The sequence below is a fragment of the Aristolochia californica genome, unplaced genomic scaffold (genome assembly GCF_029961685.1).
Source record: "Aristolochia californica isolate CCGP_79_NKW_82.1479 unplaced genomic scaffold, dmAriCali1.0.hap1 SCAF_9, whole genome shotgun sequence".
Lineage (NCBI taxonomy): Eukaryota > Viridiplantae > Streptophyta > Magnoliopsida > Piperales > Aristolochiaceae > Aristolochia > Aristolochia californica.
Window position 1 is genome coordinate 5,703,089 of NW_027182290.1, and position 66,646 is coordinate 5,769,734.

Here is a 66,646-nt window from a genome sequence, read left to right on the forward strand (position 1 = left end):
CGACATTGTTACACAAAGATAAATGAGTTTCCCCACGAGTCTTTGATATTTTTCGATATCCATATCTTCTCTAGTGCCTGCAGATAATTTTGTATTTGAATCCATAGGGGTTTCTACTGGTCTACACCCCATCATTTATGTCTCCTCTAGTAGATCAAAGACATACTTCCTTTGAGATAGTATAATCTCATGTTTGGATTGTAGTACTTCAATACCCAAAAAGTATTTAAGTAGTCCAAAATCTTTTGTCTTGAATTCTTCACATATCTTTTCCTTGGTTTCTTGAATGCCCTTGAGATCACTGCCCGTTAAGACAATATCATCAATATATACGGCTGAAATCACTTTCCCTTTAGGTGTGTATTTAAGAAACATGGAGTGATCTACGAAAAATTAATGAAATCCGGCCCGTATCAATGCTTGGCTAAATTTATCAAACCATGCACGAGGAGACTGTTTCAGACCATAAAAGGGATTTCTTCAATCGACATACTGATTGCCCCTCAACCACAAATCTAGGTGGTTGTTGATTATAAATTTCTTCCTTTATATCCCCATTGAGGAAAACATTTTTCGCATCAAGCTGATAGACCAACCAGGAAGAATTATTAGCAAGAGAAAATAAAATACGTACCGAGTTCATTTTGGTCACTAGAGAGAATGTTTCCTCATAATCGATCCCATAACACTGTGTATAGCCTTTGGCAACTAGGCGAGCTTTAAAGCGCGCAACTGACCCATTTGGATTGTGTTTAACTGTATAGACCCACTTATAGCCGACATGTTTTTCCCTAATGGAAGAAGAAGTAGAGCCCATGTCTGATTCTCATAGAGTGTCTGCATTTCTTCTTCCATTGCTGCCTTCCACCTCAGATGTTTTAGAGCCTCTTGATAGGACTATGGGACAAAGATGGAGGAGATAGATGCATGAAATTTACAACATGAAGAGGATAAATGATGGTGAGACACAAAATTAGATATAGGGTGAGAAGTAGAAGGCTTAGTGCAAGTTCTAGTTTTTTTCTTAAGACAATGGGTCGAGTATCATATTGTGGTCCAAAAGGAACATGAGAAGATGGACTTACCTCGATGGGATCTGTACAGTTTATAGGTGTGGTGTCAGCCAGTGCTTCATGGGTTGAACTGTTTTCGTAGCACAAGGCACAACCAGTCGAGGAGAGGCTAGTACAGAAGAGAGACCTGAAGGGGCATTGTTAGAGTAGTATGAAGAATCTTCAAAAAAGGTTACATCCCTGGACACAAGTAACCTTTGGAGAGTGGTATTGTAGCAAATATAACCCTTATGTGTGGGAGGGTATCCTAAGAAGATACACTTGACAGATTTTGGATCAAGTTTACTATGTTGTGGGGAGGTAATATGAACAAAGCAAGTACAACTGAAGACTTTCAAGGGAAGTGAAAAAGGATCACCATGTGGAAACAATAATGAATATGGAGTTTTATGACTGAGAATGGAAGAGGGTTGTCTATTTATAAGAAAAACATACAGTAAGGATGACATGTAGCCAATAAAAGTATGGTACTTTCATGGTATACAATAAGCTGCGAGCTACCTCAAGAAGGTGACGGTTCTTCTGTTCTGCTACACCATTTTGTTGGAGTGTAGGCATAAGTTGTTTGATAGATAATATCATTCTCTTGACAAAAATAGTCAAAATCTTTGGAAATATATTCTTTGGCATTATCAGACCTAAGTACTTTGATTTTTCTGACCAAATTGAGTGACAACCATAGCATGAAAGGATTTAAAAATTGATGGTATTTCAAATCACTCTTTAAAGAGAAATAGCCATGTGGTATGAGTAACGTCATCAATAAAGGTAATAAAATACTTAACTTGATAAATATTTGAGACGCTCAAGGGTCCCCATACATTTGTGTGAATCAACGAAAAAGGAGTAACACTTTAAGTTCTGAACGAGGTGAGTATGTGGTCCACTAGTGTTTGCTCAGTTGACACACTTCAGAATTTAAACTTGACCTATCCTTAAAGGTAGGAAAAACAAGATGAAGAGATTGTGCGGATGGATGTCCCAACCGATTGTGTTATAGACTCGTCTCAGTGTCCTTGGTTGAGTTGACATTTATTTGAGGCATGTCCAGGTAGTAAAGCCCCCCTTGTTCACGGCCTCCACCAATCACCTGCTTCATTGTAAAATCCTGAAACACATAGGAAGTGGTGAGAAGGTAATTGAATAATTGAAATGTTGTGTTAGTTGACTAAAAGATAAAAGATTCAAGGGAAAGGTAGGAACAAAAAGAATATCTGTGAGTAGAAGTAATGGTGTAACAGAGGTGGATCCATTCTCGAGAACATTAGTTTGGGAGCCGTCAGCTATGGTAACAAATTTATTCGAGAGACAAGGAGAAAATAAGTGGAATAGATTTTTGTTACCTGTGAGATGCTCAAAGGCCCTTGAGTCAATTATCCAGGATGAAGAGGAGGAAGTGGTAGAGAGCATACTTGAAGCGGTGGTGGTCGTAGCAGTTGAGGAGGAACTTGGAGGAGAGACCATTAGGGTTTTTATTTTTTGGAATAAGTCATACTCATCATCGGTAAGGGTTTTCTGTTCTGTTGGCGAGGTGGTCTAGTCCTCCGTTGTACCACTTACTGAGGCTTGATTAGCTTTGGCCCATTCATGCATGCCATGGATACTCCAACACTGATCTATAGTGTGACCATATTTCCCACAATGGGTGCAATCCCTACCTTATGTTATGAAGAAACCATTCCTTCCACCTCTTCCTCATCCTCCTCTATAATTTATTCCACGACTGCGGTCGATTGATGTTCTCCTATGCCTGGAGTACATAACAGATGATACTTCAGTAGGAGAAGGGGAAAAAAAGTCTAGAATGCGAAGAAATGTGACACATAAATCATCAATGGTGGGAATGATAGAGGCGCCAAGGAGTTAATTTTTAGCAACCTCGAGATATGGCTTAATATTTGCTAGGCCAATGGCAGTGGCTAAGGCTTCCTTCTGCTTATCATGTTGGTAGACTATTCTTAAATTTTGGAGACCTACAACATCTGAATATGAGCTTGGCGGTTTGTAAATTTGAATTTTTCGATAATGGGTTGACTCTATTGGCAATGGTCAAACTCCCTTTTGGATTTCTACTATGCTTCGTAAAGGTTCATGTAGTTGACTCATTTTCTCGGATCCTTCTTTATCTGCATATTTAAGTAGACATATTATTGAGTTCAAAATTCTTTGTTTTGAAGGTTGACTTCTTTGGACTTTATACATTTTAAGAAGTTGACTTCTTTTTTAATTCAAAACTTTTGGTTTTGAGCAATCAACTTCATAATTTCCTTAAAATACAAGTTCAATAAACATAATAAATTTAGAAATCATATCTGCCTCTTTTTTTATATCCCTTTGAGTTAGGGCTGTAAATGAATCTAGATTTTATCCAATATATCGGATAGTATCCAGAATTGAGGACCTTTTGAACCCTATTCAGAATAAGATCCACACATAATAAGTATCCAAATCTAATTCCGAAATAGGGGAACCTCATTTCTCCCCTAATTTCCCCTCCTTAGCTGAACATTCCCTAATTTGACCTCATATTTATTTAATTTTTTGTTCTAATAATTTCTTTACTCATCAATGGAGCATTCAGGGACAATACTTTCTCTCTTCAGTCCATTTTCTGCCTTCCCGTCTCTGAACGGTACGACGGTAGCCTTTTAGCTTGTATCACACCAATAGAATTCCAAGAAGGTTTTATCACCATAGATAGTGGGGGAGCCAAAACTTTTCCTCCAGATCCACTAGAAATTTTCATATATGCAGATTTTGTGCATATAGATAATGAATTGAGCTCGGATTCTTTTTGCAAGATCAAAATAGATTATATACTGAACAACACAAGATCTAGGTGACCTCACAATTTTAAAACAAATGATATGAATATTACACGCCTCATCAGCATCTGCAAATCTAAAACAGAAGAATTACCAGTAAAAGCAAACATTCTTCCAAGTGAGGAATCATTTCATCCACCAGTCTACAATATGGTACAGCACTGGTTTGTTTTCTTCGCTTGCTTGTAAAACACCTGTGAGAAGACCCTGTTAGCATCCTGCACTTTTTGTTTATAAACCCTTTTACTGTTTACATGATCTTAGGCACATGCAAGGACAATTAAAAGAAAGGACAATATTAAATGGACCCGAGTCCTCAATTTTACTAACAATTGACTTGTTTGAAAGTGGACAAACCGAATATTATGCATGGCAAAGAAAATAATTCCATGTTGTTACGCACTTAAACTAACATCCACGCATGCAGCAATTACAGAACAATTTCTCTAACAAAACCAAAAATCATAGAACAAGTTTCAACAAGCCAATTTCATTAACAGCAGAAGTCAAAATAAAAAACCTAAAAAATATGAAAAAAAAAATAATAGCAAAATACCTAAATCATTTGAACAGCTCTATCAGACAATGTCTCAATGCATGCGAAATAAAAAGTAAAGAAACTGAAACGAGTACTACAGCTTGCAATGAATGTAGGTAACTTGCATTTTACAATAAAACAAAGTGTCCGTGCAGAACTTGGGTTACATGCGTCGAGCTAGAGAATTTGCTTCTTTAACAAGCATGTTACTTGTACATATTTAAAAAAAAAAAAAAACTGGTTATTGTACACACCTGAGAGGCAGCACTTAGATCTGAACTCTTCTCCACCAAACTGTCGAGCCTCTCACCTCTAGCAAGCACACTATCAATGGTTTTATACTGCAAAAAAAATTAAAAAACCCGTTGTGTCACAACAAGTTAAAGTCATAAACTACCAAAAAAATGAAGCACAATAACTAATGAGGACAAGTAGTTGCTTTATTTTCTCTTTGACTAGTCTCTACACATGGAAAGCAACATCCTTTAATTTCTATACTGGAGGTTCATGAAAGCTTCAACAGTAAGCATAAATGCGCCAGTGCAGTTGTTTCTTTTAAATGTAGATCACACACACACACACACCCTATAGCCAAAATGCGTGTGAGACTTCAGACCAAGATCTCACACTAGAAATCCCCCATGTGGCCATTGAGCCAACATCCAAACCACCGCACAGCTAATTATTATAATCAATTCAAATATCACAACTAATCTGAATAAGCAATACTGTAACTTCAGCTATCTTCCATGACAAAGTTCGTATTTCCTTTCCTTTTTTACTGACTTTCCATTACACTGCAAGATATATCCCATATCTCTTTATAGCTCTCTTTTTCCCATTTTGCATGAGTATATACACCTAATCTAATCCAACAACAAACTGCATCGCCTTCACCATAAATATGACCTCTCCACCGCTGGGACACAGCTTCAACAAATGCCAGCGTCTTACAGTAATAATTTCCAGTTATTTCTTTTTTATTTCAAACTTAGCGCTTTTTTATTTTTAAAGTAAGTTGCTAGAACGCTTAAGAGGCATAGAGAACTACTTTGACATATTTGTTGGGAGAAGTTTCCAAACTTGGCATGGATCACATATGTGAATCATACTGGATAATCTTCTAGCATAAGGGAAACATTAGAAAGATTACAAGATGACTCAAAACTGCAAACAAAAAGTATTCAGTCTTTATAACTTCTAGGGAAAAAATGCACCAAAGCTCATGGACATCCCAAAGTATTCCTTCTCATTTTTTTGCTCTATTGTTACATCAACCTTCTTCAAGTCTTTTTTAACAATATTTCTCCTTCTGCCAATTCTTAGAAGACTCAAATAAACTCACTGCACTATCATATAAGCTCTAACTTATACAAAGCACCCCATTTCTCATCAATTAGGGCTGTTCTTCACTACATCCATGTTAAATTTGTCGTCCCTCTTTTTGTTTCTCATGTGCTCACAAAGCATTCTAATTCATTTATTTGAAGTTTCATGTCTCATGGTTCTATTCAGAATCCCTTGTTTCATGTTTTACAAACTTTATCATATTTTCCCTTTATGCATGCTACTTCCATTCCAACTTCTGTTTTCTGATGCTTAACCTTCACAATCCTATTTAAATTCTTGTTACAGTTATGGATCCAAGCTTCTATAGAGGTCACCAGAGTCGAGAATAGAATTTCTCCTGTGTTTCCTGTCCTCATAAACACCCATGGTAACCATGCTCACATTTATGGTTCAAGATTCTAAAGAAGCTATCACACACCAAATTTAGCACAAATCTGTTTTAAAATGTATCACATAATCATCTTCAAGGTAATAAGAGAAATCATGCAAAAGCACATTATTGCCACTAGCAAAATTTTATTAGCATTGACATTAGAGCTCACAGATGTTCTGTCCTGAAAATCGATATACAAGGTGCACAGAAGGAAATATCATATGTAAACACTTACAAGGATAATTTTGGTTTCATCCAAATCTCTCTGAATTTTCAACAACTTATCTGCTTCGGCAGGATCCTGAAAGCAGATAGGAAAAAATGTTCTTTTAGATTCCTACCATATGCAAAATTCTGAATTCAGTTTTTACAACATAGAAATTTTTTTTTTATGCTTCAAGTTGTCATCCTGATATTACCAGTGAGGAACTAAAAACTCAGCTAACAGAGTTCACTCAGAAACCTCTGCCATAATTTTCAGATTTGGAACATAATGACATGCAAATTACAAAGACTTTAGTACCTGAAATTTAGTGAGAGCTTCATTCAAGTATGGCCATGCTTGAGTGGCATCTGTTGTTGCTGCTCTCCAGGAATCCCCAAAGTTCTTCTGGTACTCATCTAGTACCTTTAAAAATATTTATGCATCAAATTTCCACAATTAGCTGATTATGCATGCAGTTTGATCAGTTTTAACATTGGTCATACAAAACACAGCATCTGTTTTACAATGGAACTGGAAAAAAAAATCCATGATGCCTGCACTTCATCAAGAAATAATGAGTTTTTCATCTTTTTTTCTTTCAAAAAGCAATAAGTGATTTCTTATTAAGGACGTTTGATGTCATAAAACACACCACCACAATTGAAAATGCATAAAAAATCTGTGATAAACGTTAATTAACAAGGCAATCATGGGACCATCCGTGTATTGAAGAATTCTAACAATACCAACCTCATTATAGAAAGCTAGAGCCATTATTACATAGAAGACCACATGGAGCACATTTCACAGTTGCAACTTTAAACATTGAACTTAAAATGGTAAACAAGCAGGCACACAACTAGAATGATGACAACTAATGTGTATCATCCTGAAAACTAAAATGTGGCACATTCTTGTTGATAGCACTATATTGCAAAAGGACAACTATAGCCCACCTTTAGACCTTTACAGTGATTAATGCAATAGAACTACCATAGTGTCAAGTTTTCCTAAGTTTACTAGTCACGAGCACAGAAACAGTAAATCAAAAAGTTGTAATACATAAAGTAGTGGTCAAAATTTAATATAACCTAGCTTCTCTCACCTTGTTTAAAAGAGAGAATGCACTTCGCACTGGATAATGATCATCCATAAAGGCCACGGCGCAGAGACCATTTCTATTGTAAGAATGCACCTTATATTCTGAAAAGCCACAACAAAGTCACATGACAACCTTTGATACCATTTCCCCCACCCATTCTTCTCCACGTCCTTCTTCTTAGATAAATAAATCATCAGTCAGGTTAAAAAAAACTAATCCACACGCAGAATTTCCCTTCTCGAAATGCAAATAAAACTTCCAAATAATAACAATAATTCTCACAACAAGCAGAAATTATTATAAAAAATAAAATACCAGTATCCTCGGTTATACAACGACATAACAAGAAGTTGGAGATTCAAAATACTTAAAAGATCAGGAATGACTTTAGGAAAAAAAAATCTGCGCAGTCAAAAGCCATCCACGCTCTTAATTACAACTAATTGACAATGTGAAGACAATGTTCCCACCAAAAAAAAGCCAGTCCTTCGTATCCATTATTAATAGTCAATCAAGAAAAAGATCACCAAAGAAAAAAATCCAAAAGGCACAATCGAAACCCTAACCTTCGTGCTGGACGGACTGGCGTTGGCCGGGCGGCGTTCTTTTAGCAACGGTTCGACCAATAAAGACAATAAACTCCCTGGCTCCGGTCCTCTGAAAGTAACCAAACTGGCTAACATCGGAGGAATTGGCAAGGATGATCGGATCCGATGCCCCATCGCTGCCGCCTTTCAGAACCAGAAGGGCGGTGATCTTCATAGTAAATTACGATACAGCGATCGATCTGATTGGATAGACGAACGGAAAGCGGAACCTGATGGATCTGTCGTTCGCTTCGATTTTACGCAGACGATAGAGGAGAGAGAGGAGAGTTTGAAGAAGGAAAGATGAAGGAATGCAAGACAAAAAAGCAGAAGGAAGGAAAGAGTAAACGACAAATGAGCGGAATCTGTCTTCCGAGAGTACGAAAGCCAAATGATAATTGGTAGGAGTGAAATGAAAATAAAAAAATTATTTGTATAATAATTAGGTAATTTTATCAGTTTTTCATTTAGGCTCCATCAGTGCCTAAAAGGAGCCAAAACCCGTTAGTGCTCAACGTAAGTGTAAAGGGGAAAGTAAAATACAACCCGTCCCTCGCTCAATTTTATCAGTTTTGTGTTTTATTATTAATTAAATAAAAAATGGATAATAATGTTCATTTATTATGTAAAATTATTATTATTATTATTTTCTTGTTATATAAATTTTTTATATAAACATAGTGTGATATTCTTTTAATTTTTTAATATATTTTATTATTTTTATTGTAGCTAAGACCAAATATCTTGATTTTTTACTCACATTAAGCCACCAAGGCCAAGGAAAGTTTTGAGTCTCCCTATAGCCCTGTTCATGCATTCACCCCTATGGATGAGTTTAGTATCTAATCTTTGATTTTTTTGTTTTTTGTTTTGTTTCTGTTCCACAACCTTTAATTCTTGTTTACTTGCACATCTTTGAATTTTGTTTACTTTGTTCTTATCAATTGCCTTCGCAAGCTTCTTCCAAATTATTTTATGTTATGGATTAAGGTTCCCTTATGAGAAATTAGCACATCATTTAGTTGCTTCTTCATCAATGATTGTGTTTCCATTGGATTTTTTCATTCTTTCTAGTTGTACTTGAACAATCATTAATCAAAAGGGGTTGTGGGTGGACTTTAGTGGCATTTGAGGTTTCCTAATAGAACAAGTTATCAAATTGGTCCCATGTTATATGTTGAATATTTCAGACATGGATTTGGGCACAAAGACAATTTCTTTATCGAACTTCTATGGGTCGAAAACTTATAAGGTCAATATAACTTTAAATTGAAGGTGATATGCTTGAAAAGAATCTAAAGTTTTATTTATATGGTTAATGTTGATGATGAATGAAAGTTGAACATATTGTTTTGGGTTAATTTAAAATCTCACATTGCATATAACCATTTTGGAGCTGTACTGGACATCGATGCCATATACAAAATAAATCGACATGTTATGCCATTTTTGGTTTTTGTTTGGTGTAATAATCATCATTAAAATATAGTTTTTGGTGTAGGTTGTTGGCCCAGGTGGCTTCTTTAGAGGGGGTGAATTGAGATACAAAATACAAAATTTAAGTGCTCTCAATCATGCAATCAAATTAATTGGACAAACAAATTTTAAAACATACACACACTATAAAAGAACACTATTATTTTTTCTTGATTGTCCCTAGTAGTATTCACCGCCCAAGACAAGACCCCTTTCTTGGAAAAGTTTCACTAATATGTTATATTAGTTGAAATTACAACTCTAAAAAGATTTCGACTCTCTTTAAGCCATGTGTAATCCCCAATTACATTACTCGAACTTCTTCCCAAGAGATCCAATACAAAGACTAGATTCTGGCTCTAATTGACACTTACTTTCTAGATTACGGGTTCCAGAAATCCAAATCGTCTAGCTTGATTCTGGCTCTAATTGACACTTACTTTCTAGATTACGGGTTCTAGAAATCCAAACCGTCTAGCTTTAAGGTACGATATAAAGTCTATGAAAGAAGATGTAAAAATATAAAAGCAAAGATCAAATTTACAATATTTTTTTGGAGAGATAACCTTTCTCCAAGTGAGATCCAAGCTTTCATATCTTTAAGCATGTGATTTAGAATGAATGGAGCTTGATGGAACTATGATGCTTAGGAATTTTGAAAGATGTGGGAATGATTTTGCAAAATGTAGCTTTTCTCTATATAATAGGGAAAAATTAAAATTTGAAGTTGAAAACTCTCTTTGAATGCTTTGATATACCAATATATGCTCAACAACTTGTTCCCAATTACTTTGGGATCCTATTTATAAGTTTCTAAGCCAAACTAGCCATTTTTTGCCTGTTAGAAAAAAACAGATAGACATATTGATTGATCAATGAAAAGGTATGATCGATCAATCGTGTGTAACGACTATATTTTTATGATTCCTTAGGCTTGTTGATCAATCACTTGATTGATCAATGCATTTTTGAGCTCTCAAAACATTAAGTTAATTGATTAATCCTGCTTGATTAACCTATCATACATTGAAGCTTTGGCTATCCAAAAAAATAGTACAATTGATCAATATAGTGGGTATGATCGATCATGTTTATATCCTTTATAGTCATGGTTTTGTCTGATTAATCAGTGCGATAGGTGTGATTGATCATACTTATATTTTTCAATACCTGGACTAGGTATGCTTGATCAATCTTGTATGGATAATCCATTATGCTTTATAGCTCATTCTGGCATAGTTTTATCTGATCGATCAATATTATGGGTATGATAGATCATACTTTATATTTTTGCCAAAGTGCATTAGTGATGATCAATCATTACCAAATAATGATTGATCAAGTCAATTGCCAGTTTTATGTAAAAAACTTCTAAGCATGATAAAATTTTATCCTAAGGTTTCCTAGCATGTTATAAACTCGGATATGCATAGACTAAAAATGATTTCAAATCAATTTTCCCTAAAGCTCCATAACATAAATATGCTTAAAAATTAAAGTTTGGTTGGTCATTCACTTACATGCTAAAATTCTTGAGATGTTCTATTTGACTTTGACTCTAATCTTCAAATCTTTGTTCTTCTTTTAGCAACAATCTTCAATGTATTTTTGCTTAGGGTCTTAACCTGGCTACTTGATTGAACATCACTTTATCTTGAACTTTTGCCATAAACCTCGTAATATATGTGCTGGAAAGTATACGTCTAAAATACATTGATAATACCATTAGTAACACGCTCTCAAACTGCCCATTTTGTTATCATCAAAGTGATTTTACCATTTTGGTCTAACACAGGTCTTGTATGCAATAAAACAATTGAGTTGTATATTTCGATATTTAACACTTCAGATATGATGAATAGAGCTCCAACTTTGGTGATTATTGCAATTTCAAATGTCATCATTGAGGTTAGTAATATAGTTTTAATAACTTTTTTTTAGAATGTTCAATATTTGTTGATATAATTTTTTAGCTAGATCTTAAAATTTTGTGTTGAGTTTCATATGGTGGGCATGCTTGAGCAAGAGGAGAATATGAGAGAAGGAAAAGAGAACAGAAAAAGAGAGAGCATATTGAGAGAAAAGACGAGAGAAAAATCAATGTGTGTTTTGTATTGTTTCTCCTTCTCTAGATACCTTTTTAAATAGAATAAAGTTTTCTAATTACAAACCAATTCTACTTTCCAATTTATCGAATGAATCCCAAAATATAACTTGCTAATTTAAACATCAAAGAGACAAAACATAATTAGGAAACATTCTCTTAAATTCCAATTTTTTTCTTCTAAGCATGCTTCTATTGTGAAACTTGTGTTGCATGAGATTCAACTTAGACTCTATGAAACTTATGGATAAGCTTTGTGTGAGACTCTTCTTATAGAATCCTTGATATGCCTTGCATGAGATTCAACTTACTCTATGAAACTTGTGGGATAAGCTTTGTGTGAGACTTGTCTTATATGACTTCTTTAACAATCTCCCTCTAGTTGGAGTTTGTGTTGAATTTATAGAAAAGAGAAAAACTTCACTAACTTGATGTAATCTGAGTACATGAACCCTTATTTATAATAGAAGAAAGTAGTAGAGTCCAATTACAATTAAACTACCCTTGTCCCAATTATACCCAAAGTTTAACACTTAAAGATAAGTCCTAGAATAATTAAACAACTGAAATAAATAAAAAACTAACATAACTAAAATACTTTTAACTAAAACTCTTCTGTGAGGCCTCCTTCCATAATAATTCTGGCTCTATAAGACTTCTTATTGTGAGAGTCATGTAAGACTCTTCCATATCTGCTCTTCAATACTCCCCCTCAAGCTAGAGTTTACAACTTCAACTTGTAATAAAAAAAATTATGTCTTCAATTTTCTTTTGCTGAAAAAAATTCTTCACAGATGCAATTCTTCGCAAAAACTTCATCTTTTGTGTTCCCCCTTTCTTGAATTTTTTGGTCACATAAAAATCACCACAACATGTAGAATAAAATATCTCTTTTTTGTACTTTTTTTTCTACTTCTCTCCCTCAAGCTGGAAGGTATTAGTGTAATCTCAGCTTGAAGCAAAAACATAACTGTATTTATTATCTCCTCCATCAAGGTGTCTTGAGGATAAAAACTCAATCAGACACATAGACTCTCAAAACATAAGATGGGTGATATATGTATAAAAGAGTTTGAAACCAACCTCATAGGATTTCAGACAAAAGTAATAATAATAATCACTAAAAAAGGATAACGTCTGTCACTCAAAGGATAACAATAAAAAATCACTTAAGGGTACTCATAAAAAAAGTCTCAATGGACTTAAAACACCCATATGTATATAAAAAGAGAAGCCAACCAAAGCAACGCATAAGAGGTTGGCCCAAAGGGGTATGTGAGAGTAAAAAAATGATGGTAGGAGAAAGGTAACCGATAAAAAGGGGTATGTGAAGAATGTAATAAGGAAAAAATAACCCCTCAATAATAAGAAGGAGATTGTAACGATAGAAAAATAACAGAACAAATTTGACCAAGTATGACCTCAAGATAATTTTATGAGGGTGAATAAAATTTTTTAGAGTTGATGACGCAGAAGATACAACCAAGTAACAAAAACACAAAACTTGAAAACAATATTAACTATGAAAACTCTGATAATTGTATAACTTAACTTACAAGTTTCTGTTTCCGAATTAATCAGTCCATATGAAGAAAGTTTCTAATCAAATACTCAATGAATTCCTATCTGGAATACTTTCCAGATTCTGTAGAATTAAAACAAAAGCTTTCCAATGCTAGACTTTCCTAAATTAACAACATTTTCCTAAATTAGAATTTCCAAAGATAAGAGATTTCTGGGATAAAAAAAGCTTCAAAAGAGAAGATAGTGTTGAAGTCAGACAAAAAATCTCAGATTAGAAGATAAATTTGGCTAAAAAACTTGGAGAAAATGAAACTCAATTCATGTCAATGCCTAGAGAGATAAAAGGAGAAAAAATAAAAAAAATAAAACAATTTTCGACAGAACTGGCCTTTGGTACTTCTGTTATCAATGTCTCCTAAAATACAGTTGAGAATCACAAATGGCTTATTGTTCAAGAAGTACCAAAGGTCAATTTGTTGTCTTATAATGTGAAGAAGTTAAGGATCAAAATACCTCTAAGTACCCAAATTTTTATGATAAAAAAATGGATTTTGATCATTTGTCTTGAGTGGTTTTGTGTAGAGAGAGGAAATGTTTTGTAAGAAATTTTGAAAAAAAGAGTTGACTCCATACCATTAGAGTCAAGCTGACATGCAAGAAGTTGAAAAGGAATTCAAAAAGTTATTGAAAATAAGTTTTGAAAAAAAGGAGTCAAGTCAGTGCATATAAGGAAGAAGTCAAACCTATCTATAAGAAATAGAAAAACCAAATTAACAGTTAGATTTGAAGCATAAGAAAATGAGTGAGTAAACCCTCAAGGAGTCAAGTTCACCTCCACAGATTCGAGTATATGTAATAGGAGTCGAGCATATCATAAGAGAATCAAGTCAAATTCTATGTTGGAATTTCAAAAGGTGTCAAACCCATAAGGGAGTCGACTCCCTAAAGAAAGTTTTGACATTAAAAAAGATTCATTCCTTATAGGATAAAATTAAGTATTAGAGTAGACCACATGAGAAGGATTTGGCCCAGCTAAAGAAAAAAAACACAAAGGATTCGATCCCAAAATAGTGGAGTCGGCTCCTATAGGGAGCAGTAGACCACATGAGAAGGATTTGACTGAAACAACTCATGGAAGCAAAGAAGGATTCAACCCCGGGCAAAGAATTCAATCTCATGCTACACATATAGAAACTATTGACCTCCAGAAGCAATAATAAGAGTTGCAAGTCTTCAGATCATGAATGTGACCTGTCAAAAATGGTTGACATAACAAATAGAATTTAATAATTATGTTTTCATAATTTTTCAAATATTTTTCATTGATTTTTAACAAAGGCTAGAAACATGGCTAATCTTATGCAACATCTAGTTTCTTTTTTAATTGAGATTTTGTGCTATAAATACCAAATCTTCTCTAACCTAAACATAAATTGCCTACAAGATTTTTCAAAACTTCCTAGTTCATTCTCAAGGCCTCTGAAGTTTTGGTTTTTCAAATTTCAAGGAGGTATCTTCCCAAGGTTCAAAGAGCTAAGTATTCATGTTCTATGTTTTCATATATACTTAGGATACTTTTTATTTGAAAAAAGTTTTGATACTTAAAGAGTTGTTGGTCATAAGTTCCAAGGTGTTTGGGTATGTGTTGTTCCTTGAACCTTAGTGGTTCTATGTTGTAGATGTTGTTTGACAAGTTATAATAGAACTTTTAATTTCAGAACTAGGGCTCCTTGGGAGTAGAATAATAATTTAAAATAGTAATTATGAGCCATGTAAAAATTTGTGCAACTCAATAGAAAAACATAACAAAAACATTATTTTGACCAAAATTTTCTTATGTTTTCGCCCATTTTTTGGTTCAATTCCTCTTGTTTTTTAGACCTAGTAAAGATGAAGGGAAAGTGAGTTTGCTATTATTGCTCCAATAGGAAACCATGGAAAAAATAAACTAATAAATATTAAAATAGTTGATCACTCACATTTTACTTTAAAAATATTGCCAAAACACGTAATTATATGCCAAAAAGTCTAAAAACACTGCCATTTTAATATATAACAAAATCACTAAAATAATATTACAAAATTCTTTAACTTGAATCATGCTTTATCTTAAAATACAATAACTCAAATAAAAGCTTATTGGATAACTCTTATATATAATTAAACAATCGATTGTTTAGGTACGAAATAATCCCTACACATTTATGTTCTATTGAAAAATGATAAATGGATAATCAAGTAAGATTAGCTACTAGGGTCAATATGATAACTTGAATAGATGAACACAATTCTAGTGTACAAAAGCTTCAAACTATTTTAGTCTTCCAGGGTACATCAAACAACTAAAATATTGCATAAACCCATTAAAACAACGCTGAGGATTGTTGACGCTCACAACATAAAACGTATCCTTCCACAAACCGTTCATGAACACCTTTCTCGACAACCCGAGCTCAGTGAGTAGTGGCCGTCTTTTTGAAGTCAATCTTATCAACCTTCACCTCTCCATCAATAAGCTCATAAACATAAACCACCACTCTCAGTCCATCAATGTCCATGAGAACAAAACTGGGGTTCACATCGTATGTAATACTGCTGTAGGCACCAGTGGCAGATCCAGGGTTAATAACAACACCACCCTCATGCTTATAGGCCTTAAATTGATGAGTATGACCAGTAACTAAAATGTCCACATCCAACTGTCTCTGAAGCATGGCTAGAGAATCAAGGTCACCCCAAGGAATAACCTTCAAAGCATTAAAAAGAGAAAAAAGTCACACACACAAACACAAGCCACCTCAATGCTAAGATCATCCTACATGGTCCAATAACACTTTCCAACAATGTTTCTGTCACCTACTTGAGCACTGCATACATGGGCAACAATGTTTCTGTCACCTACTTGAGCACTGCATACATGGGTAGGCTGTCTAGGAACCCCCCCCAGTGGCATATCATTTCAAAGAGGCAAGCAACCGGGTCCTGATTGTGTTCATCACGGCTGTGACAAGTTTAGAGAACTCCCATGTCTGCCAGGCGCCTAAAGAATAATTTATGGTGGCAAGGTAATATTATTATAAACTTCTCCAAATCTTATTTTCCCTTAATATCTCAGCAACCTACCAAAAAGTATGGCATGACACAGGGTAGGCTTCTGAATATACTCAGGATAACACAATCACTTTTTTTAATCAATTTTCTTTTTAACTGGAAGGGAAAGTAATCAGAGTACTATATAAGATCTTACAGTCATCAGAAAAGAAAGGCATTCTGGAATTTGACGGGGGAAAAGATAAAAGGAAAGCCTATAAACAACGACCAACTTAAAGACGAACCTGATGACCGTGGCACAGCCCAAGCTTGAACTGACCAATTGTCAGAGTCTTGGTTTCTGGATAACGTGCATCCTCATCATATTCACCCCGAGTTATATGCATATCGGGACAAAGGCTCTTCAAGTAATCATGAACTTCCTAATCAAAATAAATGTCAATACAAGAGATGAGTAAATAGAAGAAAAATATCATGTCACATTAAAGTGACACCACTTAATCAAGAGATGGAGAAATAGACATGTAATAAGAAGGATGCCATAACCTGCAACCTTGCCTGCTTGGTATGGTAGTGAAATGCATTAGGAATTATGCCCCAGATAGATGACAAGATATATGGATTTGGGTTCTCACACGTAAGGTCAAGTAAACTAGAAATTTCTCACTCAACCAAACAACTTGTGGTCCATGTTCCTGGCTAAAGCATTATACATAAAACTGGCAAAACCGGCACGAGAAATACCTCAAAGCATTCCATCACGGTTAAATCACCACAGAGAATGACTGAAGGTAAAATGAAAAAGGAAGTAACAATAAAATGCTGAGAACAGCAAAGTTGACATTTTAAGTAGGTTTTGGCCCTTCTTTATCTGCCCTATAAATTAGAAAACTGGACTTTGGGATGCGGCACAAAAGGGTGAAAAGAAAAAAACAGTGCTGGTGAAGATCTGGACAAGAGAATGTGCAGAGCTCTGCTCAACATGAGAATATTCTCACAAGTTTCACAGAAGAGAAAATGAAGAGAAAGGGATGGGAAGCTAACAAAGATTGGCAAGTCAGTAAGTCTAGTTACTAAAATAGAAAATGGAAACAGGAAAGACTCAGAAAACAGAAACAGGAAGTGCCACAAAATAATTTTATGGGAAATGTAAAATTGAGAAACAGAAATGAAACTTTGAGAAATTCTGTGAAATGTTATAGAAAAAAACAAGAAACCATTTAAAATATTGAAGAAACGAACAAGAACTAGCAAATATATAAAACAAATATGACTAATAACAAATTCTGCTTGACAGTAATCATCAAGTTAAAACCTTTTGTTGTTAGGGATTTGCTCCTCTGTCCTTTGTAATTTTTCTCTGTTAATATATACACCATTTTCAAAAAAAAAAATATGTACTCATCAAGTTAAAATAAGTAATTAAGTGTAATAAACTTTACGTAATTAAATAATTTAAATTTTTTACAAACTCTCTTTTCAGGAAATATATAGAGTACAATTTTCCTAAATGTTTTGGAAACATTTCCCAAATGTTACTTGAAAAGTTTCCTAATGGTTTTGTTAAGAAATAGTCCCACATAGATTAGTGGGTACAAATATCTTGAGTTTATTAGTTGGTAAAGAGGTTTCCTAAGTTGGCTGTAAAATTGGGATAGGGCCTTGGACCCAATTTTACATGGTATCAGAGCAGGTACTCATATGTGGACCTACACTTAAACTATCTACTTGTAGAGCCACAAAAAAGGGTCTACACTTAAAACTATCTACTTGTAGAGCCACAAAAGAGGGCCTACACCTAAACTGCCTACTCTTAAATTATCCACTTGTAGAGCTACAAAAGAGGGTCTACAAGTGAGGGGGAGTGTTAAGGAATAGTCCCACATAGATTAGTGAGTACAAAGATCTTGAGTTTATTAGTTGGTAAAGAGGTTTCCTAAGTTGGCTAGTCATTTTGGGATAGGGCCTTGGACCCAATTTTACAGGTTTCCCATAAATGTAGGAAAGGTTTCAATTGCATCCAGAAACAAGTTTCCATGAAACAAGATTCCTACCCCTATAAAGAGATACCAAAGGTGTCATGGTGGCTAGCATAACTATCCTATTCTTGAGGAGTAACCATATATTTTGATAAATTAATTAATATGAAAATTTTAATAAAAAATTATGAGAAGAAGAAAAGAACTCAGGACAAAAAGAGATATCATATATTACAACTTGTCCCAAAGAGAAAGAAATTGGAAACTAAAAAATTCTATCTTCTGTTTCTAACACAAGAACATTCATCCATCCGATACAACAACATTATAGAATATATTGAATATCATTAATCTATTTATGATTATAACAGTACTGAATACATCAGCTACAACTTTCATGTTTTATTTCTTGATAGAAGTAAAAAACTATTAAGAAGAAAGCTGCAGAAGGAAAAGAGGAGTACGAGCTATGCAACAGAAACCAATGCTAAAGAATGCTTTAAGTAAAAGACATGTTGAATACATTTAAAGATGCTTCAGCATGTGCCAACTTGGAGGATGAAAAAAATTGCCAGATGAAATACAGCAACAAGATCTCCGGTCGCCATATGAGAGAGAGAGAGAGAGAGAGAGAGAGAGAGAGAGAGAGAGAGAGTTGCAAGAAAAAGTGTTTCCTCCTCTCAACTTATGAAAAGAAGGCCCAGGAACAATTTGCAAGACTGAAAGCCATTCCTAGCAGCCTTTGGCTAAGATTGACTTTTTGAGTTTCCAAACAAGTGAAGGATGACACAAGAGGGCTTCAAAATGGTAGTGCTACTCTCAGAAGTACAAATCTAAGAAAAGAGAAGTAGAGGGAGAAAAAAGATTCTACTGAATGATGCCAAAGAATATCTTACATGGACCTTTTTTGCGGATAATATTAGGAGGTATAATTTTTAAATTTTGTTTGAGACATTTAAGATGGAAATTCCTGCAAACCTAATGACCACTAATTGCTAGTAATGCCTTGTAGTAGAGATAACTAACAGTAATTATTTTAGACACTGATCATTTACAAGAATTCCTTTCAGTTGAAATCAGTACTAGACAGAATGAGACCTGCAATAATCAAAATAAAAGCCAGAATCAAATAAACTACATATTCAGCTCTCAGATCAGCTTGTCACGCCCATAAGCAACAGATTTATAATGAAAAACAAAATAATATTCTACATATAATCAAATACCAGCAGATAATAGCTAGAATCTGAATATTACAGCAGCTATAAAGCTTACGTACTTTGATACAGAGATTCCCAGTACATATTATGTGTTGAATTTTCCCTGGGACAAGCATAGACTTGAACTTTGCAGGCAAATCTGGTGCTCTGTGAGGAATGTGAAGATCTCCAAGGGCTAAAACCAACACCATGGTCACCAAAATTTTGGTATCCCCTCAATCTCCAAACATTGTCAAAATCTGTGTCATAAGTGGAGAACATTAAATACTATTTCTGCAGGGAACTGAGCAAAACTTCAATCGTAAGCTTGCATTCATTGGATCAACATTAAACTTATCTAAGACTGGAAGTCACTCCAAGCTCAACTATTCAGTGATCAGGAAACCAGAAAAAAACAATAATAAAAAACTTCATTTGCTAGATAGAAAACGAATTTGATTTTTTTTTGTTTTTTTGAATAATGATTACATGCTACACCCTTTCCCCTAGCGATACCTGAACCCAAGACCTCACACCAGAGACTCTCCCATAGCCATTGAGCCCGAGGCCCAATCCACAATTTGAAGTAGGTATATGATCAGGTAAAAGGGTGAAGAAAGGCAACAAAGGTAACCCTTCCAGTAAAAATCTCAGAAAGTAATCGGAGTTATGGGTCTCTACCTTGCCTTTCTTTCTTTTTATTTAAAAATGTTGAACCCAATACCCTATTGAAATTTGAACCCAAGACATGCACTAGCATGCCTACGTCTTATGCTTTCTGCTACTGGTGTTTTAACATGAACATTTGTAAAAACATGCTCTCTGGAAGGTACTTTTAAACATGGACTAAGATCTTCAAATTTAAAAGAAGGCCCTGCCTCTAAACATTGTAACATGTATCAACATAATAATCAAGGAACCACATAAATGAAATACTTTCTGCAATAGAATCCGAAACCTAGCTGTAAACTCAAAAATCAACTCACCAAAGAGGCAGCCAAAGAAAGAAAAAGAAAGAAAAGATTGACCTGAAATCTATGCATTAAATCGAAAAAAAAGCTAGGTATTAAAAATCAAATCAATTTTTTTTATAGAATCAAATATAAGTATTGAAAAGTAAAAATTTCCACAATCTAGACAAACCTAATTAGAGAAAGGAAGTATATAAAAGAAGAGGATAATAGTTCTATTGTGTACAGCTATAACCACAAGTAGAAAAGAAACGATAAAAGTGAAAGCTGACCATATTCATGAAATTCTCCAAAAACCATTCTTAGATAAGTTTGAGATAGAGGATTTCAATTATCCCATTTCTAAACACCTATCAGATGATCCTAACCAGCTCGAACTCAAAATAATTCACATGTGGGCAAGAAGTAACAAAAGAAACCCACAAAGGAAAATTCCTTAAGAACAATATGTTGTACTCCTAAGAACTATGGAGACACTGAGAAAGAATGAAGCTACCTCATCCACGTAATAGAACATTTAAATGCATCAACCCTGACGTAGTACATACCTCTAATGTCAAAGAAATTACTGAAAAATATAAGGACAAACTAAGTCATCCTAAATCATTAAAGGTTTATGAAATGAGGAAGCAGAAAAGGAAAACGGAAGTCTAAAAAGACAACAACTTAGTATTTTTTGGAAAATCACGTTTTTGGAGAGGACCATGGTTAACTTTCTATCAAAGGAAAGTCAGAAAATTTGCATTTTCATTAGTTTCCTAGTTTTTTAAAAAGTCCTAATTAGAGAATTTTATTTAGGAACGTGTTTGATTAGTAGTTTCCTTTATTAGTAGTCAATTTAGGAAAGTCATAAAGTGTTCATTGCTGGTAGTTTCTATTTTAGTTAATTGTTGGAATTCTTTACAGAAAATGGTTTTCAATTTAGTAAGTCTCAATTCAGTTGTAGTTACGAAGTCCAGTCCTAGGAAGATTCTACTAAATGATGTAGCCTATTATGGCAAGGACATGGTAGTTTTTGAGTCTAGGAGATATGTTGTAACTTTCACAAGTTGTTCAAGAATAACAGACTTTCTCTTTGGTTGCTGGAGCACCATGATTTTCTTTCTTTTGCTGAGAATAATTTCTTAGTGTATTTTCTTCTGTTATGCTAGCTACTGCTAGTAACAAAACAGCACCTGAATATTCAAGTTCTTCCCTTGGATATTAAAAAGTAGGAATTTTCCAGAGTTGAGAAGATAAACATTGGGCTACTCAAATCCAGCTTCCTCTCGACAATGCACATAACTGGAACAGCTAACATGCTCAATTAGCGATCTTCTAATACATTAGCTTACAAATAAAGTTCTTATAATACCAAACAACTGCCTAGGATTCAGTGTTGGAAAAACAAAAACAAGGGCATTTGGTCATTTCACCTGATCTTTATTCATGTGTCTTGGTGTAATCTTGTTCCTTATGTTGAATTATGTCTATGGTCCAATTTTCATGTATATAGGACATGTAGAATAGGAGATATAAGGAGATTAGGGTTTCACTTAAGTGAGAGCATATTTGTAAGTGCACGACCCCCAACACAGCTCTATTCTTGGAGTTCTCTCTCTCTCTCTCATTCTCTCTCTTCTTACTTTTTCATGGTATCAGAGCAGTAGATCACATCTGGGAAGGCTTCTTGTCAGCTTTTTTATCTCCTTAAAGTATATGTCTACATAAAAGAAGGATCTTTTTCAGGTTTCTGGTACTAGTTAGTAAAAATCCAATTTTCTCTTTTTCTCTCTGCCATAACTCTAGGGTTACTAGTTCTACTATTCCGAGAACAGCTTTTGATGTTTTAAACTGCCCAAAAGGGGTTTTTATGCTGTTCTTGGGACGTGTGCCAACTCCCAGCTTACCCGTTCTGACATCATCTTCGGCATCTGGTGATGTCAGCCCTATTTGATGCTCTTTTGCCCTATTTGGTCTGGAATTTGAATTTTATGCTGGAATTCTGGTATTTTTGACCTACGCACATCACAATAACTGCCTTAACCCTAATTCTATGAGGTGGGTCCCACCTAGGCTGATCACATTGAATTTGTTGGAAGGTTTATTTGATCTGTTTGGTGTTTCTATATACATGTTATGGCTGATTCTGGTGAAGTTTACATCCCATCTAAAAAAACTTATAGTTTTGATGGGAAAGACATTATCACTATCACTTCAGAAAAATTGAATGATTTATTCAAATGCATTTAAAAGGCAGGAAGAAGTTGAAATTTATTAGGGATGATCATATTATCCCTCAAGATGATGATTGGGAAGCAGAAGACAGCCAAGTAATGACTTGGACTGTCAACAACATAGACTCTTATCTTAGGAGTTAGGTTATGAATTTTGAAACTATGTGGTTATCTCTAGAAGCTTTATATGCTCAAGAGAGCAATCTTTCCAGATGTGGTTATCTCTAGAAGCTTTATATACGCAAGAGAGCATTCTTTCCAAGGTATATGAGTTAAATACAAACCTTTTTGGTTTGAAGCGAGGTAATAGGACAATAACAGAATACTGTAGTTCTTTTTTGAGTATTTGGCAGGAAATCAATGTTATCACCCATTTACTATGGATGAACGGGAACTCAGGAAACAACAAAGTCAGCTCCTAGTGGCGAAAATTCCATGATGATTTGAGTGCTGAATTTGATAACATAAAGGCACAATTCCTAGCCTCTGATGAAGTACCTAACCTCTCTACTACCTTCAATAGGGTAATGAGAGATGAAAAGATAGTTGTGCCTAAAGTAGGGAAATATGCTAAAGTGGGTGAAGCCATTGCCCTTAATACAACAGCTACAACATCCGATTCCATTGAGTTGTCCAAGGGACGCACAAGGACTGACAAAGGCAGAGGTAGAGACAGTTCGGCCAGGGACGAGGCCGAGGGGATGGCAAATCTGAGAGAAAGTGTGTTTATTGTGGACGCACTAATCATTACTCGGACAAATGTTGGATAAAGTTTAGGAAGCCCGCGTAAGCAAACTCTACTACACACAAGGAAGCCCGCGTGGGCAAACTCTACTACACACAAGGGTACTACCCTTGTGTCTGAAATTACAACACCTGTCCCACCTGGTGCCATAGATGAATTGCAACAATTAATTTAGCAACAACAACAGATTTCAAAACGTATGGCACAACTCTCCATTCCTCCTACATCCTTGGCCCATATTGCTCCTCCCATAAGTATGTTTGAGTGTACTGTGTTTCATTCCTCGTCTTGGGTATTTGATTCTGGAGCTACAAAACACATGTCAGGTATGTCTTCCTTATTTTCTAGCTTAAAAGAGTCTCTTCTTGTTAAACATGTCAATTTTGCTGATGGGTCAGTTGCTAAGTCCATGAATTGCTCTTTAACCTTTTACCCTACTCATTGTGTTTTTCAAGTTCTCATGATAAGAAAGACAATTGATTCCGCTCGTGACAGAAGGGGACTGTATAATCTGGACGGCCACAAACCAGATAACACTCTACATGCGCTACACACAATTGTTTCACCTTTACAATGGCATCTCAGACTAATCACCTATAAAGCTGATTCTAGTAGTTCCAAAACTTCCTTCCATCATTATTTTTTCAGTACGAGTCATGTCAACTAGGCAAACATCACTAGAGTTCTTTTTTAGTTTCATCTTATAAGACAAGTAAACGATTTGAGTTTGTCCACTAAGATGGGGTCCTTGTCCTATGACAAGTCAGTTCGGTCATAGGTACTTTTTTTCGTTCATTGATGATTTAGTAGATGTACCTGGATTTATCTCCTTCGAGATATAATGAAATAAAGAATCAGTTTGCACTTTCTATCAATATCTTGGTACAAACAATGGTCTTGAATTTATGAATTGAAAGTTTGACTCTTGTTGTCAATCTCAAGGGATTATTCATCAGACTTCTTGCGTGTTCACTCCACAACAAAATGGAGGTGTTGAACGCAAGAATCGTCACTTGCTTGAGGTGGGTCGAACTATGATGATTCATCTGAATGTCCCTAAATCATATTGGGTGATGTTGTACTTACTGCTTGTTTTTTTATAAACAAAATGTCGTCTTTTGTTCTTAACGGTAAAATTTCTATTCAGATTGTATTGCCACTGCATCTCTATTTCCGGTACCATTGTGTGTTTTTGGGAGTGTCTGTTTTGCACATACTTTTGATCCATCTAGGGATAAATTGTCTCCTCGTGCCATTATATGTATCTTTTTGGGATATTCTCGAACATAAAAAAGGGTACAAATGTTTCTGTCTATCTATGAGAAAAAACATTTGTATCTGCCTATATTACTTTCTTTGAGGATGTTCCATTATTTGAGTCTTCGAGGTTTGAGTCAATTTCTCCTGTTCCTTCGGTCCCTAGTCCTTTCATTCCTGTTCCAATTGATGACTACATTCAGACTTCACATGATGCTCCTACTAGAAACCACTGGAGGTATATCGACGCCGACAACCACCATCTCATCCTGTTCCAGAGCTCTCTCTCACACCGGACCATGACTCTACATTGTTCCTTGATCTTGAGATAAGTGAGCTCCACCTTCCTATTGCTCTTCGGAAGGGTGCCCATAAAGGTACACGCCACTCCAATCTCACTTTGTCTCCTTTGATTCCTTATCTGACTGTTATCATAAGTTTGTTTTGTCCATCTCTACTAGCACTATTCCTTCTTCCATGCAAGATGCTCTGTTGATTCCTTATTGGAAGAAAATCATGGATGTTCAGATGGAGGCATAGAGGCACTAGTTAAGAGAGGGACTTGGGAGCTATATAACTTACATCCAAGGGCTACAATAATTGGTTGTCAGTGGGTGTATACAATTAAATACAATGTAAATGGGTCTGTTGAAAGATACAAGACTCGTCTTGTTGCTAAAGGATATACCCAGACTTTTGGAGTGGATATATTTGAGACTTTCTCTTCAATTGTCCACCTGTCTTCTGTCAGAATAACGGTATCTATTGCAGAGAATCAAGGCCGTTCTCAGCTGTATATTAAAAATGTTTTCTTGTATGGTGATCTTGAAGAAGAGGTGTACATGGAATAAACTCTAGGGTATGTTGCTCAGGGGGAGACGAATAAGGTATGTAGACTCGAGAAAACTCTTTATAGCTTAAAACAGAGTCAACAAGCATGGTTTGGAAAATTTACTCATATCCATGGGATTTCTTAGAAGTCACTGTGATCATTCGTTGTTTATTATGAAGAGATCATTTAGGATTATTGTCTTATTGTTATATATAGATGATATCATCTTATGAAGGAGTGACATATCTAGCATTTAAGAGGTGAAATCACACTTGGCGAATCACTTTTAGACAAAAGATCTGAGTCAACTAAAATATTTTCTAGGTATTGAAGTTGCAAGAAGCAAGAAGGGAACTGATTTGACTCAGAGGAAGTAAGTCACTGACATGCTTCAAGAGTATGGACTTTTGGAAGCTAAACCAACTGATACACCTATGGAGGTTAGACATGATCTTCATGATGATCAAAGTCCAAAATTGAAAGATAAAACAATGTATTGGAGATTAGGAGGCAAACTCATATATGTTATGGTTACTAGACCAAATATCTCATTTGCAATCAATGTAGTGAGTCAGTTCATGGAACATCCACGTAAGATTCATCTAGAGGCTACACAGAGAATATTAAGATATCTGAAAGAAGCACCAAGAAAAGGTCTTACCTAATGATCACCTGAGAATTGAGGCTTTCTCAGACGATGATTATGCAAGCTCCAAGCTTGATCGAAATCAACTACTGGGTACTGTGTATTTTTGGGAGGAAATTTAATTAGCTAGAAGAGTAAGAAACAAAATATTGTTGTTCAGTCTAGTGTAGAAACTAAATACAGAGCGATGACCCACATCGTAAGTGAGTTAATGTGGGTGAAATTTGTTGCCTAGGAGTTAGGCTTCTATCAAAAGGATCCTATGACTATGTATTGTGATAAACAGACAACAATTTTCATTACTAGCAATCCGATGGTTCATGAGAGAACAAAGCACATTGAGGTAGGTTATCATTTCATTCGGGATGTAGCGATGAAGAAGGAGGTGACAACCCCATATGTTCGATCTTGTGATCAACTTGGTGATGTCTTCACTCAGCTTTGGGGAAGTGTGAATTTCTGAACTTTTGTGGGAAGTTGGGACTCTTTGACATATACACTCCAGCTTGAAGGGAAGTGTTGGAAAAACAAGTACAAAGGTATTTTGGTCATTTTACTTTATTTATTCATATATCTTGATGTAATCTTGTTCCTTAGGTTAAATTATGTCTATGGTCCAATTTTCATATATATAGGACATGCGGAATAGGAGATATAAGGAGATAAGGGTTTCACTTAAGTGAGGGCATATTCGTAATTCTACTCAAATCTCTTTAATAAATAGGTTGTGAGCCATGCACAAACCCAATGCAGCTCTATTTTTGGAGCTCTTTCTTTTCCACTCTCTCTCTTTCTCATTCTCTCTCCATCTCTCCTTACATTTTTCATTCAGCAAATGCTACACAAGCAGCTCCATAATTTGCAGCAGCCTTTCTTTTAATATACTTCTCATCTCCAGTATCCAACTTTTGGTACAGCAATAATTAGAGCACATTAACCAATAAAAAATTAGATAACACCATACAAAGAAAGTGAAAACCAGCCCAATCTAACCTAGTCATAAGCAGGGCAAATCTTCAACAAAGATATCTCCCACAAAATTCACATGACTGCCTAACTGAATCACCACCACGAGTGAACAAGTGAAAAGAAAGCTGATTATAGTCCTACCTTCATCTCCGAGATAGAATAGGCCTACCTCTCCCTAGCAGCTGATCATAGTCCTACCTCTCTCTGACTGCCGATCAGACTCCTACCTTTTCATACATAAGTGCAAACTACCTTATTTATTACACAAACTAGTATAATTAACATAAAAAGTACAGTATCACTAGCTTAAAGAAGATGGATTTGACTAGGATGAAACTTAACACAGCATTTTATACCATTAGTTAAAAGAAAATATTTGATGCAGACTCAAAGGCAAATTTCTTGGAAAAGGCAAAGTCAAGGAATAAGAAGAAAAAGTCCTCAGCTTTCCTTCTTAAAGCATCTTTTCATCTTTAGGAAGTCAGAAACGATCCTCTCTCAATTGTACATTTTTGAAGTCAACAAATATCTTCTTTTACGGAAGTTCTCATTTTAGTAAGGTTTTAATAAAACTTGTGCGTTCTTTTTCGTGATTAGAAACTGCAAACATTTTGTGAACTAGATGTTAGAATTATTTCTACTGGTTGTTTCAGTTTAAGGAAGTCAACATAAGGCTGCAAGCAGATTGTTTACCACTTGAAGAGTTCTATCATTGGTAGAGTCCTATTTGCTGCAACTAAGTGGAAAACTAAACAGAAAATATCCAAATTCCAGGCATGGTGTGAAACAGCCCAGTAGGCACCACAGCACAGGTTGGAATGATTAATGCTCATAAAAAATGCATCTATAACTTTTGTCTCTTTTATCAACTTCCCATTAGTTGACAATGCTAAAGTGACATCGTCTTCTAGTGCCACCTTATAGACTGCTAAATTTTTTGTGCTTCAATCATAATAACACAGGTACATAATAAATGTGTATTACCACATTTTGGGTTGAACCAATTGGTTACTTTTTATTTCCAAAATCCAGGCTGGGATGATGAAAACCACCCACCTAGTGGATTCAAACCCATTCGGTAATAAGAAACGATTCTATCCCCACGAATTACAAATTGGACTCCAGCACTGCAGAAGTCACATTGAAAAACCAAGAATCATTGGAAAGCAACACTTTTCAGCGTCTAAATTCTTAATTTGGTAGAGGACAACAGCCAAATCCAAAAAAACGGACATATTTATCTAGCAAATTTCTCATGGTGATTAAAAACAGAGCTATATATCTTCATCTAAAAACAAAGGCAGTCCATTTTTTGGATCTAGCACATAAAGCACTTCAACCCTGGTAAGACGAAAACCAGATGATTCAGAAATGAAATTTAAAAGCCCAGAAATGCAAATGCAGTGTCTCAACATGGCAAAACTAAAGCTATTTGTCTCAAAAGTTGTTTTAGAAATCAAACACCCTAATCAATTTCAGAAGCTGCTGAAATGAAACACCAATCAATTTCAATTAATCACTGAAAGCACACATTAATCACTAAAATTAAACACACAAGTCAAATGGATTATCAATAGAATCAAGGATAAAAAGAACATATCTTTAATAACCACAGAAAGCTCAAGCATCAAACAAACCTAGCAGCAAACAACCATTTTATTAAGTAGGCAGAAAATTAGATCATAAAGATATAATGTATAGAGATATAAGCAAAAAAAAAAAAAAGGAATACCAGAGAGCAATCGAACAAACAAATAATAAACGAAAAACAATCGAAGAAAGAGAAGAAAGATTGGCAGCAACCGGAAGATCTAGAAAATCATCAGATAGTTTGGAGGGGATTCCCGAGAAGAAAATAAACAACTTAATGAGAAGAGACGAACTTAACTCGATTTTCTTCTGAATTCTGCCGGCGAGATTGAAGAGAGGACACCAGAGAGCACTAGGGAACTAGAGAAATGAGGGTTTTTTACGAGAACAGAAACGAGCAACCAGAGAGATCGACGTTTCCAAAGAGGGAGTAAAGAGCAAACAACGGAAAGTAAAGTTCTAAGTGGAACGATGGCATTTCAGATTTCACTCTCCATCACATTAGGGGGGGTTAGTCCACAATTAAGTGGAAAATTGAATTGAAGTGAGATGAATTGTTTCCGAGTCATGTTTGGGGGTTAGTCTAGAGGCCAATTGAAGTGGCCGGAAAACAGAATCCAGTATTAGTGCGTGGAAAATAGATTTCAGTGTCCTTTTTTAGATAAATGATTATAGTTTATTATAAATTAAAACAATAATTACGTGTGACTATAATAAATTATATAAAATTAATAAAAAATTTAAAAATAACATAAAAAAATATAATAAATAAACCTAATGGTTTAATTAATTATAGCAATTGGATAATTAACCAATTAACGATTATAATTCATTATAAATTAATATACTAATTACGTGACTAGAATATATTATATAAAATTATTAAAAATTACAAAATAGCATAAGGGAATATAATAAATAAAAATAATGGTTTAATTAATTTTAGCAATTGGATAATTAACCAATTAATGATTACAATTCAATATAAATTAACATACTAATTACGTGGATTAGAATAAATTATTAAAAATTAATAAAAATTTAAAAATAACATAAGGGAATATAATAAATAAACCTAAGTGTTTAATTAATTATAGAAATTGCATAATTAAACCAATTAATGATTACAATTTATTATAAATTATTATACTAATTATGTGTGATTAGAATAAATTATTTAAAATTAATAAAAATTTAAAAATAACATAAGGGAATATAATAAATAAACCTAATTGTTTAATTAATTATAGCAATTGCATAATTAAACCAATTAATGATTACATTTTATTATAAATTATTATACTAATTATGAGGGATTAGAATAAATTATTTTAAATTAATAAAAATTTAAAAATAACATAAGGGAATATAATAAATAAACCAAAATTTTTAATTAATTATAGAAATTGCATAATTAAACCAATTAATGATTACATTTTATTATTAATTATTAAACTAATTACGTGTGAGTAGAATAAATTATTTAAATTACATAAAACAGTTAAAAATAACATAAATGAATATAATTAATAAATAAATTATTTTGTAATAACATACTATATAGTATAAAAATACTTAATAAATAAAATTAAAACAAAAAGGTATAAAATGACAACAACCAATATAATTAGAGTTTGTGCGTTTAACATCATCAACTGACTAGTTTAGTAGATACGAACGACAACATACATGTTCAAATGCAATAAAGTACAACCACTAATAATCACTCCACATGCTAGTTGCTATGGCATCTCGAAATTGTGCAGCTCTAGTGGATTCTAATGCACGACGCCTCCGCATTGTTGTTGATAGGTTGCCTTCATCCCCAAGATCATCGCTATCATCGCTATCTCCATCCAAATTTTCACCAGCTAATCGGACCTCATCACCTCCTCCACCTACCTCATCATCGGAATCATCATCTTCCAATTCAAACATATCATTGTAATCCTCTTTACGTATATAATTGTGTAATATGCAACAAGCTATTACAATTTTCATCTGGATCTTATAAGAAAAGGGAGGAGCAACTTTCAACATTTGGAATCGAGCTTTTAAAGCACCAAAAGTTCGTTCAATAGTATTTCTCAAAGATGAGTGCCTTCAGTTGAATAGCTCTTTATCATTTCTAGGAAGGTTGTCTCCAAATTCTTGTAGATGATAACGAGTTCCTCGATATGGAGCCAAAAATCTTGACATATTTGCATAACCAGCATCGACTAGATAATATTTACCTACAATACAAAATATTTTTCACATAAGATAATTGAAAAAAAATAAAAAAAAAATATTACATAACAATATATTATTTACCTTCAGGTACACAAATTCTATTTCGACAAGTCAATGCGTCCTTCAATACACGGGAATTAGCTGTTGATCCCTCCCATCCAACAAGTACATAAGTGAATTGCATATCAAATGTACATGCTGCCATCACATTTCGTGAGAGATAGCCTTTTCTGTTCCAGAACCTTTGTTGTTCTTCAAGTTGGATGTTTGCTTTGATATGAGTTCCATCAATAGCCCCAATACAATCCTAATTATATCATTTCAATTAATACAAGTAACTCTAAATATTAATCTAAAATTGTTCATTATATGTCAAGTGATGTTACCTTAAAATACGGATTAAACATTGAATTGTTTAAAATCTTCGAGTGAGTCCGTTCTGAAGGCCGTTTGATGTAATCAGGCCGAAGTTTGATAATAGCATTCAACACCTTATTGAAATACCTACTTATAGTCTAGTTTGATCTATCAAACATCTCTGCTGTGACACTATACGCTTGTCCTTGAACAACAGTTAAGATAAAATATGCAAGTTGTTCTTCCACTGAGATGGTCTTTGTAGGTGATAAAAATCCTTTGTTATAAAGTATCTCTGCCATTTTTTTAAACACAATTTGATTCATCCTGTAAACTTTTCAAAATTTAACAGGTGATTTCGCTAATGACTTTTGTAAATAAATCGGACCACCTATCCCACGAGGACGTAATGTACGTCTAGACCTATGGTTCATATAGTATATTCCCATCATGTACATAAGACATGTTAATAAAATCATCATTGTATTCCTATTTTCGTCTTCCATGGAAACCTGCAAATACAATCACCACAACCATAATAACGACTTCAACAATAATTCCTGTTTCTTCATAATATCATCAACACAAAAACAAACCATGTTCTTCAATCATAACCTATTTTTAATCACACCTATATAAAATCATCTCCAATCACACACCCACAACATTCATCCACACAATAAGAACACGACAATCATGAAAACCCAAATCTTAACCATAATAAAATTCATAATCTATCAATGATACGTCTTATAAAGTCATAATTAAAAATACATAATTAAACTTCAAAACAATCGTCCCAAAATACATAATGTACTTCAAAGTATTGACTCCATTTCACCAGCACAATATTTAAGCCAATTAATTCGCTCTTCCACTGACAGCTTCGTAAACATGTCCTTCTTCATTGGTGTATCTAACAATATAGGAACGCGAAACTTCATCTCTACTGATAGGTCCAGGATTTCTGTGAGTGCTTCATACCAATTTTCTCTGGTGGCTTTATCATTTTTAGCTTGTAGAGATTGCAGTAGGGTGGCAATTCTTGTCATTGTATTAGCGAACATAATACTATCATCAGTGGCCATTTGTGGTCTCTTTCTACGACGACTTGAACTTGACGGGTTAGTACTTGGAGACTGATCAGGTGCCGACTCATTTTCTGTAAAGAATGGCGAAGGAGATTCTCTACCTAAATCGACATCCTCGAGCATATCCACGTGCTCATTTTCTTCCTGATGTTGGACATCATTACACATGTCTTCGTCAGTTTGACTTGTTCTCCCCATGGCTATTGAGTTTCCCACTACCAAAGCCAATTTGTCATAAAGAGGGCAACCTTGTTGTCTGTACTTTTCAGCTTCTTTATACTCCTACAAGGATAAAACATCATTTAGACGACTTGGCATAGAGTTCTAGTAATGCGGAAAACATACAAAATATTTTACAGCCAATCATAATTTACTGACCTTGATATAGTCTTGCCATACAGAATGACATGCAGTAACTCGATGTGTGGTTGCATCCCAACCGAACCCACTAGTGTTGAGACAACTTGTTACTGTTTGGTAAGTTTTCTTCCATGATCTTGTTCGATTCTTGAGCTGCTCAACAGTTTTTTTATTAGCTGTGTCTTCATTGAACCTATTGACACAGTCCAAATATACTTCATGCTTCCAAACCCCATTAGGCATCCTATTCCCCATATTGACTTTCTCAACCAACAGATCGAGCATTTTGTTGTCATCATCGAAGGTCCAAATGTCATATGATCGAGGAGTTTGTTGTCTTCTTCCAGCCATTTATAATCAAAATCCGAGATGGTCGTCATAGAAATTTTTTTTATCAGACAACCATTACTCGTCGTAGTAACTAGGGACACACAGAAACACAACCAACAAATAACAAAATACCATGTGGTGGATATTTATAACTCCAAAATCTCCTCACCACATGACATAAACATTCCATAGCACTTCAAACATATTCAACCACATTCTAAAACATTTCAAAAGTAATCTAACTAATTTCATTGCAAATGACTAGAACAATGCAAAAACAAACTCATGAAGTCCAAATTCACCGAACACCCCTGGTAGAGCCCCATATGACTTCGCAGTCACTACGAACCGTACATCGTCATTGATGGGGGTCGGGTTTCGTTGGCTAATGGACGCCCGTGTAGGCGACTCAGCCTTGTTTGAATTGGACCATGTGGTGGATATTTATAACTCCAAAATCTCCTCACCACATGACATAAACATTCCATAGCACTTCAAACATATTCAACCACATTCTAACACATTTCAAAAGTAATCTAACTAATTTCATTGCAAATGACTAGAACAATGCAAAAACAAACTCATGAAGTCCAAATTCACCGAACACCCCTGGTAGAGCCCCATATGACTTCGCAGTCACTACGAACCGTACATCGTCATTGATGGGGGTCGGGTTTCATTGGCTAATGGACGCCCGTGTAGGCGACTCAGCCTTGTTTGAATTGGACCATGTGGTGGATATTTATAACTCCAAAATCTCCTCACCACATGACATAAACATTCCATAACACTTCAAACATATTCAACAACATTCTAACACATTTTAAAAGTAATCTAACTAATTTCATTGCAAATGACTAGAACAATGCAAAAACAAACTCATGAAGTCCAAATTCACCGAACACCCCTGGTAGAGCCCCATATGACTTCGCAGTCACTACGAACCGTACATCGTCATTGATGGGGGTCGGGTTTCGTTGGCTAATGGACGCCCGTGTAGGCGACTCAGCCTTGTTTGAATTGGACCATGTGGTGGATATTTATAACTCCAAAATCTCCTCACCACATGACATAAACATTCCATAGCACTTCAAACATATTCAACCACATTCTAACACATTTCAAAAGTAATCTAACTAATTTCATTGCAAGTGACTAGAACAATGTAAAAACAAACTCATGAAGTCTAAATTCACCGAACACCCCTGGTAGAGCCCCATATGACTTCGCAGTTACTACGAACCGTACATCGTCATTGATGGGGGTCGGGTTTCGTTGGCTAATGGACGCCCGTGTAGGCGACTCAGCCTTGTTTGAATTGGACCATGTGGTGGATATTTATAACTCCAAAATCTCCTCACCACATGACATAAACATTCCATAGCACTTCAAACATATTCAACAACATTCTAACACATTTTAAAAGTAATCTAACTAATTTCATTGCAAATGACTAGAACAATGCAAAAACAAACTCATGAAGTCCAAATTCACCGAACACCCCTGGTAGAGCCCCATATGACTTCACAGTCACTACGAACCATACATCGTCATTGATGGGGGTCGGGTTTCGTTGGCTAATGGACGCCCGTGTAGGCGACTCAGCCTTGTTTGAATTGGACCATGTGGTGGATTCTTATAACTCCAAAATCTCCTCACCACATGACATAAACATTTCATAGCACTTCAAACATATTCAACAACATTCTAACACATTTCAAAAGTAATCTAACTAATTTCATTGCAAATGACTAGAACAATGCAAAAACAAACTCATGAAGTCCAAATTCACCGAACACCCCTGGTAGAGCCCCATATGACTTCGCAGTCACTACGAACCGTACATCGTCATTGATGGGGGTCGGGTTTCGTTGGCTAATGGACGCCCGTGTAGGCGACTCAGCTTTGTTTGAATTGGACCATGTGGTGGATATTTATAACTCCAAAATCTCCTCACCACATGACATAAACATTCCATAGCACTTCAAACATATTCAACAACATTCTAATACATTTCAAAATTAATCTTCAGGGTTGGAATTAATTTGGCCACAATCAACATAAATTATGCACAAAAATTTAAATTAACTCAAACACAAAACTAAATTAGTTGAAAAAAAAATTAGGGTTTCGGATTACCTTCTGTTATTCTAGTTACTAGGCTTTTCCTAACAAAAGAGAACAACAAAGAGAATAAAAGAAAGCACATCAGAAACTGCAACAGTGAATCAAACTGTAGAGGAATGGCATCTAGCAGCAAGCTGCTAGTGGGAGATCTCATAACTAGCAAGAAAATTGGCAAGACTTGCATTGGGAAATGTGGAACAGCTAAATGCAGATGCTTTGCTTTGGTTTCATGATTTTACCAAGCGAATGGGTAGAACCAATTAATATTGGATGGTTCGTTTTGGGTTCATGGTCTTACCCAACGTATGGCCAACTGGGTGTCACCCTCTAATAGGAGCATTGTTAGTGCAAAGGAAAAGTTGCAAGAGAATTTACTCTCTTGAAAACTGTATGGAAATGAGTTAGTCAAGGGGAAAAAGTAGGGAGGGGAACTCACTGCATCTAAAGAACCCGTTATGAGGAAACTGCAAGGGCATGGTCCCAGAAATATGCCATGAACTGACAGCATGCTTGATGGGTTGTCAAGTTCTTAAACAGTCACTTGAGCTATCAACTCTCATGCACAGGAAACAAGTGAGCGAATCTGTATTATTTATTAATGAACGTTTTGTATCTCAGCTTCAATGAATGTGATATTATTGGAATTAATTTGGCTACAATCAAGATAAATTACGCACAAAAATTTAAATTAACTCAAACACAAAACTAAATTAGTTGAAAAAAATTAGGGTTTCGGATTACCTTATGAAATTTGGGGGAAATCACCGCTGAATGGGGAAATGTAAGCCCAATGGAAGAAATCGACGCCTAACCGTCGAAAATCAAAGAAGATTGAAGGAAATCGAAGGAATTCGAAACCGGAATAGGTTAAATCAAAGGAAATCGGGGGAGGAGGAAAGAGAAGAGCGAGAACGAGAAGGAAGAGGGAGGCCGAGAGTGAAAAGAGATGGAGGCCGAGAGGGAAAAGAGAGAAGGAGACGAGAGAGGGAGAGGGAAGAGAAAGGCCGAGAGAGAAAGAGACGAGAGAGGGAGATGGGGCAAAAACGAGAGATAACAAGACAGAGGGAGCAGAGAACGAAGACGAGCACCGAGCGAGAGGAGCAAACGAGAGTCGAGCGAGAGGAGCAAAGCGAGCAGAGACGAAGTCGGGCAAAAATTTTCGTCCAGAGACGAAGGCTGAGCGAGAGGAGAGGAGAAAGGAAATGAGGGTGATTTTTTAGTTTCGGGGGGGGGGGGCGGAAGAAGTGACGCCGTCGCTCGTGGTAATTCGATGACTTGAAAAAAAGGGCGGAAACAGAATTCCGTCGTTTTTGCTTGAGGAGATGAAACAGTGTTATCTCACTTCAAGTCAATTCATTCTGGACTAACACCATAAATGGGATGAAATAGGTAATGCGGGGGGAATTCATTCCACTTCATTGTGGATTAACCCCCCCTTAGGGGGGGGGGGGGGCATGACTCAGGACATGATCTTCAAGCGCATTACACAGTTCATGTCCTGATGTCGTTAGGGGGCGCCAAAATTCATGTCATGTACATGAATATACATGAACCAAAAGTTCATGTCTCAAGAGTAACGGGCGAAAAATGCTTTCCACCCGATTTTGAGAATCATCCACTTGACTCTCTCGCACGGGCTCTCTCTGGCTCGACTGTCTCTGTTTTTTTTTTTTCATTTCGATAGTTTCATTCCCGCACACAGACACTCTCATTCCCGCAGCCCTCTGTCGTCTCCGTGAAGCCCGAGCTCTCTGCTCGCTCTCTCGTATCCGTCGTCTCTCTCCGGTCTCCCTCTCTGCTACCTCCGTCTCTCGCTGCGAGTGTCCTTCTGGCACCCTTCTCCATCTCGAACTCATTATCCCTCTGAACCTCTCGCTCGTTTCTCCCTCTCTCTTATCCCTCTCGGCCTCCCTCTCTTCTCTCTATCTCTTCTCCCTCTTTTCCCCTTGCGGCATCTCACTCCCTTCTCCCTCTCGCTCATATCTTTTCCCCCAAAATTTCCTCCGATTTCCTGCGATTTCCCCTAATTCAGTTTTGGTTTTCTTCGATTTTGACATTGGGCTTCGATTTCTAAATTTCCACTTCGATTCAGCATCGATTTTCTCAGTTCGGCTTTGATTGTAGTTGTCCATGGAGTAAGCGCACTTTGATTTATATAATAATAATCAAATAACATTAAATTCCTACATTTATAATAACTATATTTAATAAAATAAATAAACATGTAATAATAAATTAATTAAATACTTATATCTAATTTTGTAAAAATATTTAAATAATTAAATTAAATTAAATTAGCTAATATTAACATAATATCAACCAAAAAGACACTAATTTTATAATAGTTCACAACCCCAATCAGGTTGTTAATTCACTCACAAGGTTTCTCCAATATTACAAATCGACCACTAATTAGATATGCAAGACACTTACAAATGCCACATCGACCAATTACAACTCTAGGCCACACAAGCCTACTTTTAGTTCTTTGACTACATAAGCCAAAATACAACAACTCAATAACAACAAGTATCTTAGACCAAGTGAGTATACAACTCTCTTCCACCTAGGGGTGGGCTCAAGTTTGCTTCAAGTTGGGTTATGAACTTATCCTAAAACGTGTTCCCACAAAAACCCGTTATCAATTTGGAAATTCAACCGCATCCCTAGCCTATGATGGGTTTTCATAATGGATTGTCAAGAGTTGGTTCTAGTAGCGATGGATTTCTAGTTGAGTTCCACAAGGTGGAGAAGGAAAATAGTAAAATTAAATCACATGAAACCTACAATAATTTTTTGTAACCATCTATTTATAATTTTTAAATTGATCTCTAACAACAAAATTAATAAAAAATATGTTTCTTGTTAAACTTATATATGATTTTTTAAAATACATTATGTAAATACATCCCACAGGTCTGGTCAGGTTGGATTTCCTATTAAAACCGACTTGTGCCCATCCCTAGTTTAGACAAACTCATACTTTACCAATAGACACACTAGCTTAGAACAAATGATAAATGAGTTTTGGGTTTGTTTACACAATCTTGTCCAAGAACAATGCAAGGATTACTTGCTTTATAAATTTGACACTCTAAATTACCTTCCAAATACTAAATAATTAAGATAAAAATATGAGAGAGAAACACATCATTTGTAAATTGACGTTAACGTGCTTTAACCATGTTGAATTTTTGGAAAAGATGAATAATTTATTGAGTTGATTATAACTGGGTATAATGAGCCTCTATTTATTTTAGAAGAAACAAGTAGAATGAAATTACAATTAAACTACCCATGTTTGAGTTACACTCAATGTCAACCACTATGTTAAGTCCTAGAACAATTCAATAATCGGACAAGAATAGAAGACTAACATACCTAAAACAGTTTTAACTGAAATTCTTTTGTGAGACCTCCTCTCTTAAGACTCCTCTTAGACTCTACCATATTAATTATGGCTCCATGAAACTTCTTCCTATGAGATTCATGTAAGACTCTTTCATACCAGTTCTTCAATAACATTTTATGTGAAATAGATGAGTATAAAAGGGGTACATTCAATGTGGTTTCTAAAGCAAGATCAATTCTCTAACAAGTTAATAAGTTGTTTGAGAATTTCTAGGGGTGATTGTAATATCAAAATTTCTAAGAGAGTAGTATCATAATTATGTGTAATTATGTTTAAAAATACTAATAATATACCTCATGCTCTAAAATTAGTTGTTTTGTACCCTAACAGTCTCAATAAGTTTCAAGGAACACAATCCATCCACTCTAACTCATATTGTAAAAGTTTATTCTAGTTTTTTTATTCCCTAGTAAACTTTGTAACCTTTCCACAATTGATATTGTTAATTTTCAGGATTCCATAGATGATAGCTTTAGGAAAAAGAGAGAAGGAAGAAGGAAGAACAAAGAAGAAAAAGAGAGGATAGAAATACGGTACATGTCCAAAGAAAGGATAGGAAATTAGGGTTTTGGACTTAGGCCAAACCCTCCCCCATAATAAGTCATATTTATAAGTATCAAAAGTATCAATATTACATGTATACCCTTCACCCTAATAAGAGTGAATAAGAGACAGAAAATATAAATTAATTACATTGGTGCCAGCCTAATTACTTCATATCCTCCAACACTCCCCCTCAAGCTAGGAGGTAATGGCAGTGATCCCACCTTGAACCAAATAACATAGATGTATTAATAAACTCCTCCATCACAATGACACAAGTATAAGTACGTCACCGGGTACAAACTCTCAAAGGGTAGAAATGAGTGATAAAACATAAGTCGAAACCAAACTCAAGGATTTCGAACAAATATAGTGATAATAATCACTAAAGTGGGTAATGTTTGTCATTCACAAGACGGCGATAAAAGTCCCACGGGTACCAATAAGAAGTCTCAATGGACTAAAACACCCATATAAGTATAAGGGACCAACCAAAACAATCCTCCAACAAGGTTGGCCATTAAGGGTAAGTGAGAGTCAAATAAAGGATGGTAGAAGAAAGATTGCCAAAGGGTAATGGGTAAAGAGGAAGATAAGATGTTGAGGCCACCATGTGTTTTATTTTTCTAAGAAATTCAAATTCCGCATAAGATGAACCAATGCTGACAATAGTCAGCAAATAATGAACCCAAGGCAAGCAACCGAGGAGTTCTTCTTCATAAATAATGTATCAATCAAAGAGACACAATAGCAACAATGGAAATGGACCAATGCCCAAATAACATGCACCACATGTGCAGTTGTATAGTAGTGGATAAATCGATAAATAATAGAAGTCCTTAAGAGTAATAAGGAAACATGAAATAATTCGTTGTGAGTCCATCAGTAAGTAAGGAAGTTGCGCCAAATAGTATGTTGGAATCGAGTAATAATCCAAGATATTAATCCAATCGGAGATACAGAACCGAGTCAAACCGAGTAAGATATCAGACCAATATAGCGGAGTCTCAGGGAAAATAGGTATAAATTTTGTGACCCGAACCCTTATAACCGAGGCAGGAAATAAGTTGGCCAAGTCAGGTTGATCCAGACCTGAGTTGACTCATCGAGTTGACTCGGTTGACTCGACCCGTTGAGTTAACCCTAAGCGGCACAGAATGAGTCAGCGCCCGCCCATTGGGTTAACCCGACAAAATAGATAACTCTCGGGTCGGGTCTCGATCAGAACATACTCAACCTAGTGCTTGATTATAACCTAATTTCCTAACTTACGTAATTTTTAATTTTTTAACTGTAGCTTCTTCCCCGCTGCACCGAACAAAGAGGAAAAATCAGAGAGCAGAATCGACAGGACAAAAATAATCTAGCAAACAAAGACTCAAAAATAAGAGTAGTTCGGAAAGATATCAACCAACCAACAAATTAAGAGATCTTCGAACAGAGTGGGACAACAACTGGGTATGGAAGTCCAACGAAGAGATGACCAAAGGAATTGTCGAAAAATATTTTCAAAGATAGTCAACAATGACTAAATAAAAATGAAGGAAACTTTTCGACCAGTGATAACTCCTACTAGCAGAAAGTTTCTGAGAACTTTTCCAGTACAAAATCAATCTAGCAGAGGAGATTTTGTTTAAGAGAAATAAACAGAGGAAAACTAGTAGTAATATGGAAGGTTTTCGAATGAAGATGCCAACCAACGAGTGGAACCAATGTCTCATTCTTCCCCGTGATGCAGTAACGATCTGGCAGAAACAGTTTCAGATGATCAGTAACATAGTGATGGAACAAAAAACTGACTGAGATAGTTTTGGCTTGCCAGTGGAGAAGCAATTCCAGCTAGAGAAGTTAGCAACTAGAATCGACAATAGTAACTTACCAGAATTAAAATAGAGTACCCGATGTCGTCTTCTTCCCCATTTTCGAACAGAGTGGGATGAGCGACAAAGACAGAGAGGGATCGTCGTGGTTGCCAGTCATGAACTAGCGATCCCAGAGGAGCAGCTTTGTAGCAGTAGCTGTAATCAACTTGGACAACGCATCAGAAAAAATGTTTCAGAAAATGAAACTCGATATGGAGGACCCAGAAATAACTTCCATAATAGAAGTATGCTAAATGATGGAAATTAATGGCCAGGTAGATAACTCGGCAAAAGATTTCCAAAAAATCACCCAGATACAGTAACAAACTGATCAATCAGCAACAACAACAATAAGCAACATAGAAGAGATCCTGAAAATCCTGAAAATCTCAGCTTTGATACTATGTTGATTTTTAGGATTCCATAGATGAGAAGGAAGAAGAAAGAAGAGACAAGAGAAAGAGAGGATAAAAATATGGTACACATCCAAAGAGGGGATAGGAAATTAGGTTTTGGACGTAGGCCAAACCCTCCCCTATAAGTCATATTTATAGGTATCAAAAGTATCAATATTACATGTATACCCTTCACCCTAATAAGAGTGAATAAGAGACAGAAAATATAAACTAATTACATTAGTGCCACCCTAATTACATCATATCACCCAACAGATATATTTAAACATATAAACAATCTAGGTGAACAAAAACTCATGTTTTGGAGGCCAATGTGGATGCTTCTCAGTATCTTTATTATATATAGAAACACACACACACACACACACACACACACACACACACACACACACACACACACACTCTGTGTGTGTGTAATATGACTTCCTATATTCTGACATAAAATTGCAAGTTTTTGCTATATTTATATGAGAAATGACATTTTCCTCGATTATACATTTTTCTCATGAATAATTTTAGATAACAATTCTATGATTGTGAATCTATATAATCTCCTTTTTTAGCCATCTATAGAGTTTTTTTTACTAATTCCATTGAATGTGTATGAATGATTTAATATTCTACAAGATACTAGTTTGTAAGCATACTAAACTTCTTGTCATCTCAACTCTAAAGAACATATATATAATGTTACATATTTAGTTAAACAAACTATTAAGAAGACTGGCTATGAAGTCTTTAGTATTTTAATTTGTATTATATAGATATTTGATTTTGTCAATAAATTTGGACAACCTTTTCCATTTTTGTGTGTGCTTGTATATATATAATTATATAGATTTTATTTTGGTTAGATATGAATTGGTTTGTGTAGTTTTCATTATAGTGATGATATATATACCATATTTTGCTTCCTAACTTGTCAAGTTAAAGGTAGAGAATGATCTGACTAAAGATTTTTTTTGTTGCTTACTTTGGATTAAGGTAAAATTAGGACCACCTAAGACATTTAAAAGTTTAATTGTACATAATCAAAGTACATAAAATGTTCTTTCTTTCCAAAATACTATCTTATTGCCATTGAAATAAAAGATCCGTTTGAACAAAATTGTATGAATGAAAATAAATCATTTTATATGTAAAACAAGTAAAATTTGTTTGTTGTGATCCAATGTTGTTACAATATGTTTTTGCCAATATGCGTCTCCAAGATAACTCTTGACGTGCAAAGGAGTTGAGTAACCTTGGGACACATATGGGCAAAAACAGTCAATAGTGGCTTCTACGTGATCACAAATGAACTTTAAACCTTTTCTATAGAGAATGCCTTGTTGAATTGCTTTTAAACAATATTTTAATTTATGGTACATCAAATGTTGTCATACTTTTCTCAGTTATTTTGACATCTTTAGTTATTTTCTATCAAGTTTGTGGGATTAGCAGTCCAAGTTTTTGGCATATTTTATTCCATATTTTGCTTGTCATACGGTTAAGGCTTGTACATCAACCTTTTAGAATATTATAAATTCATCAACTTCATCAAATTTTTAAGTTCGAAATTTTATATCTTAATTTTGATCTCTCTTTTGAGGAGGTATCTTTTGATGCATCCAATGGTATCTTGTTGATAAAAAAATCCCTCCTTAAAATTGATTTTTTCTCATTATGTTATTAATTATCACTGGTGAATTATGTTAAGGGCATATTTGGAATCCATAGAAAAGAAAAGAAAAGCAGACAGAGTCATTTTCCAGTTTTTGGTAGCATAGATTTTTTAAGAGAAAAGAAATGAGAGAAACTTACTTTCTCTCTTGGTTAAGGATCTTTCTCCAAAAAAAAAAGGAATTTTGAGAGACAAAGAAAAAAATAAGAGAGAAAAATTTTATCGTCAAAATTTTAAGCAATTACTAAATTTTTTTTTTCCATTTCCCTTGTGCATCTAAAGAAGAGAAACTATGTTTTCTCTTTCATTTTCTATCCCATTTTCCTCGTGCATCCAAGTAAGAGAAAAGAAACCCTCTTTCCTTTTTTTTCCCTTTCTCTTTCTCTTCCTTTTCTCTCTTTTTCTTTTCGCTCCAATTTTTGTGTTCCAAATACAACCCAAGTCTTATATATCTATACTTGGGAACTTATGAAGATAAATAGCATTAAGTAAATTTGTGGTCCATGGCTTCTGCATGTTGAGTAGCCTTATGACTTCTCCAGTACTTTAATGCTATTATGTCAAGTTCCTATAGATGTGTAACACAAGTATTTGGGTATAATCACTTATTCCACAGCATCCACGTAAAACGTATGTTTGGTTTATGTATAGGGAAACCTTATGGAAAGTGTAGGAACTGATTGGTACACAAAAATAGATATGTAACTTTACTAACATAATAAATAACTAAAAAAATGCTCTCAACTAAGATTATTTGTTAAATAGGAAAAATAAAAGTCACAAAAGATTATCCTATCTTCATGTAAAATTTCTTTAACATCTCTACTATTAAATGCCTACTTTTATATTATTTCTACCTTACATATTGGGAACCTATACAATGAACACAAGTCTAAGTACATTTGACTATGTAATATAAAATTCCACACGCAAGTCAAACACCCCTAAATAAAAAACAATCCAAATAAGTTAGATTACATACTAAATAAAGTTCTTATTAGTTAATTTCATACCAAAATATTCAACTTCATATGTTCTTAAAGTAAGATATATTGATCAACAATTTCACACATTTCACATGCTAGTAAATCTCAAACAAGTATGTACCATCCCAAGTTTCTAGTGGGGATGCACAAATTGAGAAATTGAACGTAGAGTCTCACAAGGTGAAAGAAAAAAATTAATTTGGGGGCAAAGGACAAAATAAACTAGGGTAACAACAGATTAAGATACATTAAAACCTAATTATGAGAGAGAAACACATCATTTTTAAATTGATGTTAATATGCTCTGATACCATGTTGAATTTTTGGAAAAGATGAATAATTGATTGACTTGATTATAACTGGGTATAATGACCCTCTATTTATAATAGAAGAAACAAATACAATGAGATTTCAGTTAAACTACCCATGTCCCATTTATACTCAATGTCGACCACTAAGAGAAGTTCTAGAACAATTAAAGAATCGAACAAGAATAAAAGACTAATATAACTAAAAAACTTTTAATTAAAATTCTTTTCTGAGACCTCCTTCCCTTGAGACTCCTTTTAGACTGTATCATAATAATTATGATTCCATGACACTTCTTGTTGTGAAACTCATGTAAGACTCTTACTTACCAGTTCTTCAATGCCCTTTTATGTGAAATAGGTGAGTAATAAAGGCATAGGTTCAATGTCGTTTCTAAAGCAAGATCAATTATCAAAAAAGTTAATAAGTAGTCTCAAAATTTCTAGGGATGACCGTAATATCAATATTTCTATGGTATTGTAGTAAAATAATTATGTGCAATTATGTTTAAAAATACTAATAATATACCTCATGCTCTAAAATCAAGTGATTTGTACTATAACAGTCTGAATAAGCTTTCAAGGAACACAATCCATCCACTATAACTCTTATTGCCCATGTTTAATCTAGTTGTTTGATTCGCTAGTAAACTTTTTAACCTTTCCATAATTGATATATCTGAACATATAAACAATCTAGGTGGACAAAAACTGAATGTGGATGCTTCTCAATATCTTTATTATATACAGAAACAAACTCACACAAACACTCTCTCTCTCTCTCTCTCTCTCTCTCTCTCTCTCTCTCTAATATGGCTTCCTATATCCGACAAGTGACCTAAAAACTATAAAGTAGCATGATTAATTTGGTATATCCCATAACAAATTACCATTGGTTATGAATCTTAATATGTATTATAAATTTAATTTACTTGAAAGTTCATTCAAATGATTTGGTATTCTACCATTGAATGTGTATAGTGATTTTTTAGGGTAAAGTACTCAAATAGCACCTTATCTCACTTTACTAATTCAAATAAAGAAGATTGAATATGTTTCTCCTTTTTCAAATTATTGGGGTGTTTATTTTCAGGACTCCATGGATTTAGCTCATGGAGAAAAAGAGAGAGACATTCACTGGGAGAAAACAGGAGGAATTAGAGGTTATGGACTTATGTCCTAACCCTCCCCCTAAACCTTAATTTATAGATTGATAAAACTAAAATATAACAATAATACCCTTAGAATTTAACCTAATTTCATCAATGTCATCTCTACGAGATGCCTATGGGCCTTGAGCCCATCTTCCACATCTCTTGGATGTATGTGCCCTCCTTGGTCTTATGGGCTTGAGTCCATCTTCTAACATGCTTGGATGTGTGGGTCTTCCTTAGTTATGTGGGCTTGAGTCCATCTTCCAACACTTCCCCTCAAGCTGAAGGGGTGAAAGAACATCATGAACACCCAACTTACTGCAAATGGTGTATAAGATCTTCCCGTATAAAATGGCAATGCACTATATCTTCCAACACTCCTCCTCAAGCTGGTAGTCTCTACCAAGAGGCCTAGTTGGCATAATATGAGAGAGTAAAATCACTCCTAACCGTAAGACATCACTCCATATTCCAGTCAAATAACTCATGTTGGATGTTGGCCAAACTACTATCTTCTGTAGGTAGTGGGTCTATAGGCATTGCTCAGAAGTGTAATAAACTCCTCCATCACTGTGTTCTCTCCACAGGACACCGACTCTCAATTAAGGGGTGTAACAGGTAATTACCTAGAATATAATATTTTGGGGCCACCATGTACATTCTTCTTCATCAGAAGTACCAATGCTGACAACAATCAACAATTGAGATGTCCTGAATAATAATGTCCTGGCCAAAGAGACACAATGGGGGGGGGGGGGGGAGGGTGTTAGTCGACAATGAAGTTCACGTGTATTACATAGTTCATTCAATTAGGCTGTTAGTGGTGCACCAGTGCTAGCGTCATCTCAAAGATGCAGGTAATCATCTTAGGCTAAAATCTTGGAATCGTGATTCAACCCAAATTTTTGAATCATCCACTTGAATCGTTGGGGACGCGTCGAAATGTTGGACTCTGTCTCGCACTCTCTTCTCCCTCTCGGCCCTCATCACCCAATTTTTTTTCTTCTGCTCTTTTCTTTCTCTCGTCTTCGCACTCCCTCTCCCTTCTCCCTCTCTCGTCTCCTCTCTCTACTCCCTCTCGGTCTCTATCGCAGAGCCGCCATCACTGAGCCTCCATCGCAGTTGCCTGCCGCCGATCTGTCGTAGAGCACCCAATTGAAGCATCTTTGTTGCAGGGCCTCCAATGTACCGTCGCCTCTGGCATATCGTAGGAGCGCCACCGTTGCATGCATGCCAGCCGTTGTCTCCTTGCCATTATTGGCGTCGTGAGGAAGACAACGTTGTGATTTCATTTTTCATAAGTTAGGAAAAATTAAACCAATGTTATTTATTCATTATATTTATTATTTAAAATGGTCCATCTTCTGTTATTAATAAAATAATTATTTTTATTTATTTAGTATATTCATTTTTTAATTACTATATTAAATTAGTGATTTAATAGTCGTAATTAAAATATTCTTAAAGTAAACATTTGATCAATTATTTTAGTTTAATTATCCCATTGCTATAATTAATTAAACCAATGGTTTTAAATTTTGTGGCAATATATTATTAATTAATAATATATAAAAATATATATCGTGTTATTTATAAATTAATATATTTATTTATTTATTATTTTTATTTATTTATTACTGTATTAAATTAGTGGTTTTCAATGTTAAAATTTATCTTAAGTTATTAAAAAAATTAATTTATTTATTTATTGTATTCGCTTATGTTATTTTTTACTTTATTTATTTATTTATTTTTATGATTTATTACAGTCTCACATAATTATTATATTATTTTATAACAAACTATAATAATTAATTAATATAATATAGTATTTCATTAATTAGTATATTATATATTTTAATACTACATTAAATAACTTATTAGTGTAATAACCATACTTATTTTGGTTAATTATATGTTTAATATATGTTCTATTTAAGTATATTATAAAAAATTACTGATTTCTTGTTTACATCATATATTTCATTTTGGGACACTAACAGTGGAATTTGTCTTCTAGTGCACTTGAACTCATCTACACTAATACCCAAGGAAGAGTTGAAGTTGAATCAAATCATTGCCTTAAATTTGAAGACTAAGTTCAACTTCAACTTCAATGTTGACTAACTCCCCAATAGTAGCAGCTAAAATGGGTCTGGGCCCAATAACACATACTAAATAATGAAAATCCAATCTATTGCGAGTCTATGCACCAAATAATATATTGACTAAGGAATAAGCTGCTAATACTTCAAAATAATAATCCAGTCGGAGATAAGGAACCAAGTCGAGCCTAGTCAAATAGTAGACCAATATAGCTGAGTCGTGGAAGAAATATGTGTAGAGACTCGACCTGTATAACAGAGGTAAAAAAAAAGTAGGCCGAGTCAAGTTGAACCGGACCCGAGTTGACTTGGACTGGGTTGACTCAGTCCGAGGAACAAAACCAAGTGATCCACGGGTCGCTGGATTGCTGGCTTGACTCGGGTGAGTCCAATCCGAGTCTCAGCAAGCGCTGGATTAAAATCATGCTACCTATCTTGGCCAGATTTTAATTCAGAAACAGTGTCGTTTGTCCCGTGACGCTTGTTTCCAAACAGAGCTGGCTGATTCATTGTCCAGAAATGGCATCGCGATGAGATCAATCAGCCAACATCTTCATCCTCCCGAAGCGGCAACCAAGCTGGTGGAGAGAGGATTAATTAGCGGAACTAGCGGAGAGACAGTAGCGACCGAAGGATCAACTATTCCGAAAATAAGTAGCAGCAGAGTGAAGGAATTTTTTTGAAAAATAAAAAGTTTTTTTACCAAAATTCCCAATTTCAAAAACATATTTCAAGAAACGACGACGCTATGAAATTATTTTGAAAAATACCCAACTTTGACCGGTCTACTATACGTGTACAATCAAAGGTGGCACATAAGTTTTGACTGCTTACATGTCACCACATCATCAATCCAGTGTGAGTAGATGAACACATCGACTGCCACATCATTATTCTGACACGTCATCTGCCACATAAGTTGCCACATCATTAAATGTTAAAAAAATTGAATAATTTGTTTTTATTTTAAAAATAAAATTTATGAATACACTTTTTATTACCTTATATCTAAAATAATAAATTATTAAAAAATCTATTAAATAATTAAAAACATTAACTCTTACTTATTTAACTCCATTTATTATCGATTAAAATATTTAACCCTCCTGTTTTCGAAGCTTTTCCGTCTTTCTCTTGCTCCAATTTGTCTCGGGCGAGGAAGATATTTTATTTCAGAGATTTGAAATGGGCTATGTCCAGCGGAGGCGTTGCCACAGTCGCCAGCTTGGATTCGGGGTTTTTATTTGAGAGCTTCGCCTCCAGCTCTTCGAGCGTGTGATAAGATTGATTATTCATTAGGGATTTCTCTGTAGTCTCTTTTGGAATCTCTTTGGCCTAAGGGTTAAATATTTTTAATTGATTTTTTTATCATTTAATGATGTGGTAGCTTACATGGTAGATGACATGTCAAAATAGTGACATAGCAGTCAATGTGTTCGGCTACTCACACTGTACTGATGATGTGGTGATATGTAAACAGTCAAAGCTTATGTTTCACCTTTAGCTGTACACATGTACAATGGATCGGTCAAAGTTGGATATTTTTTAAAATAAGTTCATAGTGTCGTCGTTTCTCGAAATATGTTTTTGAAATTGGGTATTTTGGTAAAAAACCCAAAAATAAATCAATCTACCTTAATAAGAGACCGAGAACCAGCGACAGAATTTCCGAAATCGGATTATTTCTACGGCTAGCATGCACTGTTCTGCGTTTTTGTTTTTGGAATGAAGTATTAGATGCCATCGGGATAATCTTCCAACAATCCAGAAGTGGGCCCCATGCCTCTAATATCATGGTAATTTAATTTTATAAATAATATATTTGAAACCATAATTCCAACAAACTCCCACTTGGTTTCAAATCCATTTCAAATTCTGATTTTCGAAAAAAACATGAAAAATCAATCTTGACACATAAAACCATACCATGACCATAGGCATTACCTTAAACACTTTAATATACATGTGTAGTTAACCCGGGCCTACACAATATATATCTTAGATATCCAAGGCTGGGGAATAAACCAAATCCATACTTGTCAAATTTGCCGGTTCAGCGGTCTCTATTCATAGCATACTCGGATCTGCACTCAGGGTAAAGCTCTGTACCAATTCGAGTATTAGCCACTAAGGTAACTGTGCCTAATCAGTACCATAAGTCTGAATAATTTAGACATCCAAACCTACCTTCCTATTGAGACCCTTCCGTATATACATATAAGTATATACCTAATAGAAAAGGTGGACATCAAGGCATCTCACCGTCCATAGCATACCCAATACCTGAGGAGCCCAGGGTAAAACTCCATACCAGCATGAGTATTAGCCATAAAGGAAACTGTGCCTATGCAGTCCCATTGGCCTGGACAATTTAGAGACTCAACCGTCATTCCCTATTGAGACCCTCACATATACACATACAAGTGCATACCTAATAGGGAAGCTGAATCTCAAGGCATACACTGAGTACTCATATTATCACACAAAAGCATATGCATTCTTTCAAAATCATTCCATGGAATATAAATTACAATGTCATGACATACATAGTATTACAAATCATTGAGACCATAATGCATACAAAACAATGTTCTCCCACTTGGTCTCATCAATTATAAACAAATCAAACCCATGTTCCCCACATGGAAAGTGAAACTGGTCACGGGAAGACACTTGGTTAGTTGATCAGCTAAGTTATCCGGAGAAGATATCTTATAAATAACAACTTCCTCCTTCCTCAGCATGTCTCGTATGTAGTGGTATTTCCCTTCGATATGTTTAGCCTTGGAGTGACACTTCGGATCTTTCATGATAGCAATAACAGATGCATTATCACAAAAGAGAGGAATAGGTCGCTCCACACAGTCTACCACTAGAAGACTTTGCAAGAATTTGCGAAGATAGACAACCTCCTTTGTAGCTAAGTTCATAGCCATATATTCTGCCTCCATGGTTGATTGCGCGACACAGTCTTGCTTCTTGCTTTTCCAAGAAATAGCACCTCCGCCAAACTTAAAGATAAAACTAGAAGTAAACTTTCGGGTATCAATACATCCTTGATAATCTGAGTCGGAATAACCAACCAATTCCAACTTGTCCGCTTGATAAGTCAAAGCATATGACTTTGTTCGTTTTAGAAAGCGCATTTACCCATTTTACCCTTTCCCAGTGAGTGAAACCTGGATTAGCCTGAAACCGGCTAAGAATCCCAACAGCATAAGCAAGATCAGGTCTTGTACATATAAGAGCATACATAAAACTCCCACAACAGAAGCGTATGGATTCTTAGATTCGTCTAACTTATCTTTGATGCGAGAAGGACAATCCACATGGCTCATATTTTTAGTGCTATCATAAGGTACTTTACCTTGTATACAATTAGACATGTGAAACCGATCCAGAAGAGTGTCAATATACTTCTCTTGAGACAAACTTAGTTTTCGCAAAGATCTATCCCGTAGAATTTTAATGCCAAGAATATAAGAAGCTTCCCCTAGGTCTTTCATATCAAATGTCTGAAACAACCATGTCTTTATACGTTGGAGTAACTGAATATCATTCCTGGCTAATAAAATATCATCTACGTATAAAGTAAGAAAAACAATGAGATCTTCCACTGTTTTTATATAAACACAGTGATCTTCTGGATTCTGAGTAAAATCATACGCTGTAATTGCTTCATTGAACTTGATATTCCATAATCTTGAGTTGAGTAAAACCCTTGGCAACAAGACGAGCTTTGAATCTTTCAACTTTACCTTCAACATTTCTCTTCCTTGTAAAAATCCACTAGCACTTAATGGGCTTAACCGATGTAGGAGGATCAACAAGTTTCCAAACCTCATTTTTATACATGGATTCCATCTCTTCTTCCATTGCCGATTTCCACTTGTCGGAATCCACATCAAGGGGTGTTTCCTCATAAGTGACAGGATCAGTAACATCTTCATTCAACCTTGTTCTTTCATAAGTTTCTCCAGCATAGGTATAAAAATCTAAAGATGGTAGGAGTTGACTAGGTTTTCTTTCTCTAGTCCCTCTTCGAATATCCGTTTGGGTGGAATTCTCTATATTAGAAAAAGATTCAGAAGAAGACATTTCAACACATTCTTCCAAGTGAGACTTCATACCTAAATCTTCATCACAATCAAATCTATCCTCAATGAATTTTACATGTCTACTTTCAATAATCACCTTCTCCTTGGGATCATATAACCTATATCCTTTCGAATGTTTAGAGTACCCAACGAATAAACATCTTCGAGTCTTAGCCTTCAATTTGTCCTTAGGATCAAGTTTTAAAACATGAGCAACACATCCCCATACTTTAAAATGGTTAAGACTAGGAGTTTTTCCTGACCATACCTCATTAGGTGTTTTCTCAACCGACTTTGAAGGCACTCTATTTGAGATATAGGTAGCTGTCAATAGTGATTCACCCCAAAAGGATATTGGCAAATTGCAAGTGCCATCATAGATCTTACCATCTCTAGTAAGGTTCGATTTCTCCTTTCAGCAATACCATTCTGTTCAGGTGTATAAGGCATGCTAAACATATGGATAATCCCGTTTGACTGGCAAAATTCAGAGAATAACTCCGAACAATACTCTCCATCTCTGTCGGTGTGCAATGTTTTGATCTTCCTTCATGTGGTATTTTCTACCTCCAATTTGATGGTTTTAAAATAATCTAAGGCCTCATTTTTTCTATGTAGTAAATATACTCTTCCATATCTTGAGAAATCATCTATAAATGTGATAAAATACGAATGACCATTACGAGTATTCACATTCATAGGTCCACATATATCAGAATGAATAATATCTAAAACATGAGAACTTCTTGAGCCTTTGGATGGAAAGGGTATCTTTGTCATTTTCCCATATATACAACACTCACAAATAGGAAAATCATTATGTGAAAGATTTTTCAATAATCCTTGTGTTACAAGTCTTGTAATTCTATCCTTGTTTATATGCCCTAGTTGTAAATGCCACAAATACAATTCATTTTCTTTAATATCCAAAGAAGTAGAAACATTGAACACCATATTTCCACTAAGTTGCAATTGATATAGACTAGAATTTCGAAAACCTCTCAAAATAACTTTATCATCTTGTAACATAAGAAACTTTTCACTTCCAAAGTAAAATGTAAATCCAAGTTTCTTAAGACAAGATACAAATAATAAACTTCTTCTCATAGAAGGAGCATAAAGACAATCTTCTAAATCAAAAAACTTGTTATCAACAAGCTTTAGCCGGTAAGTTCCCACGCCTTCCACAATGACCTTTTCATCATTTCCCATGTAAATAAAGCTTGTTTTGTCCTCAATCTTTCTAAGCTCCTTGAAGCCCTGCAACTCATTCGAAACATGAACAGTTGCACCAGAATCAGCTCACCAACTAAAAGGCTTGATATAAATAGTACAAGTTTCAAGAGATAAGGACTCACTGGTGTTCTCCTGTTGCCCTTTTTGCATGGTTTTCAAAGCCCTACAATACTTCTTTATATGTCCTGACTTATTACAGAAGAAGCAAACATGTTGATTTGCATGTACTTCAACCCTTTGTTGATTGACCTTTTTGCCCTTGAAGTTTTGAAATCGAAAGTTCTTTCCCTTCTTCTTAAAATTCCTTTTCTTCGGCTGCAAAACTACGTTAGCGCTAGCTGAAGGTTTATCTAACTCAATACTTGGACTAAGTCTTTCAGACTGGTGGTCGATCATATTAACCACATCAAATATAGTCCACTTTGTCTTGGACAAAGAATAAAAATCTTGAATATATTTGAGAGATTTGGGTAAAGAATTGATAATGATGACCACTTTAGTTTCTTCATCCATTGGTCTACCATGATATTGTAACTCATGTTCCATGGTTAGCATGTCATTTACATGTTTTCTCACATCAACATTTTCTTCGCATTTGGCACGAGTGAACTTTTGCCATAAATTATTGATGTGAGTAGATGACTTTTTACCATATTTAGCTTCAATCTGATCGAGAATTTCTTTTGTAGTGGGGACATGAAAATAAGTCATCAAGAGAGTCTCACTTAGAGCCCCAAGAATATGTGACCTAGAAATTTCATTAGCATCATCCCACTCCTTGAATTTTCTATCCTTCTTATACTGTTTCAGATTATCGGGGTAGTTTATTCGGGAAGGTATTTGAGGAGGAGTATCCACATTGATAATCTTATCAAATTATAGCCTCGTAGCATTAAGTCAACCCGTTGTGACCAGTTCACATAATTAGTCCCATCAAGTACATTTTTCTTTAGGGACTCAACAAAATTATGTCCACTACAGGATTTTCCTGTCATCCAGAAAATATTTCAATATTTGGGAGAACATACATAATTATACAATCATTTCAGCCATCTAGTACTCCTTCTTACCCTTTGGGGATTCATGAGAGTTACTAGGCAAATCATTCCACATGATATACAACCAACAATATCACAAACCAACAAACAAACAAATAAATTAATTCATACTTACCCTTTGGGGATTCATATGAATTAATTTACAACATACTAATCTAATTATACAATTCGCATTACCCTTTGGGGATTTTGCTAATCGTATAATAAAATTACTATAACTCATAAAACAAATTATACTCAAAATAAACACACATAAAATTAATTTAATCTAAACAAAATGCATTACCCTTTGGGGATTTTGCAAATTATTTAATTATGTTAATTTTCACATACAAATACATAAATATATAACAAGGCATGCAATAACACAAATTATAAATACTTCAAATAGCCAAATAAAATCCAAATAACATGGAAATTCTATTCAAAATACAATTTTGGGTAAAAATAAACCCTTAAAAACACATTCTGGCTCATTATATTAGGAAAACCCGATTGGTTCATGGTTCTGGATCATTACCGACCCGGACTGCACAAGCCTACACATTGGCAAGCCTGCACCAGTACGCCTGCGAACGGCAGCCCGCGCATAGTAGCCCGCACAGCAGCCTGCACGCAGCAGCCCACGCACAGTAGGCCCGTGCACAGTAGGCCCGTGCATTGGCAGGCCCACCTGCGGCGCTAGAACCCAATAAGCCTAAACTAGGCTTATTTCCATTCACAAATAAATAACCAAAAAATAAAAAAATATAGAAAATTGGAATCTATCTCTATGATACCAGTAGAGGCATTATTCAATTGTATTTTTTAGACTTGATGTCTAATAATAATAAAATAAACATCAAAGAAATAGATATTAAATCCTCCATAATTCCATTATCATGAAAGCCATACATATATCATAGAATTGAAATAAGAAGAATAAAGAGAGCGTACCATTCATCTTGAAGAATATAAATAAAACTTGAAGTGCACAAGATAACCTTTGATAATTCGTTTACAACTAATAAGCTTGCTCCCGTTCAGCGAAACTGGGTGTGCAAATAGCCTTAGCCTCACTTGTAAGACCATGGAGGAATTTATAGATTTCCAAAGGGTGTGGCACTAATGACTATTCATAAGGATACATCCCCTTGGGAGAGATACATCCTCTAAGGAGAGATATATCCCCTAAGGAAAGATACATCCCCTCAAGAGAGATACATCTCCTTATGCCCAAGGGATGTGTCCAGTCAATGCACCCAATGAATCTACCTCCATAGGGGGATGTGCTGGCCATTATTCCTTGTACTGAACATTCAATGACAAAATATCTAGAAGTGGGCCCCACACCTCTAATATCATGGTAATTTTATTTTATAAATAATATATTTGAAACCATAATTCCAACATTAAGAAAGATGGAACATGTGAGCTTGCAAGTGAAACTTGCCCTGGGAATCGGATCGAGTCGATGAAATGAACAGATTGTGATTAGATTAAACACAGAGAGAGAACTATAGAAGAGGACCTTTAGGTGTGGACTGTGGACAATGCTAGAGCAAGTGTACGAGCCGAAGATAGAAAAACTAACAACAATATAAAGAAAAAACTAAGCAAGAAAATGAGCATAGAAAAAAATAATGGAATTTTAGGACTCCATGGAGAAAAAGAGAGAGACACTCATAAGGACTTAACCTAATTACATCAATGTCATAGACATCTCTACTAGATGACTCTTTATTTACCATCCTACCATCACTGTATGGGCCTTCTCCTTGATCTATGGGTTTTGAGCCCATCTTCTACATCTCTTAGATGTGTGGGGCCTTCCTTGGCTGAGTAGGCTTGAACCCATCTTCTAACATGGGTTTGTCCCTCTAATGATAGGAGCAAATTAATCCCATCGTCAAATAAAGTTTAGAAAAGACAAACACCGTTGTAGCCCTTTTTGGAAATATGGTATCATATAATCCATTTTTACAATACAAAAAACTTTGGGGGTCATTTTTCTAATTTTGTGAATGCTACCAAACCATTGTTAAATGACAACAAATAATTCTAACACAATGTAATATATTTCTATTAGCTACAAAAATTTCAATTCTCAATTAATGCTACCAAACCGTTGTTAAATGACAACAAATAATTCTGACACAACGTAATATCTTTCTATTAGCCAGCAAAAAATTCATTTCTCATTTAATGCCTATAATTCTTACATGATGTAATATCTTTCTATCAGCCAGCACAAATTTCATTTCTCATGTAATGCTTAGCTTTCAGTTACATGTTTTTTTTGTAGTATAAAACCCTATCTAGGATGAGAGCTGAATATCAAATCGTGAGCACAACATGTAGTTGCTTTTCCTTTTGCAAATGGCGAAAGTATTATTATGTTCATTCTTCAAAGCATATGGTAAGCATTCTCCTCATTGTTTTGTTGAGACGTGTCTTTCTTATGTAAAATCTTGCTTGCGTCTTTATCCAATTGGCTAAGAAGAATCACTGAGTAGGTTTAAACTTCTTTTTCTTCTTTTGCTTTACAAAATATGATAACCATTTCTAATGTCCCTTCTAGAAATGGTATAATTCTTGTTGGATCTGATTCAAAATTATATAAAAAAAGGAAAATTAATTGCAAGTTTTGCTATTTTAATATGAGAAATGTCATTTTCCTCGGTTATACCTTCTTCTCATGATTCATTTAAGATAACAATTATATGATTGTGAATCTCTGTAATTTCCTTTTTTTTTTTTGCCATCTATTGAGTTTTTTCACTATCGCCATTGAACTTGTGTGAATGAGTTAATATTCTACAAGATACTAGTTTGTAGGCATACCATACTTCTTGTTAACTCAACTCAAAAGATTATAAATGTTTTATTCTCTGTGTGTTATTGTTACATATTTAGTTAAATAAACTATTTAAAAGATTGGCTATGATGTCTTAAGTATTTTAAGTTGTATTGTATTAATATTTGATTATATCAATAGATTTAGACAACCTTTTTCTTTTGTGTGTGTGCTTGTATATATATATATATATATATATATATATATAGATACACATAGATAGGTTTATTTTTGGATAGAAATGAATAGGTTTGTGTAGTTTTCGTTATAGTCATGATATATGTACCTTAATATTTTGCTTCCTAACTTGTAAAGTTAAAGGTAGAGAATGATCTGTGTTATGATATTTTTTACTTACGTTGGATTAATGTAAAGGTAGTACCACCTAAGACATTTAAAAGTTTAATTGTACACGATCAAGGTACATAAATTGCTCTTTCTTTCCAAAATACTATCTTATAGGCAAAGAAATAAAATAACTCTTTGAACCAAATTGTATGAATGAAAATAAATACTTTATAAGTAAAAAGAAATTAAATTTGTTTGTTGTGATCTGTTTATGACACAATATGTTTTTGCCCATATGCGTCTCCAAGATTACTCTTGACGAGCAAAGGAGATGAGTACCCTTGGGACACATATGGGCAAAACCAGTCAGTAGTGGCTTCTACATGATCATAAATGAACTTTAAACCTTTTCTATAGAGAATACATTTTTGAATACCTTGTAAACAAGATTTTAATTTATGGCAAACATCAAATGTAGTCATATATTTCTTACTTATTTTGGCATCTTTAGTAATGAGTCATATATCCAATTGAATGTACACTCTATGACTTTGATAACGGACAGGGGGCTGCAAGTTAAAAACATAATTTTAAAAAGGGGGGTAGTTCAAAGTTCCAAACACAACCCGAGTTTTATATATGCCCAATAAGGATAAATAGCATTGAGTAAATTTGTAGTCCATTGCTTCTCCATGTTGAGTTAACTTATATAGATACTTAATATATGGTCAATGACTTCTCCTCCAGTACATTAATGCTATTATGTCAAGTTTCTATAGCTTTGCATTATTTCACTTTCAATTATCAAAACTAGCAGTTTAGTTGTAGTTCAAAGTTCAACTGATTGGATTGGATGTGTTGATTTTATCTGAGTGTTTACAAGTGATGCATGAAGGTGAGCATAGTTGGACATGATTTTCTCAAAATTTTTTATGGTAGGGAGTATAGGTCAAGAGATGTTGATTACATCATATGAGAATTGTCAAGTCATACACTACAATACTGAACAAGCTCTTAAGCGGTGTAATAGAATTCTTTCTCTCACTTTAAAAGAGAAAGGAGAGTAGGGAAGGCCTCTCGTAGCCTTCCTTTCCTTCTCCCATTAGTCCCGTTTGAAAAATAGAGACAAAGGAGACAAAGAACCTCCCCCTATCCCATCCATTTTATTTCAGATTAAATTAAAATTTTATCTTATTAAAGTAACAATTTGATTTAGAATCATAGAAGGGTAATACGATCATTTCACCTTATATCTTCTATTATGTTGTTTTTTTATAGGGAGGTCGTACTTACCCTATAAACTTTTGACATAGTTAGAAAATTTCCACCATACCTTAGTTTTGCATTACTCATTAAAGCTTCCTGATATTCTAGGCTCGAACTCCCCCAATAACTATTTTGAATTATTTTACAAAAAAAAATTGTTTGCGAAAATTGGTTTAGACATCTTTCTACAGTTACGCTTTTATGATATGTATTTTGGTTTGAAATGAATTGTATTCTTCTTTTGTACCTAGAATTTTACACCCAAACTTGTAAGTTTGATTGTTTGTTTTGTGGTTCAAAGTTCATTATTCTTTTCCCAAATCTTCCTTTGTAAGCTATCATATGAATAATATACATTTTTAAATTAATTGGTGTACATGTTATCATACACGAAGAAAATATAAATTAAAACAAACTCCAAGAATATATGAAAAGAAAATAAAAGAAATTTTATTTGTTGTGATCTACTTTTGTCATATATAATGTCTGTGACCATTTACTTGAGGACAACTCTTAGCAGAAGAAAGTATTTGGTAAGTATATGACCAAAGAAAGCCAATGAGGCCTCCATAGTATTGTAACTGAATTATTTTACCTTGTTCGCTCCCACGAAGACAATGCGTGATGTGGGGGGGGGGGGGGGGGGGCTCTCCCTTTCCCTGTTTCCCTTTCTCTATTGTCCACAATAAATTGTAGAGGATACTAGGGAAGGAAAGGGGGCTGGAGGAGGGTACCCCCATCGGGTTCTTCCTATTTCCTTTGATTGAAGGAAGCGGGAGGTCTCGAGTATTCATTTTGTTTTTTAATTTTTGAATATAATTATTTTATATATGAGGTTATCTTTATTATTGATTTTAAATATTGTCGTTGATCAAATTTAGTTTATTATGTTTATCATGTCTAATTTTTAGCATGAATAATATAAAAATTAGTAACTTTTATCTCTGATAATTTATCTACTTTGTGACAAATTTTGCTTGATTATTTTATTTTGCGTAAAAATATTTAGTTATATGTTAGCCAGCGGTTATTATATAAAATATAATTATTTAATTAGTTGTCTTATAAATTTCATAGTTATTACCATTCTTTGAGAATAAATAAAATAATTATTAATAACATGTAATTATAATAAATGTCATATAATTTTTAAAAATAATAAATTTATAAGACGTTTAAGTTATTATATTTTATTTAAAATATAAAAAATTATTTGACTATATTTTGTTTATGATTTTATAAAATAATTTTTTTGATGAAAGAAGAAAATTATTTTGTAACTTAGAATAATCAATAATGATTTTCTTTTACGATCTATCTCCTATAAAATTCAGTTTTTTAGAAAAAAATTCTATACTTTCTATACTGAGTATTTTTGGGCGAGGGATATGTAACCAAGATAGATATGTAACATATGTATTTAGGTATAATCACTTATTCCACTACATAAAATTTCCCCTCGCAAAGTACTCTATTTGTTTTATGTGTAGGGAAAACTTGTGGGAAGTATTGGAACTGATTGGTAAATAAAGATAGATATGTAACTTTGTTAACCTAAAAAATGCTCTCAACTAAGATTATTTGTTAAATAGGAAAAACAAAAGTCACAAAAGATTATCCTATCTTCATGGAAAATTTCTATAACACCTCTACTATTAAATGCCCACTTTTATACTATATCTACTTTACATATTGGGAACCAATACAATGAACACAGGTCTAAGTACATTTGGCTTCATAATATAAAATACCACACGCAAGTCAAACACCCCAAAATCAAGAGCAATCCAAATAAGTTCCATTATATACTAAATAAAGTTCTTATTAGTTAATTGCATACCTAAATATTCAACACATTCTTAAAGTATGATACAATGATCAACAATTTTCACACATTTTACATAAGTGTAAATCTCGAACTAGAGTGTAGCATCCCACGTTTCTAGTGGGGTTGCACAAATCGAGAAATTGAATGCAGAGTCTCACAAAGTGAAAGAACAAAAATAGATTAGGGCAAAGGAAAAAAAATAAACAAGTGTAACATCATAAAAAGATACATTAAAAACTAATTATGAGAGAGAAACACAACATTTGTAAATTGTTGTTAACGTGCTCTAATACCATGTTGAATTTCTGGAAAAGATGAATAATTCATTGACTTGATTATGATTGGGTATAATAAACCTCTATTTATAATACAAGAAACAAGTAGAATGAGATTACAATTGAACTACCCATGTCCCAGTTACACTCATTGACAACCACTAAGACAAGTCCTACAATAATTAAAGAATCAAACAAGACTAGAAGACAAACATAACTAAAACATTTTTAACTAAAATTATTTCTTGAGACCTCGTCCCTTGAGACTTCTCTTAGACTCTACCATATTAAATGTGGCTTCATGACATTTCTTGCTGTGAGACTCTTGTAAAACTCTTTCATACTAGTTCTTCAATACCCTTTTGTGTGAAATAGATGAGTAATAAAGGTGTAGGTTCAATGTGGTTTCTAAAGCAAGATCAATTCTCTATCAAGTTAATAAGCAGTCTAAAAATTTCTAGGGGATTGTAGTACAATAATAATATGAAATTATGTTTTAAAATGCTAATAATATACCTCATGGTCTAAAATTAGGTGTTTTGTACTATAATAGTTCGAATAAGCTGTCGAGGAACACAATCCATCCACTCTAACTCATATTGTCCATGTTTAATCTAGTTGTTTGACTCCCTAGTAAACTTTGTAACCTTTCAACAATTGATATATCTGAACATTTAAACAATCTAGGTGGACAAAAACTCATGTTTTGGAGGTCAATGTGGATGCTTCTCAATATCTTTATTAAATACAGAAACTCTCTCTCTCTCTCTGTAATATGATTCCCTGTATCTGCCACAAAGTGACCTAAAAACTATAAAGTTGCATGATTAATTCGGTATATCCTATAACAAACTACCAGTGGTTATTAATCTCATTATGTATTATAAATTATTTTTCTTGAAAGTTCATTCAAATGATATGGTATTCTACCATTGAATATGTATAGTGATTTTGTAGGGAAAAGTATTCAAATAAAGAAGATTGAATATGTTTCTCCTTTCGAAAAAAATTGGGCTAGTCCCTCTAGTGATTGGAGTATATTAATCCCATCTTCAAATAAATTTTAGAAAATACAAAAACCATTGTAGCTTTTTTGGAAATATGGTATCATACAATCCATTTTTACAATACAAAAAATTTGGTGGTCATTTTTCTAATTTAGTGAATACTACCAACCCGTTGTTAAATGACAACAAATAATTTTGACATGATGTAATATCTTTCTATTAGCCAACACAAATTTCAATTTTCATTTAATGCCTATAATTCTAACATGACGTAATATCTTCTATTTGGCAGCACAAATTTGATTTCTCATTTAATGCATATCATTCAGTTACATGTTTTCTATAGTATAAAGCCCTATCTAGGATGAGAGTTGAATATCAAATCGTGAGCCTAACATGTAGTTGATTTTTATTTTGCAAAATGTGAAAGTATTATTATGTTCATTCTTGAATGCATATGGTAAGAATTCTCCTCATTGTTTCCTTGAGATGTGTCTTTCTTATGTTAAATCTTACTTGTGTCTTTATCAAATTGGTTAAGAAGAAGCACAAAATAGGTTTAGACTTATGTTTCTTCTTTGCTTTACAAAATATGATAACCGTTTCTAATGTCCCTTCTAGAAATGGTATAAATCCTGATAGAACTAATTCAAAATTATACAAACAAAAGGAAAATTAATTGCAATTTATGTTATTTTAATATGAGAAAGGTCATTGTCCTCGATTATACCTTCTTCTCATCAATCATTTTAGATAACTATTCTATAATTGTGAATCTCTATAATTTCCTTTTTTTTTTTTTTGCCATCTATTCGGTTTTTGTACTATTTCCATTGAATTTTTATGAATGATTAAATATTCTAAAATATACTAGTTTGTAGGGGTACTAAACTTCTTGTCATTTAAACTCTAAAGAACTTTTTTTTTTGTGTGCGTTATTGTTCATATTTAGTTACACAAACTATTTAAAAGACTGGCTATGATGTCTTAGGTATTTTAAGTTGTATTGTACTAATTTTATTTTGTTTGTGTAGTTTTTCTTATAGTCATAATATATGTATCTTAAGATTTTGCTTCCTAACTTGTAAAGATAAATCTGGACAATGATTTACCTTATGATTTCTTTTACTTTTGGATTAAGGTAAAATTAGGACCGCCTAAGAAATTTAAATGTTTAAACACAATCAAGGTACATAAATTGTTCTTTCTTTCCAAAAGATTAATTTATTAGCAATGAAATAAAAGAACTCTTTGAACCAAATTGTACGAATGAAAATAAACCCTTTTATAAGTAAAAAGAAATAAAATTTGTTTGTTGTGATATGTTTATGTCACAATATGATTTTGCCCATATGCATCTCCAAGATTCCTCTCGACGAGCAAAGGAGAAAAAGTTAATAATGGCGTCTACTTGATCGCAACTAAACTTTAAACATTTTCTATAGAGAATGCCTTATTGAATAGCTTGTATTAAACATTTTAATTTATGATAAACATAAAATGTGGCCATATTTTTCTTACTTATTTTGGCATCTTTAGTAACGAGTCATCTATCCAATTGAATATATACTCCATGACTTTGATAACTTATAGAGGGTTGTTAGTTAAAAACATATTTTAAAAAAAAATGTAACAATTATAAAAGTATTGGAAGTTGAGTTATATTGAACTTAATTTATTCTTTCATAATATATATATATATATATATATATATATATATATATATATTAACTTATTTGTAATTTCCAAGAGAAGATATAAATATTAGACTTATTGAGTGGATTTGAAGCCATTTTTTTTTTATATATATAGATATGTGTGTGTTATGAGTTATTGAAATGTTTGAAGTTAAAGTGATTGAAATGAATTAGGCTAAAGTGATGCAAGTTTGAAGGATATCTAATATTCCATGGTTGACATAATTGTTTTATTTTTAATCACTAATATCTTTTTTATATAATGTTTGTGGGATTAGCAGTCCATGTTTTTGGCATATTTTACGCAAAATTTTAGCATGTCATACGGATAAGGTTTTTTCATAAAAAAATTAGGAATATTTTAATTCATCAGCTTCATCAAAGTTTTATGTTTTGAATTTTACGTCTTAATTTTGATCTCACTTTTGAGGAGTTATCTTTCGATGCATCCAATGGTTTCTTGTTGATAAAAAATCCCTCCTTAAAATTTGATTTTTTTGTTTTATCTTTAATTATCACTGATGAATTATGTTCAGAGCATGTTTGGAAACCATACAGAAGAAAAAAAAGCGAAGAGAGAAATTTTCCAGTGTTTGGTAGCATAGATTTTTTTAAGAGAAAAAATTAGAGAAACTTTATCTCTTAGTTAATGATCTTTCTTTAAAAAAAGGATTTTGGAGAGAAAAAAGAAAAAAACAAGAGAAAATTTAAGCGTCAAAATTTTAAACAATTACTAATATTTCTTTTCTTTTTTGTTTCCCGTATGTATCTAAACAAGAGAAACTATATTTTTCTTTCATTTTCTCTCCTGTTTTCCATGGGTATCCAAATAAGAGAAAATAAACCCTCTTTCTTTTTCTTTTCCTTTCTCTTGATGTTCCTCTTTTTTTCCTTTTTCTTTTCTCTCCACATTTTTCGTTCCAAATACAACCTTCCCACATGGGAACTTATGAGGATAAATAGCATTAAGTAAATTTAGGGTCCATAGCTTCTCCATGTTGAGTAGCCTTATATAGGTAATTAATATGTGGTCAATGACTTCTCCTTTGGTACTTTAATGCTATTATGTCAAGTTCCGATAGTTGCATTATTGCACTTTCAATTATCAAAACTAATAGTTTAGCCGTAGTTCAAAGTTCAACTTATTTGCATGGATGTGATCATTGTATCTCAGTGTTTACAAGAGATTCTTGACAGTGAGCATAGTTGGACATGATTTTCTCAAGATTGTTTATGGTAGGGAGTATAGGTCAAGAGATCTTAATTATCTTTTATGAGATTTGTCTAATCATACACTACGATACTGCACAAGCTCTTAAGTGGTGTGATAGAATTCATTCCCTCACTTCAAAAGAGAAAGGACGGCTTCCCGTAGCCTTCCTTTCCTTCTCCCCTTGGCTTTTATCCCCTCCTTAGTTCGGTTTGAAAAATAGAGACAATGGAGAGATAGGACCTCCCCCTATCCCATCGGTTTTATTTCAAATTAAATTAAAATTTTATCTTATTAAAGTAACAATTTAAGTTAGAATCATAGAATGGTAATACAATCATTTGACCTTATATCTTCTATTATGTCGTATTTTATAGGGAGGTCATATTTACCCTATAAACTTTAGATATAGTTAGAAAATTTCCACCATATTTTAGTTCAGCATGACTTATGAAAACCTTATGATATTCTAAGCTCGAACTCCCAATAACTATTTTGAATCGTCTAACAAGATTTTGTTTGCTAAAATTCGTTTAGACACCTTTCTACAGTTGCGCTTTCTATGAAATATACTTTCGTTTGAAATGAATCATTTCCTTCTTCTGTACCTAGAATTTTACACCAAAGCGTGTAAGTTTAATTATTTGTTTCGAAGTACAAAGTTCAATGTTCTTTCCCATAATATTCCCCTCTAAGCTATAATATGAATAATAATTTGTGACATTAACTGGTGTACATGTTATCATGCACAAACAAAATATAAATTAAAACAAACTTCAAACATATATGAAAAAAACAAATGAATTTTTGTTGTTGTGATCTACGAAGACGATGGATGTGTGTGTGGGGAGGGAAGGTGGTTGGAGGTTATCCTTTTCCTGCCCTTCCCTTTCTCTACTGTCCCTTGTAAATTGTAGAGGATACTCGGGAAGTAAAGACGGGCGAAGGAGGGTACCCCCTCGGGTTCTTCCTATTTCCTCGAATTGAAGGAAGCAAGAGGTTTCTCCTCGAGTATTCTTTTTGTTTTTTATTTTTTTAATATATTTAATTTATATATTTTATTATTGATTTTAAACATTTTCATTGATCAAATTTAGTTTATTATGTTAATCATGTCTAATTTTAGCATGAATAATAATAAAATTAGTAAAATTTATCAATTTAATGTGAAATTTTTATTGATTCTTTTATTTTGTGGAAAAATATTTAGTTACATATTAGCTGGTGGTTATTATATAAATTATAATTCTTTAATTAGTTGTCTTATAAAGTTCATAATCATTTTAGAGAATAGATAAAATAATTATTAATAATTTTTAATTATAATAATTTTGTCATATAATTTAAAAAACGTCATAAATTTATAAGAAGTTTAAGTTATTATAGTTTATTTAAAATATAATAAATTATTTGACTATAAATGTTAAATAATTTAAAATAATATTTTTTTTATGAAAGAAGAAAATTATTTTTTAAACTTAGAATAACTAATAATGATTTTCTTTTCTGATCTATCTCCTATAAAATTTATTTTTTTAGCGATTTTCTTTTGTACTTTCTACTCGAAGAGATATGTAACAAAGATAGATATGTAACACAACTATTTAGGTATAAACTCTTACTCCACAACATAAAATTTCGACACGAAAAGTACTTTGTTTGTTATATGTGTTGGGAAACCCTATGGAAAGTGTAGGAACCGATTGGTAAATAAAGATAGATATGTAACTTTGCTAACCTAATAAATAACTAAAAAATGCTCTCAGCTAAGATTTATTAAATAGGAAAAAGAAAAGTCACAAGATTATCCTATCTTCATGTAAAATTTCTATAAAAACCCTACTATTAAATGTCCACTTTTATACTTTATCTACTTTACATATTGGGAACCTATACAATGAACACAAGTCTTAGTGCACTTGACTATGTAATATAAAATACCACACGCAAGTCAAACACCCCTAAATCAATAACAATCCATATGTTCAAGAGCATATGTTTTTAAAGTATTGTGTACCCATATATTCAACTTCATATGTTTTTAAAGTAAGTTACAATGATCAACAATTTTCACACATTTCACATACAAGTAAATCTCGAACAAGCCTATAGCATCCAAAATTTCTAGTGGGGATGTGCAAATTGAGAAATTGAATGCAGAGTTTCACAAGGTGAAAGAACAAATACAATTTAGGGCAAAGGAAAAAAACCAAGGTAACAACAACAAAAAGATACATTAAAACCTGATTATGAGAGAGACACATCATTTATAAATTGACGTTGAAGTGCT

General features: G+C 34.0%; 2 protein-coding genes across 4 annotated transcripts; both read right to left on the reverse strand.

Annotated features, from left to right (window-relative positions):
• Window positions 1-3,779: 3,779 nt before the first annotated feature.
• Window positions 3,780-8,420, reverse strand: LOC137941567 (VAMP-like protein YKT61). Its single transcript, XM_068787033.1, has 6 exons — window positions 8,033-8,420; window positions 7,470-7,567; window positions 6,683-6,787; window positions 6,395-6,460; window positions 4,691-4,777; window positions 3,780-4,092 (listed from the first exon to the last, which is right to left on the reverse strand). Exons 1-6 carry the CDS (start codon window positions 8,226-8,228, stop codon window positions 4,042-4,044), a joined length of 603 nt encoding a protein of 200 aa, XP_068643134.1. The 5' UTR covers window positions 8,229-8,420; the 3' UTR covers window positions 3,780-4,041.
• Window positions 8,421-15,409: 6,989 nt separating this feature from the next.
• On the reverse strand, window positions 15,410-29,113 carry LOC137941047 (vacuolar protein sorting-associated protein 29). 3 transcript variants are annotated; one of them, XM_068786278.1, is made up of 5 exons: window positions 28,911-29,113; window positions 27,164-27,249; window positions 19,467-19,646; window positions 16,493-16,630; window positions 15,410-15,904 (listed from the first exon to the last, which is right to left on the reverse strand). In XM_068786278.1, exons 3-5 carry the CDS (start codon window positions 19,596-19,598, stop codon window positions 15,611-15,613), a joined length of 564 nt encoding a protein of 187 aa, XP_068642379.1. In that variant the 5' UTR covers window positions 19,599-19,646; window positions 27,164-27,249; window positions 28,911-29,113; the 3' UTR covers window positions 15,410-15,610. The 3 variants fall into 3 exon arrangements, with proteins under 3 accessions (XP_068642379.1, XP_068642378.1, XP_068642380.1); XM_068786277.1 differs by lacking the exon at window positions 27,164-27,249 and having other exon boundaries at window positions 28,911-29,112; XM_068786279.1 differs by lacking the exons at window positions 27,164-27,249; window positions 28,911-29,113 and adding an exon at window positions 26,069-26,087.
• Between the last annotated feature and the right edge of the window lie 37,533 nt (window positions 29,114-66,646).

Excerpts from the sequence above, each read along its gene's own strand:
- LOC137941567 (XM_068787033.1), bottom strand. The coding sequence starts at position 8,228 with ATGAAGATCACCGCCCTTCTGGTTCTGAAAGGCGGCAGCGATGGGGCA. Across the intron at positions 7,568-8,032 it reads CCAGTCCGTCCAGCACGAAG|AATATAAGGTGCATTCTTAC; the intron begins GTTAGGGTTTCG and ends GTGGCTTTTCAG. Across the intron at positions 6,788-7,469 it reads CATTCTCTCTTTTAAACAAG|GTACTAGATGAGTACCAGAA; the intron begins GTGAGAGAAGCT and ends ATATTTTTAAAG.
- LOC137941047 (XM_068786278.1), bottom strand. The coding sequence starts at position 19,598 with ATGGTGTTGGTTTTAGCCCTTGGAGATCTTCACATTCCTCACAGAGCA. Across the intron at positions 16,631-19,466 it reads CTGGGAATCTCTGTATCAAA|GAAGTTCATGATTACTTGAA; the intron begins GTACGTAAGCTT and ends TATTTTGATTAG. Across the intron at positions 15,905-16,492 it reads GGCTGTGCCACGGTCATCAG|GTTATTCCTTGGGGTGACCT; the intron begins GTTCGTCTTTAA and ends AATGCTTTGAAG.